Below are 72,089 nucleotides of genomic sequence, written 5' to 3'. Positions count from 1 at the left end.
ATTAGGAATGTTTATCTGACATAACATTGTATAATACAACATTCTTGCTAAATTATGTTGATTTGTATGATTGAGAAGTTTGGATTGATTTTTCCACTTTTTTTGCACTACCCATTTTGCTTAAAATTATTATTATTTAACATAAACGGGTTAGCGGGTCGAGTTGGATCAAATAGGTTTTCGACATATAAGGTCTGGCCTAGTGTTTAGACCCAATTACTAAGGCTTCATTTGTAATAGCTTTCTTACTGCTGTCAGCTAAAATAGATTTCTCAGCACAAAAATTTTTAATTAAAAAAAAGTACTAAAAACTACTTCAGAAAACTTTAAAAAATTTATCTCAAATGAAGCCTAAATAAGCTGGGTTTGGGTTGGGTGGATTCAACGTAGATTAATTTTTAGTCAGACCCAAACCCAACCCATTAACCCATCTTGACACCCATATGCAACTACCAACATAATTGCAAAGGCGAAAAAAAAAATCCTATAAGTTTTTTCCTCTCAAAAAACACCACTATTATTTATTTGTACAATAAATTTTATATTTACATAAATTTCTCTAAGAATATGCATTGGATTCCTAAACACAGTTGTAGCTCTCAGGTCTTATTAAAGAGGTGGCTTAGTCCTGAAAAGAACAAATTACAGTTCTTTTGAGTGATCAAATGTAATTAGGTCTTTTTCAATTTCATCATTCCTTAAATCTTAATCATTAGTGGTCAGTCTCAGACTCTTAGATTAGTGATGTGATTTTCTTCACCATGATTTAATGATCATGAATTTTAACTAAGAATATGCTCTTTTCATAATACAGGATAAAACTTTATTGATTGGCCCCTTTTTAACGAATTTTTATTGCGTCCTCCCACATGACGTAGAGCTACATCAGGTAGCCCATGATATGTCGCCACGTGCACTTACTTTTTACCGTGCGGCCCGACGACCCGACTCGGATCGAATCAGGGATTACTATGTTCGCGTATTGCTCAGTATTTGCTCGGTATTGCTAGGTATTACTCGGTATTGCTTGACAATAACAAGAAATATCGCTCTATGAAGACCAATACCGAGCAATACCGAGCAATATCGAGCAATACCGAGTAATACCTAAAAGAACTCGGTATTGCTCGGTATTGGTCTTCACAGAATAGTATTTTTCATTTTTGTCGAGTAAAATTGACCAATACCTAGTAATACCGAGCTACGCAAACTCCCGGGTCCGTTACGGGTCAGGTCGTCGGGCCGCGCGGTCAAGAGTAAGAACACGTGGCGACATATCATAGGCTACCTGATGTAGCTCTACGTCAGGTGGGAGGACGCAATAAAAATTCCTTTTTAACACTTTCTATCATGCATAAATCACATGCACTAAAGGTGTACTTTATTAATCCTAATTATATTGTGAAAAGTTACACACAAAATTTACTGAGATTTATATATTCTATAATTTTACTTAAAAAGGGATTTACATAAATACCATAAAATTTTATTATATGTATTTACATATTTAATTTCTAATATTAATATTTATTTTTTTATATAACATGCAATTTTTAAGTCATACTTATAATAAAATAAAGATTAACTCATTTGAATGTTAATCGATCTCATGTGTGCGCTTTAATGTAATTTAGATAGTAAAATGATATATAAGTAAATATAAAAATTTAAAGGTTAGATATATAAGTGTATTTGGAATAACCTTTTTAAATAAATGGTATTTGAATATATGTGATAAAAATCTAAATATATTTGATATTAAACAACTAATTTTTCATGATTATGATAATATCATTTAATTTAAATTTCTTTTATAGTCTTAAATTAAGTTATCATTTTCATATATAAGAGCAAAATCAATCATGATAACAAAATTATTGAACCACCACAAATATGACTAAGGCTTCGTTTGGGATAGCTTTTTTACTGTTTTGCAAAATTAATTTTTAGTACAAAAATCTATTGAAAATAGAGAAAAAGCAGTGGTCTAAAACTGTCCCAAATAAAGCCTAAATATTATTTCAGGATATTCATATACAATTTGTGTATCATGATGAATTTAAAGTTGCTAGATTTGAATCAAGATTAGTGCAATTCAAATTCTTCATATGCATCATTACTTTCAAACTAAGGCTTCGTTTGGGACAATTTTTTGTGTTGCTTTCTAAAACAACTTTCCAGTACAAAGATTTCTTGAATTAGAAAATTTTATACTAGAAAGTCGTTTTAGGAAGCAGTAAGAAAGCCGTCCCAAACGAAACCTAAATCTAATAATTTACAATCTCATTATGATATAATTCGTATCAAAATTTCCTAACATGTAAATCATCATATCATTATCTTCAATTACGATCAGTTGGAGTTAACGTAATTATATTTTTAAACGATAAAAAAGATATAGGGACATGATACTAACATGACTAAATAAATTTGATTATTAAATATATAATATAGTAAAACTTTATTCAAATCTATGCTAATTTCATCTTTAGTGCATGTAAGACACCACAATTGGTTAATTAATAACAGCTTAATTAAGAAGGAGACAAGCAAACTTGAACAAGAATACTTTACAACTTGGAATTAATATTATCTAAATTGTCATATATGTGGATCCCATGCTCTTCCTTCTCTTCTTAACTTATATGAATAAGGAAAGAAATATAATAATTCTATATACAAAAGAAAGAGAAATGTTTACCTGCTCAGTGCTTAGCAACACTCATATCAAACATATTTTATTAAATAGAAAAGGAAAACTTGTTCAAGTTTTCAAAGGAGGAAACCTATCTGGTGAATTCTATTCGATTTGCCCCTTACTAATTCAAAATTATTGCAAGATGATTGTGATGGAGAGAGAGAGGGAAGTTGAATGTTTTGCACGCAAGTCCCTGAGATTAATTTAATTATGAAATGCGGGGGCTTGACTTGTGCAGTTATGTGGATGTGGAAGTCTACGATTGAAGCCTTGAAGGTGAATATGTGAAACCACAAGGCTTCGTATGGGTAGTTAGAGGGTTTTGCATGTGTGGGTAGAGAAGCTCCATTCTTGTAAATTCGCATTTGTTGTTTTCTTTTTTAAAATTACAAAAATAGGCGGCCTATCCTAGTTTGAGACTTATGTACATGATCAAATGGTTGATTTTATAATTAAATTTCCTTAGAATAAAAAAAATATATTACAAATATAATTGAGAGAATTTTTAAGGAAATTATTGAATAATTATATATATATCCATTGTCACAAACATTTTGTTACAAACTTTATGTTTTATTTGAAACTGAAAGTAACGAAAATAGTTTTTGCTTTTTTTGGCTTATTCATATGCTGCACATTTTGAATACTAAATATTATTTTATTGAATAACATATACGAAATACTTTGCTCGAACATCAAAATTTTCAACCTTAAAATCGAGCTTATTCAACATTCTTTTTTTGATACAACTTCTCATCATGTGACATAATTGACTTAATAACAAAAAAATATATGTATTATTGTTGCGTCCTGGAAATATTTGCAGCGATAGAGAAATTTGAAGTTTTAACATTTTAACTTTGTACGAAGATCCAACACACAATAAGATAAAAGAGAGGGTTTACATGGAAACCCCTGAAAAGGGGAAAAACCAGTATGGGGCATGTCCCAGTTTGAATAAATTTACTATTATTTGTAGTCGATTACAAATGAGGTCATTCCTTGGAGGGAAGGACTTGACTTGATGTAGTAAATATTCATAGAGTGCATTACATGGTGGGAATTAAAATAATCAATATTGACATGTTTGTCTGGTCGGCATGATCATAATCGGAGGGCGACTGTGGTCAGAAAGATCGTTGTTTGACAACGAAGGTTGGAAAGATTTTAGTCGGCGGGAGATGGTAGTCATAAAAGATCGTGGTATAGAGACAGAGGTTGGAAGAATCATAATCGGCGGGCAATAGTGGACACAAAGGTTGTTATCGATGACGGACGTCGGAAGTACTGTAGTCTAACGACGGAGGTCAGAAAGATCGTTGTCTGGTGATGGAGGTTGGAAGGACCACAATCTGGCGACGGAGGTTAGAAGGACAGTAGTTCGCAGGCGATAGTGCTAAAAAAGAATGTTGTATGGCGACAGAGATTGGAAGAACTGTATTCGGTGGACGACAGTGGTCAGAAAGGTCGTTGTCTGGCATCGAGGGTCGCAAGGACCATAGTTTGGCGACAGAGGTCCGAAGGACCGTAGTCGGCGGGCGATAGTGGTAAGAAAGAATGCTGTCTGGTGATGAATATTGGAAAGGCAATAGTTGGTGGGCGAAAGTGGTCAGAAAAGATTGTTGTCTGACTATAAAGGTTGGAAGAACCTTAGTTGGCGGGCGATAGTGGTCAGAAAGATTGTTGTCTGGCAACATATGTCAGAAGGACCACGGTCTGGTGACTGAGGTCGGAAGGACTGTAATCGACGGGTGACACTGGTTAGAAAGACGGTAGTCTGCAGGCGATGGAGATCGGAAAGATCATACTCGACGGGCAATGGTGGTCAGAAAAATCTATGTCTAGAAACGAAAGTTGGGAAGATCATAGTTTAGCTATTATAGTCTACCGATGGAGGACAAAAGGATCGTAGGCTGGCGACAAAGGTCAGAAGGACCATAATCTGGCGACATTGGTCAGAAAGACGGTTGTCTAGCAACGTAGGTCGAAAAGATCGTAGTTTGTGGGCTACCGTTATCTAGCGATGGAGGTCGGAAAAATCGTAGTCGGGAGGCGATGGTGGTAAGAAGATTCTAGCCTTGCGACAAAGGTCAAAAGGACTGTAGTCGGCTGACGACATCGGTTAAAAAAATCGTAGTTGACGGGCGATGGAGGTCAAAAATATCATAATCAACAAGTGAAAAGTGATCAGAGAGATCGTTGTCTGGCGACGAAGGTTGAAAAGATCTTATTCAGGGGGCGATGGTGGTCAAAAAAATTATTTTCAAGTGATGGATGTTGGAATGACCATAGTCAAACGACGGATGTTAAAAGGATTGAGTTTGGCAACAAAGGTCGGTAGGACCATAGTCTGTCGACAGAGGTTGAAAGGACCGTAGTCAGTGAGCGATAGTGGTCAAAATGATCGTTTTCCGACAACAGATGTTGGAAGGGTCATAGTCGGCGAGCGATAGTGATCAGAAAGATCGTTGTCTTGTGACGAAGGTCAAAGTACCTTATTTAGTGACAAAGGTTGAAAGGGTCGTACTCAGCAGGCAAAAGTGCTCAAAAAGATCATTGTCTGGTGGAAAAGATCGTAGTTAGTGGGTGATAGTGGTCAGAAAGACGGTAATCGGGTGAGTGATGGCTAGTGGTCAGGCAAAGTCCATCGTTAGTTGGTAGTCGGGTGTATGTCCAACAATAATTAGAAGCCAAGTGGAAGTCCAATGTCAGTTGGTAGTCGGATAGAAGTCTGACATTAATCAGTGGCGAGGTAGAAGTCTGACGATGATGGGCGGAAGTCCTACGATTGACGAATTTCTTGCGTTAGTAAGAATTTCGACGAAAGTCGGATGACGAGCTGTGGTCCAGCAGAAGTCAGGTGACAGACGGTGATCCGGTGGAAGTCCGGGCGGTGGTTGAGGAGGAGCTTTATGGCAAGAGAGATCTCATATTCTTTTCCCTCCTCTCCTTCTCCCTTTTCTCCTCCTTGTGTGGTTCGTCTTTCCATGAGGAATGAGGTATCTATTTATAGTTTTCTTAAAGTTGCATGGTCAGTAAATAGGAGAGAGATCAAGGATAAGTTGGAAGTAGTTTGAATGGACGACCGATATTGATCCCCTTGATCATGGATCGTTTACCGAGCATTTGAATTTCTTAATGATATCAAAATTTAGCAATCTTGGACATGTTCGATTTATCTCGTTGAGCCGCTCAATTCGACTGTAAGCATATTTCCTAGCAGCACGCGAGCTCCATCATCGAGATTTGTTGCCCCGAGCTCTGTCGTCGTGTCCATTGTCATCCCGAGCTCTGTCGTCGTGTCCATTGTCATCCCAAGCTCCGTCGTCATCCCAAGATCTGTCGTCGAGCAACACGCGACCTTCGATTCGTCCTCCCGCCCTCCCAAACCGAGATTTCGTTTTCCCGCAAGGTCACCTCTGCGAGCTACTCGACGAACTGACGAGTCAAGCGGAGGTTTGTTTGAGCTCGATAAGCCGTCGAGCTCGAAATCGTGTTCAAACTCGACTCGCGAGCTCGATAAGCTCATCAACTCGTCGAGCCTGTTATCGAGTCGAGTCTGAGCCGGTTCCCGAGTCAGCTTGACTCGGTTACACTCCTAATTAAGTTGAAATAATATTTATCCTACACAGCGTACCAAATAGAATAATCTTTTTTTGTTTTTCTTAAAAAAAAGAATAATCTTTGGTGATCTCCTTTTAATTTGTATAAATGAACATTAGAATTAATAATCTTTGGTGATCTCCTTTTAATTGGTTTTCTGCATAAAAATAACCATTTCCATCGTTTGAGAATAATAGAAACTTTAAACTACTCGAAAGCTAGAGGATTATGTTTTTCTTTTTTTACGGTAATTTATTTGCGTTGTTGATTAACACAAACACATGAATACAATAATTCACTTGCACTCAAATGATAAATGTGTTTATACAACACTTTATATTTCCCAACAGAACCATATGCAAACCTTTTGCCTTCCCTAGCAACCTTCTTTCTTTACTCAGACTGATCAAGAAAACTTAATCGCAAGAAATGAGTTATCTTTAAAATTTTTCTATAATTCATCTTCACTTTGAGCACAAAATCAACTTCTTTAATTTCCAACAACTTGAATTTAATAATCTATCTGATAAAATAAAATTAAAAGTTTACTATGATTACATAACATTCAATAGAATTCATGAGTAAAACCTGGTAGCGATCACCAAGTAACTTATTTGAAAATGAAATTTATCCACCGAGGTTTAGGGCGGTTGGTAGGAGAGCACGATTGGGAACCCCCCAATCCCTGGTTCAAATCCCCTCTACTACGGCCTCCCCTCTTTAGTGGGGCAAATAAGTGTGGGTCCGATACTGGTGGGTGGGCTCACTAGATTTCATAGAGGAATTAGTTACGCCGCCAAGTGCTCCCTTTGGAGTGGCAGCGGGTAGATACCCCGATTCCAAAAAAATAATGAAATTTGTTTAACTACAGTTATTGATCTTTTTAAAGACTTAGGGCTCGTTTGGGAACAGCTTTCTTACCAATTAAGGTTTGCTACCTACGTAACTACATTGTACGTACAGCTGCAACAATTGCCAATGCATCATAACTGATAATAGTGTTGTACAAACTATCAATAACATGTAGCTAGCAAGAAAAGAGTTGAGCGATTAAGAACTACTTAGTAGATAAATTTATCACTATATAGAACTCTACTGGAGCACAAAGTTTGGCTGAAGATGTCATCACAGTTATAGAGCTTTTCTGGTCATGAGTCCTGGAGAGAGCGACGGGGTCGAAGGGTTGCAGATGTCATCACAGTTATAGAGCTTTTGCGGGAATTTTTTTCGCCATTAAATTTTTCTGATGCTCGTTTTATCTGTGAAAACAGTTCCATTGGTAATTTGCTGGAAAACTTTAAAATCCGTCGAAAAATTGCCGGGTAATAGGTGATTTTTCTGTAATGCGGACAGAGATAAGGTCACAGTGTCCGTGGAATGTAGGGTTTTGGTTCAGAAACAGTAGAACGGATGAGCGTCGCCGGTTGAGAGAAGAGTGAGAAAATGGATGGTTTCAGTTCATTTCAACATTTTGTGGACTCTTACGAACAGTTTCAAAGCAGTCACAAAACACTATATAAATTACAACTTCATAAGTGATCAGATCACTACCCCGTTGGAAGTATTGTTGTTTGTCATCGACCTTGCTCTCAAGTCGCAAATGAACAGCAAACATACCTATAGTGGATGATGTTGATGATGATATTTGAGCATTATAAGACGAAAGATAAGGAAAAATTAGGAAGAGACGTAGCAGGTTAAAGTTGATTGGTATTAGACATGCAATAAAAAGACTTATGAGCTATTTGGGAGGAATTTATAAAATTAGTGTAAAGTATTTCAAATGTAAGTGTTTAAAAATATTGATATTTAGTTGGATGAAGAGGAATGATAATTTAAGTAAAATAAGTGTAGTGCAAATAATTGCATGTGTTTTGAAAATATTGATATTTTATAGTGTAAATAATTAAAGTTCATTTTTTATGTAAACTAAACTCGCCCAATTTTGGAATAGAATTGTTTACAACGCAAATAAGCTCGCTTGATCTCTGTCATAACCCGTCGTCCACCCACCGCTGGCCGCCAACACCGCAAGCAGCACCACCATCACCCGTCGGCACCTCTGCCGGGTGCCACCACTGTCACCACTAACTAGCCATCATCTCGCCGCCACCCACGGCTGCCAGCCACCATCAGTACTATCATCTACCACCATTAGCCACCGACCACCATAGCCACCACCCACTACCGGCCGCCACCACCACTAGTCGTCATCATCTTCCATCAGTTTTGAACTTTGCATTAAATTCATTTTACTTCAAAACAAATAAAAAAAACAGTAGCTTGCATTTATTTTTCACTCATTCAAATAACTTTAAAATATTCATTTTATACTGCATTCTTTTGTAGGCCAACCAAACTGCCTCCTTAGTATTTGACAGGCATGAATGAAGAGTAGCGCTATACTGACATTCGACAATACGAAAATTTCAGTAACTGTTGGATTAAAGGAAAAGGAAAGGAAAGAAAAGAAAAGCCTCGTAAAGAATAAGCAGAAAGGATGAGAGTGACAGAGAATAAAAATTACAGAAAAAAAACAACCTCCAATCATCCTATGGAACGTTGACACCAAGGAATAGACATTGACAAGCAATTGTTGAGTGTAGAAAAGAGAGATTATTTTGATGTTTAGTTTAATAAGAGATGAAGACATTTGAAATGATAATATACAAAATTTTATTTAAAGAAACCTAAATAGTACAGAGTAAGATAGCCACTCACTCAGAGCTGCCTCAGCTCCAACGGAAGCTTCTCTCCTGCTTATAAAATAATTAAATTAATAAATGCTATATAATTAAATGTTTCATTTATGATCCTTTGATCAATTTTTTTAATCAAAATAATTCTCAATTTTTTTATTTTATTTAAATTTAATATAATATATTATTTAATTATTTTCCATATACTTCAATCATATTTAAGAAAATCTAACAAATTTTAAATTCATCATAATTAAATTTTGATAAGAACATCCCCACTCAAGATATTTTGTTTAACTTAGAATTAATAAAAATTAATATGCTAACATTAAGAGAGAGAGAGAGAGAGAGAGAGAGAGAGAGTAAAAAGAGAAAAAACTTTATTATCTTAAGATTGCATGGCTACTCATCAAAAATATTGTTTGGCTATGCAAAGATAAATTTTGAAGCAAGGAAAGATTTAGTGTTGGGCAAGATGGGGGCTTCTTCCACAATTTCTCCATAGCATGATTGCACCAAACTTCCTCTCTTGGGCCTACTAATGACCCTCAAGAAAAGTAAGAAACCACTTTATTTTAGGAAGATTTGCAAGAAAAATGAGGGATGAAAAAGAAATATAACTAAAGAAGCAATTCCTTTATTTTTTTAATGGGCATTCTAATTGTAGGCTTCTATCATTAAATTATAAATCACTTAGCCACTTGCAATGTTACTCCACTTCTTATATCACTATACATATTTAAGTGCCAAGTGTGATTGTTAAATGAAAATTATTTGCTCAAGATAATGTATGTAGTTTTATTTATGAATAACACGAGTACATAATCATGTATTTATTATCTACTCAAGTATTTCTTACTATGCAATGAGTAATCATTATTTACTCGTTGTATTCTCAAAAGTCAAAAATATTATTGGAGTACACATCAAACACGACGGCTGTGTGTTAATTATGTTACTCAACATTTAGATTTTGTTTGAGACAGCTTTCTTATTGTTTTATTTTTCAGACCGCAAACATAATTTATGTTTAGCCTCTACTTGTTGTTGATCTCAACTTTGATCTTTTACCTGCGAATATTCATGGCCTTTTTTTCTTGGATAAGCATATGGTTCCTTATGTTTTGGGAGGTTAGTTGTTTTGTCTCTGTTTTTGTTTTTTCTGTGGGTGTCTTTGCTGCTGTTGGTGGTGGTTGTTGTCTCCTCCTTTTGGTGGTTGGTGTTTGTTCCTGGGTCCGTTGGTGGAATTGTTTTATACAGCAGCTATAAAAATAACTTACTTTATACAATAGCTTTATAAAATAGTAAGAAAGTTGTTCCAAACGAAACTTTATTCCCTGCAATATGTTTCCTGCACTCGATAATTTCTCACTTCTAAGAGTCTGAATTATAAAAATCCTTCAACTTTCTTTCCTAAAAATGGAACTAAATGATACTATTTAGCACATTTAAGAGAAAAAAATAAAAAAATCAAATTTCGCATACTTTAAAATGTGTGTGTGTGTGTGTGTGTGTGTGTGTATATATATATATATAGCACTTACAAGTCCTTAAAGGATCAAGAGCTCTCTAAAAATACAACAATAGAAAAAAAAAAAACTAATGAGCCTATGATCCACTAATACAACAAATATAATGATGAAAAGTCAAAAAATACACAAAGAAGCCAAAAGCAATCCAACTTAGGATTAAGACCAGCAAAAAAATGAAACAATCAGAGACTCCCAAAGGAAGAGCAACAATACAGATGAAGAGACAATAAAATCTACATAAATGTCTGAACAAAAGCCCACAGCCTTGTGAAAACCACCACCAACAAGCTCCCTACAAGCAACTAGAAACACAGTAAGCTAGGCAATAGAAGTAGGAAAACAACACCAGGGAAAAAGGTAAGGAATCCACGCCAATAGCCCTCTGACCACAACAAACCAAACCAATCAGAAACAGGCAAAGGAAAGGGCCCAGACAGCCAACTTGAGAAACAACCAGCTGCAACCAACCAAAACCACAACCAATACCCCACCATAATTGGATCACAATTTCAACAATGTACAAAATAATCCATGAATAAGGAGGTACAAAACTTTTATGATTTATATATTACACGCTACACAACAACTAATATGGAATGGGTGCACTATCCAAGCAGAGTTATTTGATGCTCCATATGTCTTTTGGAAGAAGATTCCAAAGGAAGTGTATGACATGTGGTTCAAGGAGTTTCAGGTTAGTAAATTGCAAAATTAATAATATAACATATCTTCGTATTTTATTATGATGAAAAAGAATAATTTTTTTCTAATTTATTGTAAACAATGAGAATTTTATTGGTTTCCTGCAAGCATAGTACTCGAATCAGAATAAATTTTAAAAAATACTGAGCAACTTGCCTGCGAGACATGTTCACTCGCATTAGGAGGACATGCAAGTGACCATTTTGTATTAGAGAGAGTGTATGGGCAGAGCTCAATGGTGCTTGGGACTGCCAAATTTTACAGTGAGGAGGGAGTAGAACAAACACAATCGAGCTTCTGACATCGAGGCTTAAGTAGCTCCCTCCATACTGCAGGCTCAATTCCAGACATTAAGCATAGATGACGATTGATAAAAATTTTAATAAATTTTAATATATATATATATATTAAAATTATATATATTAAATGTTCTCTAAGCTCATCTATTATCTGATTATTCATGTTCGACTGTGTTTTTTGAACATTCTCTAAGTTCACTGTCAAGTTAGCCACATGTTGGCTATATAAACTCTCATGGCTGCTTATGGAGTAGCCAGTAGCTGAAGAGGATTGTCCCTCATATGCATAAGCCATTTATATACTTTAAAATGTGATTATAACTCAAATTTATATTAAAGATAAAATATTTATGATATAAAAGACAAACCTAAAGATAATAAACGTTTAATTTCCTTATTAAATAACAGTTTCTAATATCATTTTCCATTTCTAATATTATTATACTTGTGTAATTAAAAACAATGATTTAGTTATATTTCATTTTTAATCAACTTAATAATAATACAATATTTTTTCACCAAAAATATGAATATAAGCAATTAATTAAAATATTGATTTTAGTCTTCTTGTAATTATGATACAAAGGAAAACAAATGTCATGAGATCCTCACATAAACAAGAATTGGAGCCAATATCACATTAATTATTTAAATTATCTAATTGATAAATTTATTTAAATTACATAAATAATAAAAATATTTGCAATTTTTTTCAAGCGATTAAAAATTTTGTAGATATTTTTATGAAATAGGCATGACATAAGATCACAATCATCAAAATTTCCTGATTTTAACATATAATTAACATCAAAACATAAAAGATATTTACAAAATAATTTTTTAAAGTTATTTTTATGAAATATAGAGAAATAAAACTTTAATACTCTTCTCTTTTTTTTTTTTAACAAAATATATATTAAATGCTACATTAAGAAGCTGTTTTGTTTTTATTTGTATTAACACTACGGGAAAACACGCGATTACCGTCGGATTTTCCGGCGGATATTTTTGCGCCGGCATTGACGGCGCAGGTTCCGGCGGAGTGATGCGACTCTTATTATTTTCTAAAGTATTTTTTATGTTAAAAATCTAATTAAAATTTTTTAATTTTAAAAATTAGTAATAAAACTATTTTAAATGAAGTGTTAATTAGGAGCTCCTGTCATAAACATTTTCCTAAATTCAATGTAGTTGTCATTTCTAAGTCGGTATTTCCTATTGATGAATATATATCATTCTCATTTTACCAACACTAATACGCAAACTTAAGTGTCAAATAACTGCAGTTCTGTAATTAGTTAGCATGGATTATAAGCCATATATGTAGGTCATATTTTAATTATTTAAGTTAAAATCTACGTATGCATGAAAGTTCTAATAATTAATTATATGAACAATTAAATTAATTAACTAAATTATAATATATATATGGCTAAAGAGAAAAGCAAACTGATGGTTTTCATTTTGATTGTTCAGTACTCCAACACCGACACAACTGCTCTCCTTCCCTCATCTACTGACACTGACAAGAAATGATTTAAAAGAAAGATTATATTTATCATTTGCATGCATGCAATTCCATTAATCTTATGTGTCAAGCCTTAATTAATTAGCAATCTTAGAAGTCTAGTTTACTGATTGATTATGATAATATTAGATATTTATGTGTGTAATTATGTCTATATCACTACAGAAAAATTACTCATGATAGGTAGATTTCCGCCGGACTATTTTCCGACGGATTACGATGAAATATTTCTTACTAATTATTAGACAGATTTTTCGGTGTAAACTTCCGAAAAATCCATCGGTAATACGTGATTTTCCTGTAGTACTGTGTGCCCAATCAAGCTAATTTTGTGATAACGTATCAACTGTATTTACAAAATTAATATATTATTGCCTCAAGTTACAATAATAATATTATATAAAACTTTGAAATTATGATAAAATATTAAATTTTTATTTTCCATTTTCATTAAATTCTAAATTATTAAGAGCAAATTTATGAGATTGTTTAAAAAATGCAAAGCATACTTTTCTGAAAAAGGTGTGAAGCAAACTAATAATGATTACATTTCATGAAAAAAGAAAAAAAAAACTTAAAAGTCCAAAAAAGAGGATAAAATGTTGCTTTTACAACTTTTTGAAAAAAAAGGTGATTCTATAAATTGATATATTACCACCTTTTCTTAGACAGTGTGACTAAACTCAAACTTACAGAAGTAAAATTAAAAAAAATTATTTTAATCACTTTGATAATGATTTAATTAATAATTCCTAAAACATGTGAGAAAAGCAAAGATTAGTGGACAACTTATATAATCCCATGCACCCTCTTACAAAGTTTTTGTTCATTCATTTCACCAACAATTCATTCAAGTACTTAATTACATACAATTTCAAAATTTTCACTATATTTAAAGCATATGCAAATGATTAGAAGTTATCTAATCACATCATATTTGTACAAGCGAAGACGATTAATTGAAATTAATATCTATCCATAAAGATAGCTCTTTACTCATACTTGTATGGATAACTTAGTAGAAGATTGAATTACGAGAATATGACTTAGGTTTCATTTGGGACGGTTTTCTTACTGTTTCTTAAAGTTGTTTTTTGGTAAAAATTTAATTTTTGTACAAAAAAAATGTTTTAAGAATAAGTAAGAAAACAATCTCAAACGAAGCCTTAGAATAACTTTATATCACAATTGAGTATTTGTCTTTTTGTTCTTGAAAAGGTATGGTTATTGTTTATGTTTAGAACCCCAAAAAATATCTTTTTTTTGGTGGAAAGTGTGATCGACAAACATTTTATCAGACTAATAATAATAATCAAATTTCCTTAAAAATAAACTTATAAAAAGTCCAAAAAGTGGATAAAATGTTGCTTTTACATATATATTTTTTTTAAAGAAAACTTACAAAAATTGTCAAATTTTAAAAAAATGAAACTATAAAAAAGTTGCCTTAATAATTTTGATAATAATTTAATTATTCACAAAACATGCTATATAGAAAGCAAGATGGGATCACATATCTAATCCATATTAAAAATCTAGTTTTAATGATACATTTCACTAATTAAAACCATCAAATACAATCTGATCAATATGCCATTTAATAGCATAAAAACTGTGAAGTGTGACTAATAATAATCACAGACTATCAAAAATTCTACTTTTACTAATATTTAAAACATATCTGATTAGAAAAAAATGATGTCTAATCACCTTATATGTTTGCCCAAACCAAGACGTTTCTTGCAACTTATTCAACTTCTCCTATAAGAAAAAAAAAAATTGTTACATTCTCTTCATCCATAATCCATTCATTCATGCATGCATGGAATGCTTCCATAAGCATGTATGATTACTAAGGGTTTTCAAGTAAGCTAGATCTATATTTAATGCGAAGGTTATAAGCTTGTAAAGAGAAGTGGCTAAGCTAGCTGTTCTTGTCCTGGAGATCGATGGGGCATCACTGCTGCAGTAGGCAGAAGGTGAAGAGGGGACTCTGGTCTCCAGAGGAAGATGAGAAGCTCGTCAGATATATCAACACCCATGGCCATGGCTGCTGGAGCTCTGTCCCTAAACAAGCAGGTCCTTTTCTAATTTCTGATCAATAGATCTATATATATTTTGTCTAGATCTATTTCTCTGCTAAATTTACTGTGTTAGCATATTAGGGTTGCAGAGGTGTGGGAAGAGCTGCAGGCTAAGATGGATCAATTATCTAAGACCAGATCTCAAGAGGGGATCCTTCACAGAACATGAGGAGAGAGTCATCATAGATGTTCATAGAATCCTTGGAAACAGGTGAACAAAACCCTAATTTTGTAAACCCTAGCTAAGGTTATGATATGCTTGGTTTGGACTTTGAGGAACAAAACGCTACATATAAGAGGTGAATCTTTTTAGGGTAAAAAAAAAATAGAGTTTTTTTTTTTAGATTTTTCTTTTTGAAAATAATGCTTCATAAAACAGCTTTTTATATTAATTTTCCAACCAGGCTCTTTATTGAAATGGATGCCGAATTAAAGAATGTTTGTAATTTACTTCTGAGAATCCTTAAGAATTTTTTATAAATCATAGGTCAAAAGATATAATTTGTTATACAAAATTCTATGAGAACTTTCTTCTAAGAAAATTTTCCTGCAACTTCTATTTATGACATTGCAATAAAGCACAAATAACCGAGCAAATTCATGTAAGAGCTAAGTTTATAAGGAAATTATATATAATAGAAACAAACCCTAGTTAAGTCTTTCCTTTGTCTTCTTCACGTTCTTAATTTCAGGTGGGCACAAATAGCTAAGCATTTACCAGGAAGAACTGATAATGAGGTGAAGAACTTTTGGAACTCATGCATCAAGAAGAAACTGATTGCTCAGGGCTTGGATCCAAAGACTCACAACCTAATGCCTAATACAAGGCCCCCTTTTATTAATAACACATCAAACATATCTCACTTTCCCCAAAACACTTGCACTCCCTTCACCATTAGTTCCAACATAAAGGAAATTGATTCAAGGAAGATGATGCCATTACAGACTTCTTCAAATGCTCTTTCATTGCATGACTCCATGGCCATCCTCCCCACCTTCCAGTACGAGGACCCTAATGTCCTGATGAGCTTCAAGGAGAATGTTTCTCAAGAATATAATATTAGTACATCCTCTTCCTCTCTTGATCATGCAAATATCATGCAGATATCTCCCAATCAACCAGATTTCATAGATGATCATTGCTGCGTTTGGACTACTACTCCTCTTGAGGAGGCCATGTTTGTTGATCAGGAATCAAAGCAAAATGGTGGAAGGCAAGGTCAGCAAGGAGAAGTACAGTGCATGGGGGAAAAGGGGGATCAGTTTAATGAGGTAATGATCAATGGAGATGCAAGCTTTGATCTTGAGCTCATGGAATCTGAATTGATGCCTTGTGGATCGGTTTTTTGTGGTGATAACTCCATAGAGCAACTGCAATGGGAATGCTAGCTAGCTAGCTCCCTTTTATGCATGCACAGTTTTCTTCAGAAATTGCCTCAATAGTTAAGGTTTTAATGAGGGAATATTGAACTGGCAATGGCAGTTCAGATTGAATAAATTTTCTTGTGTGAGTTTTATTGAAGTGCAATGTCCAGGTTTATCTTCTAAGCCCTCCAGGCCGCCGGAAAGTCCGCCGTAATGTTTCCGGCGAACATATCCGCCGAATGCTGCGTCGCAATTTCCAGCTTACATTTGTCCGCCGGAAAAATCCGACGATAATAGGGCATTTTCCTGTAGTGTTAATTATTGCTCATTGTGTATTCATTTGAATTTTTTTATATATATTTATCATTTCTGCGCCTGCCTTATACGTACGAGATTTCAGAGGACCAAATGGTGGAACTCCATCTTCAGTTTCTTTCCTCATTCAATTTGTATACGCTGATAATATTTGATGTATTCGCTTGAGTTTTGTTATTGCAGTTTATATTTTTCTATTCAAAATTAATAAATTTTTAACCTATTTATGTAATTTCTTCTGCCTTCCAAGTTCCCGAAGAAGAAATGGAGGAACTCCAAATCCATTGTGATTTTTTTTTTTTTAAGGAAACCCATATAAGACCTACGAATTAATAATAAAAAATAATTCCAGAAATAAAAGTAATAATTACAGGTTAGTTATTTTTGGTTGGTTGGTAATTAGTTAAATAGTATCACACACTTTGTTTTCGGTATTATTTTTGCAGGTTGAACTTGCATGATAAAAAGTTCATCACCTTTTTCCCCCACAACAAGAAGTTCATGGATTTCAAGGGTTCTGGCGGAATTTCCGGTGGACCAATCCGCCGGTTATTTGGGGGAATTCCGTAAGAAATTTTTTGCGGAAGCTTTTGTTTGAAAATTATGGCGCCAATTCAACTAAAAATCCGTCGTTTCATATGACAGTATCTTTAATTTTGGCCATTGTCCATCAGAAATTCGTTGAAGAATTTTCATATAGTGAATCAGACGGAATATATTTTCCTGCATGTAATATACTGACAAAATTTTGTCTATCAATAATCCACCGAAAAGTCCTATTTCAGTGGAAAATAACTCAATTTCTGACATAAAAATGCCGAAAAAATACCAATTTTATTGCCCATCACCTTAAATAATAATTTATTTTAAAACTCCTAAGAAAAAGGGCTATAATTAGTACCTAATTCATCAGTTCAACATCGGTCCTATGCATGGCAAAATAATCTCATTCAAGTTGTAAGGGTTTAATATTTTCATTCATAATTATATGTTTCTAACAACTCATGCACATCGTATAACATATTACAATAATTTGAACAATATGAACTAATATGCACAACAAGAAGGAATGGTATATAGTTCAAGGTAGAAAACAGTACACAGCTCACCTTGATCTGTTGGTTGAGAGCTTAGGCTTCTAGTTAAGAGGTATTGAATTCGAGTATATGTGTATGCGTTATGTGTGTGAGTTTGTCTTAAATGGCCTAAATGTCCAAAAAAAAAAAGGTAGAAAATAATAGGGAAAATCCTATGGATTAATATTAATAAATCAAACGATCAAAACTCTTAATATGTGTAGGATTACATATAAAGCTCCTTATAATGTTCGGGAACATTGTGTTAACAGAAAGATAAGAATTTAGAGAATATAATAATAAATTTGTGTAATTGTTTGTGGGGAGTGGGCGGCCTTTTATAATGCACTAAGATTGATAAATACAAGAATATAACAACTGTTAATAGAGATAATTATTCCAATTTGAAATAAGCTTTGATTTGGAAAGTTTTAATGGCTAATTGTTGTAATTGATTAGGGAATAGATTGTTTCTCTAATTAAGTTGATTTGATTGGATATTTGATTGATGCATTAATTAGGGGATCTAATTATTGCATTAATTGGGGATTTGATTGATGCATTAATTAAGAGGATCTAATCATTGAATTAATTGGGGATTTGATTAGGAAGCTTTTTCCTAATTTAGTTTGATTCAAATCTATATATAGAGCCTGGAGGTTGTTGTTGAGTGCATGAGAAAAAGTGAGAGCTTGAGAGCATATTGTGATTACTATTTTTTTCCAAATTAGTGAAATCATCATCCTCTCCCCGTGGACATAGGCATCTTTGCCAGACCACATAAATCATTGTGTTTGTGTTGTGTGAATTTTATTTCAAATGCGATTATTTGCATGATAATTGGTATCAAAGCTGGATTTTTGTGGGTTTTACTGTAGAAAATTAGAGAGTTTGACAAAGGTTCTATTCGTCATTTTGGAACGAATTGACTATTCATTCATTGTTGGGAGCTGAAAGGAGCATGATTGGTGCAATTTAGGTGACATGAGACAACTGCAATTTGGAGGAGCCTATGTGATCCGGTGAAATCGAGGATACATCCACCTCAATGGTGCAGAAAGCGCCAATCTATCAAGTGTTTACACATCATGTCAAAATCGATGTGATGAAATTTAATGGCAACGGGAACTTTGGCATGTGGTGATGTGATCATGAGGTGATGGATATGTTGTGCTCTTTGAATCTGGAGTATGTTATGGATGGTGATAAACATCCTGAAGAGATGTCTGAAAGAGGTTTGCTCAAGATGAACCAGAGTGCTTGTGGCTTGATCAGAAATTGCTTATCTCAAGAGATTAAGTATGTGATGATGATGGAGACTTCGGTTGTGAAGCTGTGGAAGACTTTATATGACAAGTATCTAAACTATTCTATAGGTTTTAGATGAGGCATGAGAATATTGCAATTAATGAGCATTTGAATGACTTCACAAAGTTTTTAACATATATTCTGAATTTGGATGAAGATGTTGGGGATGAAGACAAGGCGCTCCTTCTGTTGAATTCACTCCCGGATGAGTACAAAAACTTTATGATGAAGCTCATTTATGGTAAGGAGATCTTGAACTATTAGAGGTAACTACTGCATTAATGATTCACGAGTTCCAACGTCATGATAAGGAGCTAAGTCTTCAAAGATGGATTCAGCTGAGGCTCTCACACTTCAACAAGGAAGATCTAAAAATAAGAAAAAGGGCGTCAACAAGCAGGGCAGGTCTCGTGGGCACAGTCTTGAGAAAAATCAATTTGCTTTATACTTAGAGACTATTCATTAGAAGAAAGATTGTCTGAAGCTGGAGTAGAAGGGAAAGAGGGTTTCCACTGAGGCTAATCTTTTTGTGGAAGAGCGTGACAAAATTCAGATGTATCATTATGTATAGTTTCTCAAAATTTATATTCCGATGGTTTATGCTAGATTATGGATGTTGGTGCTACTTATCACATTTGTCCCACTTGATAGTGGTGTTGTGACAATAAGAAATGATCAAGCATGTCGTACAGTTGGTGTAGCTAGGGAGCATATTCATCAAAATGCTTGATGGTACTGTGTGTGAAACCTGACTGATGTGAGGTATGTTCTAGATATCAGAAAGAATTTATTATATGTTAGTGCTTTAAAGACCAAGGGCTACAAGGAAGCCATTGAGGCATGAATTCTGAAGATATATCATGGAGCATTATTTATTTGAAAGGAGTTCATCACCCAACCTTTATTACCTTTAGGGAAGAACAGTGATTGAATCATCTATTGTTGCTGATGATTCTTCTGATGCCATTGTATTGTAGCATATGCAGCTAGCTCTTATCGAATAAGCTTCTCTTATGACCTTGGTGAAGCAAGGATTGATTAAAGGATAAAGCACCTACAAGCTCGATCTTTATGAATATTTTGTGTTTGAAAAGAAAAAATATATATATTCTTTGGTACTGTCATCCATATTATAAAGGGCATCTTGGAGTATGTTCATACAGATGTTTGGGGCCCAACAAAAATATCATCATTCGGTGGGCTATGTTAGTTGTCTTTTTTTATGATGATTACTCCAAATATATTTGGGTGTACACCATAAGGCATAAAAAATGAGGTATTATAGATTTTTAAAACTTGGAATAAGTATATTAAGACTAAGACTGATAAAAGAATCTAATGTATCATGTCATATAATATGGGCAAATACACTTCATATGCATTCTTGCAGGAGTGCTAGAGATAGGGTATAGAGCATCACTTCACTTCTAGAGAGACACTACAATTGAATGGGGTGATAGAGAGGATGAACTAAACTTTGGGAGAGAAAGTTTGGTGTATGTTATCAAATGCTAGAATGGATAGTCTATTGGGTTGAAGAATTAGACAATGACTATCCCTTGGTGAACTGTCTATCTTCTGTAGCTATTGAAAAGAAGACCCCAAAGGAGATGTGGTCAAGGAATCCTACTAGATATTATCAACACTTGAGAGTGTTTGGGTGCTAGCTTACTATCATGTTCAGAATGATAAATTAGAACTGTAGGCAAAGAAGTTGATCTTTATTGGCTTCAGGCACGGAGTCAATGGCTTCAATTCTATGATTCAGTAGAGAATAATATTATGATATGCAAGTATGTTACTTTTGATGAGGCTAGCATGTTGAAGCTTCGAAACTCTAAGTAGGTGGAGAGTTTTATTGGGACCACATATGCGCTACAGAAGTTAGAGTTTGATATAAGTACTCCATTAGAGGCAGATCATTTCTACCACGATACCTGATTTTGTTGTAGATCAAAAGGTAGAAGATAATGTTGAGGATGAGATTCCTGCTCAGGAGTCGATCTATTACGAGCTGGAATAGGATAAGGCGCCAGAATATTCCAAATTTAGCTTGGTTGAGATATCACATTACATTTGCACTTTCATCCATAAATATCCTAATCACTATACAAAAGCAATGGACAATCCTGATGGTGATCTATGGAAGAAGGCTATGGATGAAGAGATGGAGCCTCTTTAAAAGTATGCTACTTGGAGATTGGTGAAGCTTTATCCATGAAGAAAATCTATACGTGCAAATGGATACGTGCAAAGAAAGAAGGATCACATGGAGCTGATGTGTAGTAAAAGGCTAGGTTGGTGGCAAAAGGCTATGCACAACAAGATGGGATTGCTTATGACGAGGTGTTCCCCTTGGAGGTTAAGAATCCCTCAACCCGTGGTTACTTAGTACTGGTAGTATAGTATAGCCTGATTTTGGAGCAGCTCGATCCATATATTGCATAAGCAGGTGGAGTTGTACGTAAGTAAGCTAAGAAAGAGTCATTAGCAAGCTGTGAAAAGTTTCTTGAGGTATTTAAATGGTATAGTTGATGCAGGCTTGGAGATGCAGTCTCCAAGGCAGTGGTGCAAGACTCATGACTGATTGTCCACTTGTTTGAAGAACTACGCTCAGCTTGATCCCTTAGGAGGGGGGTATGTAGGTAACCATCTGGATGTAGTCATTTTGATATTGACGCCTGATTAGTCATCTTTCACTTTAGATGAAGTGGAGATTGTTGATTTTGAATTATTTCTAAATTAAAATAAACGTTAATTTGGAAGGCTTTAATGACACGTTATTGTAATTGATTACATATATAATGGATTATTTTCCTAATTAAGTTGATTTGATTTAAGATTTGACTGATGCATTAATTAAGATGATCTAATTATTGCATTAATTAGGGATTTGATTGGGATTTGATTAGGATTAGATTAGGAAGCTTTTTTTTCTAATTTACTTTGGCTTAAATTTATAAATAGAGCTCTGGTGCTGCTGTTGAGTGCATGAGAAAAAGAGACAATTACTTGAGAGCCTATATTGTAATTCATATTATTCTCCAAATTAGTGAAATAATCATCCCCACCCCGTAGACATAGGCATCTTCATTAAATCACGTAAATAGCTGTGTTTAGTTTGTTTGTGTTGTGTGAATTTTATTTCCGTTGCCATTATTTGCAAAGTAGGGCGGCCTTTTATAATACACTAAGATTGTAAAATACAAGAATATAACAACCCCTAATAGAGAGATTATAGAAAATAAGAGGGAAATGGCATTATACTATGGAGTTAAAATAGAGCAAATGTGTGTTTGGTCCCTCCAATTGTCTACTACGTGGAGTTGAACACAATAAGGCCTACAAGTAGAGTTGTGGCCCAAAACACATATCCTAGTTGTTGCTCAATGCGAATTTTGAATTATACTAATTTTAAAGTAAATTCTTTGATTTAAATCACATCTTGATAAAAAAAAAATTAGTGAAAATAATCTAAACTAATTGGTTTTCAATCGCTTATGGTCAAGCATTAGGGGTGTAAATACCTAACATGATCCGAAATCCTACTCAGAAAATTCTGGGTTCGGTTCAACTTATATGCCAAATGAGTCGGGTTCAGGTTTAAGACTCGTTTTTGAAATCGGATTGGGTCAGAGGTTACCAGAAAACCTGAAGGTGGTCCGAATGCAATTTGGGTGGGTGACGGCTGGCTCATTCTCTTCTCAGTTCCACACCTAAACCCGGCCAACACAGCAAACAGACTCGCACTGCACCCAACACGCACGCTCGCACTCACACCCAACAACGCTCCGCTCACCCCCTGCAGTGCTATATGTTGCACTTGCATTTGCATCCGACAACAGCACTCGCACCTCGCACTCGTTCTCTCGTTGTGCATTCTACCTCCTATCTTACCCGACACTTTGAAGGGTGAGCCTTCGCTTTTTGGATCGTCTTCTACCCAATGCGGTACCTCCCGTTTTTTTTGTTCCCATCCCATTGGGTTTACCTTGTTCACAGGTTGACCCCATGCCAGCAAGAAATGGCGATCTTGTGCTATACTCCGGTGATCTCTTACCTACCGAGGCACGCTAACTCCCATCGTGCGTCTTTTCTTTGCTTGCGCGTGTCACACACCCAATACCCGAACTCGCCTAGTCGCCCCCGCCCTTGCTGGCTTGTTGCCCTGCTTGGAACTCGAGTTAGCAGGTCAGATTGGGTCAACCCGATAACCCAGAGGGTCATATCTAAATTCGTGACCCGTTTGCCTAATCAGTTTTGGTTCAAATTGGATTAGTGGAACACAGGTAAGTCTCGGGTTGGATCCAAACCCGACCCGAAAATATATTTTGACACCCCTACCAAACGCATCATGAGCAGTTCTAATCATGAACCTATATTACTTGATTTCTCAATTCAAAAATTTATAATTTTATCATCTATATCTAAAAAAATCACATAATAATTTCAAATAAAACTTCTCTACTAATTTCATAACCTAATTTATAATAGCTGCAGCCGCATGCATGTACCAAAATACCAAATGCCTCGTCAAAATCGGAGACCGTTTGGTAACTCAAATTGCGGTTTGAACCTTCCAACAGCGCTTTGAACCCTTGATTCAGACTCATTTGGGCTCGGATTGGGTTGATCTTGGAATCGTTGGGTTCGTATTTTCGAGACGCTCAGTTTGACTATAAGCTCGCTGAAATCGGAGTTCATATGCTCCCAAAATTAATTTTTGAAGTTTCCGAACTGAGTTTGCCTCGAGATTCGTGCCCAATCAAGATAATTTTGTGATGACGTATCACTCCCAAATGCTCAACCATTTTACAAATTTCCTAAAATTACTTAAACATAGCCTTAATATTACTCTAATTATTGGAATAATCCTAAATCATTAATGCGTGATTATTAGTTAATCCGAGTTTCAATAATTTGGTATTTGCAAACTTATCGCAGAAGAAAGCATTGATTTGTGCCGAGATAATCATTCAAACATAAAATTCCTTTAGTTGTTAGAGTAAACCGTAAGTCGCTGGAATTTTTTATATTCATTATAAACTTGCTCCATATCATTCTAGAATTTGTAAGGCACAAGTTAAAACACCTGTAAGCCACACTTTTATAAGAATGATTGTTCGCACACTTAGGGAGCAGATAGAGAGAATGATGAGAGATTGACTTTGGTGTTATTTGAATATAAAGCGAGGCGAAATTATTCGCGGACACCGGATGTCATTCAGATGTGAATCACGTCATTTTTTTGCAATGTACTGCTGTGTGTACCGCGTGACACAGGGCATCGTGATTCACCTCCGAACAGTCAGGTGATTACAAAGAATAATTTCCCCACGTAAGGTCAACTCTAATTGAAAAACTCGCATTTTCCACTCCATAACACTCTAAAATGCTCTAACTCATCTTCAACCGATCTCTATTTCTTAACACAAGAAAAGAATATTGTGTATATTCTTTCTCATATTTTTATATTTATTTTTATTCATAACTTTATATTTACCAAAATTTCAAATTAGGCTAGCTTAATTTTTTTTAAAAAAAAAAAATCTTACTAAGATAAGTATTTATTAAATAAAATAAAAATTACATTAGAATTATAAATAAAAAATATTTTAAATAATTAAAATGAATAACCTAATGTAAAAAAAAATTAATTATATAGAAATTATATATTTATAAATTATTAATAATAAAAACATACACTTAATAACCTATAATTTTTAACTTAATTTTTTGAATAAAAAATTTGGCGTTGGTGAACAGTGCGACGTCAATGTTGGCGTCACACTGTTCACCTCCTGAATTTGACGTGTGATTTATCGTTCAAGCATAGAGAATGACGGACGACAAACCTGTTTAAACTAGTTTAAACAATTCGGTTGAAGATGATCTAAACCAATAATCTAAATTATAACAGAGAGTAAGACTTCGTTTGAGATGGCTTTCTTATTGCTTCTTCAAGCTGCTTTCTAGTACAAAAATTAAAAATTTTTTACTAGAAAACTGCTTTAAGAAGCGGCAATCAAATCTCTTGTATGCAGTGAGAGCGTAGTCTCTGTGATGGTGCAGATCATGAGTTTCTGTGGGATTTTAACGTTGTTTTGTGATGTTAGGGTTGGCTAATGATGGATTTAATGTTATTAATTAAATATTAAGATATTGGAACAAAAATATGATAGTTTGTGTGTAATTAGCTTATACATGTAAATAGATAAAACTGGCATGACAAGCAAATTAGCACAAAGTCCCCCGAAATTTTAATTAATTACATACAAGTATACAACTGAATTATCAGATAAAATTTTAAATAATTACATGCAAATAGATACAACTGAATTATCCGATAAAATTTTAAATAATTATACTCATATGTGCAAAATGACTAGAACAATAATATATATAATAAAAGTTACTAGATGAAATTGCTTGGATATTTAGATATATCAATTAAATACGATAATCTTCACAAATAATAAGATTCTTAAAAATCAAAGTAGGGTAATTGTAACATAAGTATTGCCACATAAATTTTCTAACTGGCATGACAGACAAATTAGCACAAAGAACCCCAAAACAGACTTTCTGTCTCCTCTTTCTTCTTTTCCTACTTCCTCTCCTATATAGCAATCAACAACCAAGACTAAAATGGCATCCTTTAAGTAGATTTGGATATTTATATAAAATATTTTTTAAAACGCCGAAGCGCTAAGGCTTTGGAGCCACGATGCCCCCAAGGGATGAATTCTATCCTAAAACATAGAGATGAGCATTGCAACACCAATATGATGGTACCGCGGCGGTTCCAAGGGATACTCTCTACTTGTCAAATTTATGAAAATAGAGAGAATAGCGTCGCAACACCAACATGACAGCATTGCATCACCCCTAAAGAGACACTCTCCACTTATCAAACGTTTCTCTCCATGATTTTTTTGACTAAATTAGGCATAAAAATAGCTCTAAAAATCTACATAAATTTAGTAAATGCAAAATAGCCTGCAAGTCTAACCTAATTCAAATCATGTCATTACATGTAGTTCAATTGTTACAGAAGCAATCATTATATTAGAAGATATGATAAAAAATTTACTTAACAGGATTGTATCTACAAATTTTACATAACTACTATTGCTCAACTACTTTAACGCTAGCCGTTGCCACCAATGTTGATACTTGTCATCATCAATAAGATTGATGCACACAATTGACACCAACTCTGACTCTCGGTGTCAACACCAATACTACATTTGGCTTTTTTTATCTTGACATTCTGTCCTTAAATAGGTTATACACAATCTCTCGTTGATAATATAATGCTTTAAAGCTTATGCAACTTTCATCGTGAAATTTGTTATCTATAATTTATGTCCGTTATATTGCACAATATATCCCCCCATTTTTGAGGACTAAAACCATCTATAAATGATGTTAAACGTCGCTAAAATAATTTCAACTAGGTCAAACATTGTGATTTTTTTTCTTTTTCAATTTTTCCTGTGAGATCTTTGATATACTTTTTCAATTTATTTATTTAATGTGTTGAAAATTCATACGATCGTAAGATATTAATTTTTTTTATTGCTATAAATTTTTTTATCACACAATAATATTTATATATTTATTTTGAAATTTTATAAAATTAAAATTCTAACATATTTAATTATAGATTAATATGTACCACATTGAATTAGTAATTATAAAAAAGGTTGGCGATAATGATTGTGATGGGTGGGAAGTTGTGGGTGGTGATAAGTGAAACTTAAAAAATTAAGTGAATTTAAAATATATTGAAAATAGATTAAATTAAAAATTATGAATACATAAAAAATTAATAATGCTTAAAATTTTAAAACCCTTATATTTAATTTACTCGCAGCCACATAGATAAGGGGATTGATCGTAGACTACTGGGCCGCGGGAGAATGTGAACTGCGCGCTTTGTAGTCGGAACGAGCTGCATAGAAGGAGCGGGAAGTGGAAAGCAAGCGAGAAGGACGAAGATGCCGATCCCTCGACCAGATCTTCAAGGAGACCGAGTAATTGCTCACGTCGACATGGATTGTTTCTATGTCCAAGGTCTCCCGTCAATTAATTTATTTTTATTTTCTAAAGAGTTTTTTCTTAATTATGTTTTTTGTGCCCTATAAGTGATTCCTTGTCCTTAACCTGCATTTTCAAACTATAGCCGGAGAGTTGACCGAATTACATGCGTAAAACTTGTCTTTTTCAGTATTTATGAGCAGGAGCTTTCATTTTTGTTCTTTTATGAATCTTTTCTAGGGTTTTTTTGGATGATATTCTCTGCTTAGCAGTTAGCAGATGGTTCTGGTTGCTAGCTCTATATGGTTTGAATTACTTATATTTAGGTGCGTGCTCACTGTACAAGATGCAGTTTTTCTCATTGATTAGTTTGATGCTTTAAAATTCAGTAGTAGTCTAAATTTCTGCGGTCACAGGATTAGAAATTTGTTTTGCTTGGTAAATAAATTTTAGCTTTAAAATATTTCTTGTAAGTGATTTTAAAGCTTTTGGAGAAGGCCATTGCATTATAATATCGCAACAAGATTCTGCATTAATATGCTTATACCTTGTCATAGATTTGGTTCATTGGTTATAGCCAGCTTTTACATGCAGAATATGCAAGTTGCTGCAATGTAAATGTTCTGTCATTAACCAGTCTGCTACGTTGTTTGGACAATGTATACTACTTTTTTTGTCTAGTTGAACCATATTGGATGGCTTGGATATTCCATGGTGTTGATCAAATTGATGAGCGGTCTTGATCAAATCTAATTTGTGGAGTCTACATTTAGTCAAGTGTGACATGGAAGATAGGGGATGCTCAAGTCCTTATTGGCACTACATAGATTGTTACGGGTTTGATGCTAAGACATGCGGGAATATGGGATTTACAACCACATCGATCAATTGAAAATATTTAAATATATCTTGGTTGAAATATCAAGTGAGTGACCCTCACTCATTGGTTGAGCTTTTGGATTTAAATAAGCTTGACTATTGGATTTTCATGCCGAAATTCTTTTTCCCTTTGTTTCATTCCTTAACAAGTGGTATTAGAGCTGCTGTTTTGACAAGAATCAAGTGATTCATGCAGTTTGCAGCTTCTACGGGTCTGAATGCTTTCCACCATGGTTAAGCTAAGTTTAGGAATGTGAGTTCATTACGATGAATCCATATGATTGAACAAGCTTTTGATGTGTAATACCTTTTGAATTCTGTTAGACCGGTCCACTGGACCGGTCCAGCCGGTCCAGGCGGGACCGGTTCAGTGGCGGAATCGCAGAACAGGCGGAGATTTCCACCAGAACGAGCGGCCGACCGCTCATATAGAGCGTTTTAGGAAGGCCTGACCTGCCGCTCAGCTCCCGTGATCCCAGCTCTGCGAAGCAATACCGCTCTGTCTCCGCCTTCAGATCTACCGACTGCTCTTCCTCACTCCAGTTCAATATTGCTCTCGTACCCACGGATCGAGCAGAAAAACCGCTCAACGTCGATTTCAACTCCACCGACGATCCCGCTCTGTTATACGATGCCGATGATGGGGAAGAAGACGCCCTCGCGGCCGCAACTTGGATACTTCCCGCTCTGGCGAAGGATCCGATGATGATGAAATCAAACGACTACTTCTCTGATGTAGATCCGTATCTGGATCTGGAATACGCTTCGTCGGTGGAAGCCGGGATTTACCACTTGGACAGCGTCGTGCCAGCTGGCGGCGGAGCTTTTCCAGGCTTCATTATGCTTGATTTCGCTAAATCCAAGCATACGCATAGCTACACCGTCAGCCACAGCATGTCATCATCTGAGGTCGCGGTGGTATCAGATGGCGGTGGCAGCGCGATGGCGGACACGTCGACTTGCATCGACGGAAACGGTGGGGAGTTGAAACCTGCTGCAATGCCACCGACCAGTGTGATGACCAGGCACGGTGAGATATTCAAAACGCACCTTCTTGGCTACCCCGCGCTATGCTGGCAAGCCCCGAAGCCGCCCATTTCGTCCTCGTCCCCCATTCCGACCTTTTCAAACCAACCTACCCGCGCAGCAAGGAAAGCTTAATCGGTCCCTCAGCTCTCTTCTTCCACCACGGCTCCTACCACACCAACCTCCGCAAGCTCGTCCGCGCCTCCCTTTCGCCTTTGTCCGTTCGCCGCCTAATCCCCGCCATCGACGACGCCTCCTCCTCCTCCCTCTATTCCTGGAACGGCCAGACATCATTGCAGCAGGTGAAGAATATAGTGTTGTTGACTGTGATGACCAGGTGTGAGATTGAGATGCCAGACATCATTGCCCGATCTATATCGATACTCTCTGATGCAGGGCGTGAAGAAGATAGTGTTGTTTTCATATCCAGAAGCGGAAGCTCCATCATAGGCATTAGCTCGCCATACCCGCTTCAATGTGTTAATGATAAAGATGAACACAATGATATTTTCATATCAGAGGCTTCCCTTCTCTCGGTATGTCATGATCTTCTTGCCTTTAGTATCTCTGAAATAAAAATAAATGATGTGGAGGTGTATGGCATTGCTACTGGATGTGGTACTCGGAGCATTGTTACTACAGGTGAGAAAATTTTTGGTCTGAATTTGATCGACAAAGCCAGTCTAATGCAATGCCCCCAAGCTGTTCGACGAAATGTCACTAAAGCATACAACGTTTTGCTAGATGCATTTGCAATTTCTGGAATATTGCAGGAAGATGAAACTGTTGTTAAGAGCATGAGAAGGGACAAAGGAACTACTGTGAGGGTGGAGTATGGTGATGGAACAACCACTGCAGATCCTAACTGTGGAGGAGTTATAGGTAATTATTTTCAGCTTAGGAAGGGAGGCACTATCACTCTTTATCAAGGTGCTCTTGGGCCTGATGGTTGTTTACTTGAATTGACGCTGGATCAGCATTGCGAAATATGTTGGCGAGACATATCTAAGGCTGTAAGGAAAGCTTGGCATTTGACTTGTGAAGATCAGCAGTCTGACCTCTTCCCACTCGAAGAGCATGCAGTTATAGGCAAGCTTAAGGAATTTCTCGCAAATGGCGAGCATAGTGATGTAAACATTTATGTTGAAGGACATGGTCTTGTTGCTCGATCACACAAACTGATTCTTAGCATGGGGAGCACTCCATTTGCAAAGATGTTTACATGTGGAATGGTTGAAGAAACATGCCAGAGGAAAATTTCAATGCATTTTGATTATTGCACCACTGCGAGTACCGACTTTGTCCAGTTAAATGAGCTTGTGATCAATGAGGGCAGTAATATCTGTGAGATAATGGGCAGCAAATCCAACGAAGTTGATGACAGTAATGGTGCCGAGAGCAATTATCACTTGGCTTGGAGGAAGCCTCTTCATGTGATAATTTTAAAGTCTGCATTCAAAGTCTTCGATCCCGGAATTTGTTTGCCACCCTACCTCCTTTCTAATAACGTGTCTCGACGGAGTCAAGCTTTTTGACACAAAGGGAGAATGATGTAGGAACATCTTAGCTTTTATTGTGCTTAGGGACTAGTTTACTTCCTTGCTCTAGATAGTTCTATCTTCCTCTTTAAATAGTAGCTAATGTAAGGTTTTGAATTATTGAATGATATTATCCCTTGTTAAGCTTTGGAAAGCTTCTTCTTCTTCTTCCCTGGATTGGGAAAACCTCAAATCCTTCTTGCAGGTCGCATCTTCCGACGATCCACTACATCACATTTGAGTACAACAAAAGAGTTGGTTCTATGCTTCTTGATCCACTAATTATTCTAGGAATTTGAGCCATTCGCCTTGAATCTAAGAATCCAAGTACCATAGAGAGGAAGAAAGAGAAAGATAGAGGTGTGAGGGATTGAGCTACTCTTGCTTACCCTAAACCTTATAATCAATGCATGCTGGCTCACCTTACTCAATGACCCTTTTTCTCTTTCATTATTTACTTCATTATACTATTCTTTCCTATTATCATCTTTAGCTATATATTTTTTCTTTTATAGTTTGAATTTGGAGTAATTTCATTAACTTAATTTGTTTCCAATATTTTAAAATTCAAGGTGTTGAATGTCAGTCAAGCGCATGAATCTTTATATTTAAAATATTGGAGCTCAATTAGGTTGATGAGATATTTGTTGTGAGATTATCGTAAGCATAGATTGGAGTGAAATGAGCAGAATTAAGAACAATGGAAAGAAAGTAGAGAGTATTACAGTAAATGAAGTAAGATAAAAGTTGTCTACTGACTAGAGTGAGCCTATGCGAGCCAATTATGTGGTTCTAGGTAAGGAAGAGTTCCACTTGAAATTCTCTCACTTCGTGATAATTGATTCTTGAGATTCAAATTGTGTAGCTCAAAGTTTTAGAATAACTAGCAAATCAATCAGCAATGAGCCATCACTTTTTTGGTGGGAAAAAGATTCCTATTTATTAGCACTAGTAGAAGCTGCCATGGCATGATCTTTTTGTTCCATTGGCCTCGTAACAACCAAGGTAGTCCCTTTACATTTTCCACATGATGCTTGATTGAGGTTGGTTGCAGTATAATCCCCTTTACATTGGATGTACGCCTGACTCACTTAGGATCCACATAAATTGGGTAGCATTAGGGAATATCCAGGGCAACAATCATATATTTATTGTCTTTGCTTTGTGGTACACCATTGCGGTCCTTTCCAATGACATGAACTTTTTCATTTCGATCTATGGCTGAAGGAGAAGTTTATTTGCATCAGCACTTCTATATTGTTCTTGTATTAGAAACTGGATCATCTAATCCTTGTCCTCTGTATGCTTTAAAAAAAGATTGCTTCAATAGCTTGGTAGAAATTTGCGTAGAGAAGTATTGCATTTGATATATTTGTAGGGTGTAGATCATGTTTCTTAACTACTGACATATATATATTTGTTTGCATGCAGTGGAGCAAAGAAAGCAGCCCAAACTTAGGGGTTTGCCCACTGCTGTAGTGCAGTATAATGATTGGAAAGGTGGAGCTTTGATTGCAGTAAGCTATGAAGCTCGAAAATTTGGGGTGAAACGGTGAGCTTGTTCTACTATGTGATTCTTGTGATTCAATTCTGGCATCTAACTTGTAGTATGCAAATTCAAGAACCTCAGTTCAATGCGAGGAGCTGAGGCTGAAATGGTTTGCCCAAATATACAGTTGGTTCAGGTTCCTGTTGCACGTGGTAAAGCTGATCTGAATGCATATAGGAGTGCTGGTTCTGAGGTATTGAATCCTTTGAGGTTTATTTCAAATGAGCTTATAAGTGGTGCATTAAAGGGAGAGTTTATTTCTCTATTTGCAAATTACTCCACCAATTTTGATGTAAAAATTTGCAGGTAGTCTCCATACTCTCAACAAAAGGAAGGTGCGAGCGTGCATCAATTGATGAAGTTTATCTTGACCTGACTGATGCTGCAGAATCAATGCTATTGGAAACTCCTCCTGCGGCACTAGAAGACATCGATGAAGAGGCTTTGAAATCACATGTTCTTGGTCTGAGTGGGGTAAGATGTATTCTAAATAGGATTTTGGAATATGGCCACTAATTAAAATCATCTTCTTAAAATCTAACAAGATGCTTTGGGAGAAGTGGAAGTTTCTGATTCTTGTTTTGTTTCAATTGTTCCTTCTTTCTTTGTGATAGCATATTTTTGCAGCTATTGTTTTACCTGCGATTGCTCCGCTTCTCCTTTTTTGCTGGAAGCTGATCATGATATTTTGACTCGTTCAGGATGAAGATCGAGAAAAGAATGTCCAAAGGTGGTTTATTCGAAGTGATGCCATCCATCAGGATAGATTATTAGCTTGTGGAGCCATTATAGTTGCACATTTGCGGGGTGAAGTTCTGAAGGAAACTGAGTTCACATGTTCTGCTGGGATTGCCCACAACAAGGTAGTTCATGGATACACTTAGTAGCTTATCAAGGACTCTAATGGGCTCTTGCCATGCATCTGAATTTTTTTTATTAGCTTAAGTCATAGTTTTAAAACCCAGTCAGTGGGCCTGGTTTTTCTGGATTTGACCTGCATCCGATGACAGATACTTGGGCCTACCGGTTTTTGAAACTGGATTGCCACTGCATGCGAAGGCCGGAACCTTTCCATTGATGATTAAATGACTACTGGAGTTGGGATGATAATTCCATGCCACACAAATTTGCAGCTTAACCATGGGGGAGCTAAATGAATTCAATTATATAATGTTATAAAATGTATTCAACATCTAGACAAGCCCTCTTGTAAATAGCCAACTTTTTATCTATAATTGAAAGTTGTAATTGAATAATTAACTAGTAATAAATCAAATGTATGTTTAGATCAAATGGAAGTGATGGAATATGCATTGAGGCTATATATGGCTATGTGGGATTCAAGATTTTGGCATACTAACCCATCGGTTCTAGAATCCGTACACATCTTAAACTTATTGATCATAATTTGAGATACGCAATCATTTATCATTTATTTACTTAGAACACTCTTTAGATTATTTTATTTATTATATATTTGTCTCTGAAGATTATCAAACAATTTTTTTGTTTATCCAATATTGATCTTGTTGACTGAACTATTTGCCCTGGTTTATGTCTTGGTTGGGATTTGCATGTGAGAGGTAGCAACACTTTGGTAACTGTTTGGTTATTTAGTTTGACTGGAATTTTCAGAATCGATTTTGGCAAATTGAGGCTCAAATTCAGTAACTGAAACTAACTCCAATGTTCTAATTGGACTGATCCAAATAATCAGATTGGGTTTGTTTGGATCAATTCCTTTGTTCTTGGCTTCAAATGATACACATAGTGTCAGTTTTTAAGAGACAATAAAAACAAACTGTAGTTTGTCGTCCTATCAATTCCAATTTATTTGCAAGTTTTTAACTTGAAAAATTGCTCTTGAAATATTATTTTACATGCTTTATCTCAGATGTTGGCAAAACTTGCTAGTGGAATGCATAAACCAGCACAGCAAACAATTGTGCCATCATCAGCAGTAAAAGACCTGCTTGCTTCTTTGCCAGTAAAGAAGATGTATTATTCTGTCTTTTTTCCGTTTTTTACAGTATTAATTGCAATTTGTCTCTGAGCCATTCCTCTGTTGCATTGTTGCAAATTTTTTTTTCTTGTCTGATAACTTTTATTTGTCGTGAGCAGTAATTCAAGTTTGTTTTTATGCATTTGGTTTAGTGCATTCTAAGAGTTACTATTTGCAGGAAACAGCTTGGGGGGAAACTTGGAAGCTCCTTACAAAATGATCTTGGGGTAAACAATGTTGGTGATTTACTGAAATTTTCTGAAGAGAAGCTTCAAGAACGATACGGCTTTAACACAGGGTGTGGCACCATTATCTAGACTAATCATAGAGTAGCTATATGTGGAGCATAATTCATTTGATTACTATTTTAAACTTTTATTTAGTGGTAAGTTAGGTTGATTTTGTAAATTGATTTATGCTACCCTACATAAGTTGTGTAGGGAAATACACTTAAACATAATGATTTTTCAAGGAAAATGATGGTTGCCACTTATACTTGCTAGTTCTAAATTTACTGTACTCCTGCGGCTGCCCATTTAGGTGTTCAAATTATTTAATTATTTTATTATTCAATTATAAACACATTCATAGTATTTGCGAAGATTATTTGCTTCTTCTATTGCACTTTCCTGTATAATTCAACGGTTTAATTACCTTACGAGAAAAGCATCAAAATGATCCATTGATTCTTTTCGAAAGAACAAAATAGTTCTCAATTATATTAAAATATCATTTTTCCTCAACTCCTTAAAAAAGGAATCAAAATAGTCTTACCATGAGACTATTTTGATTCCTTTTTAAAGACTTGAAGGTCTAAAATGGTTCTTTAATATAGTTGATAACCATTTTGATCATTCATAAAAAGTTAATGGACCATTTTGATTCTTTTCTCGTTACCTTAGTCTATGAGAAATCTGCAGTTTAATTCATTCATTACAACCAACCAGAGGAATTGCATGTGTGTGTGTAAGCGCATGGTGTCACGAAATGTTCAGTCCATAATAGAATAGCAGCAAAATTACAGTAATTACATGTAAAATTGTTTTTGTTGGATTGTCTCTCCAGTACCTGGTTATGGAATATTGCTCGAGGTATTAGTGGAGATGAAGTCAAGGGCCGTGTTCTTCCTAAGAGCCATGGCTGTGGAAAGACATTTCCTGGACCAAGAGCATTGAAAACTGCTGCTGCTGTAAGAAATCTTTCTCTCTCTCTACTCCAATGCTTCCCCTCCGCCTAACCCCAACAAACAACTCCGTTTTTCCTTGTAGGATACATTTTTTTGCAGTATATATAATATTGATAAATGTTATTGGAATTCTCTTTGAAAACTTTTCGGAAAAATTCGGTTAAATAATTTTCCATGACACAGTCGTAATGCAAATCCTAAGAACTCCGGTTTTACTGCCTTAACTTTCAATTCTTTGCTTATGAGTTTATATATTTTTTCAATAACAGTGTTCCTATTAATGGATTGCTTTGAAAAATGAAGCTTTTGATATGGGACATATAAATACTACCTAGTTATCGGAAGCTTGATTCTACCTTCATGGATGACTAATAGACTATGAGAAGCTTTGATTCCAAATTGGTGGTACACCTTAATGTTGTTGCATGTATGTGATGAAGCTCTGAATCGTGGCCGTCGATCTGCGATGCTTCCAGCGATACACCTGTTTGAACCTTGGATCGATGTCCTCATCAGTATGGATCTCATGGGCAGGAACTATTGAATAACTACTGTTGTATCCTCATTTAGGATTAAAAATGCCCACTTAACAAATGGATGTAACTTGTTTGGAATATTTGTGTCATTTCAATCTATACGATGGTGGTGAGACTAGCTATACTTTCTGACGTAGAATTTTGGCCACTAAAAAGAAGCATAAAATTAAGTGTTGCATGGATGAGGGTGCTCAGGTGGATGAGTGGCTTTGCACTTAGAGATAGAATGCAAAACGAGTATATACATGAAATGTTTGGATAGAAGGGGACAGCAGCTTGCCGAATTGTGGGAAAGAAAAACCTGGTGACGGCAGCTGCCAAGAATCATTCCTATTGTGGAGAAGCGCTGAACATGCTGGCAAGCCAAAATAGAGAGGCTAGGACTTTGAGGCAAACCTATCTTGGATCCTACTATGGCTTCTTGGCCTCACAATCCTTCAGGATAAGGGGGAAATCCACCCCAAAGTGAAGGGAACTCCTTCCCTGTTTCAAAAAACTTGGAATGAAACTTCTTAAAACTCCTATCTTCCAAAGGAACTTGAGGTATTTATAGAAAATCAAAGGGCACAATGAGGCAACAAATTACAACACTACCCCTATCTAAGGAAATACTAAAATCAGCAAAAAAAAGTAAAGTAAAAATAAAAAAGAAACTAAGGAATCTACTAAATAAAATGCTTGAAGGTAAAATAAATAAAATCTTATCATTAGCTAATGTAGTATGTCTTACAGTCTGGAATTTCTTTTAAAGATATAATATAAGGCGATGAAACAAGTACACAATTACACATAATTCTTAGTATGCTAACTATTATCTACAATAATTATCGATTGCATTATTGAAAAGTGAAAATTTGATGGAAATCTATTTAGATTAAATTATACGGCCTTTTACTAAAACTTAGCAATAAAATTAAAGATCAAGTAAGACACATATTTTGAAAATCATGTATTCGATAGATGCTCTCATATGTATCAAATCTGGCTAAACTTAGTGATTTCATCAAACCCATAATGGACATGTAGAAGAAGGAAAATAAGATATGAAAGAAATCACCATAAATACAAGCCATATGCGTGTTAAAGGAGAAAATCTCTTTTTTGAATTCTTCAAGTCTTATATTTGATGAAGGATTTGAACTCTCAAATGATAACTACATGTCCAACTAAAGATTTTATTTAACCATTAACAATACTGAGTTTTCTACATCCCTCAAGCTCCTATTTATACTTGCAAAACCAATTGAAAGATGCCTCTCATCGACTGTTGTTGAATCACAGAATTTCCGCCGATGTCAGGGAAGCTAAATATCACATGTAAAATAGAGGATTTCTTTAATAGAGGTGTTTAGAAATAATAATTGCAGATGTGGTTTGTGGAAGCAAGAAAAAAGGGATTTTAGAGATCGGACAACTTCCTAAAAAAATATAAAGTAACTAAATGCATATAGTTCTTAAGATGTTGTAGAATAGAGCAAGTCATACCTAGAGTTGGGAAATGCCAGTTGATGAAACTGCACTAAAAGAATAACAGGAGATGGAGGCATCTGCTTATGCTATAGATCTAATGAAGTCACAGAACAGGTCATAATAATAATTCTCGAAACTACCTCATCAATTATATCTGGTTTGAAAAAAATTGGCTATAAATTTTTTTGTTGATTTTGGTCGAGATATAAACATAATTATTGATTTTTTTTTTGTAAAGGCATCCATGAATCACCACATATAAATCTCTCTCTCCATCACATAAGATATCTCTGACTTCCCCCATCACTAGTGCAAACTATGTATTGGATGTGAATCAAAGGGAATAAGTGGAAAAAGATAAGAATTTTAGGGATTATAGGGATGAATCATGTTTAAAATTTAAAAAACGGCTAATTCTAGAATTTTTTTAGATTTTTAACATATGCAATTATTCCAATTTCCAATTCATTGTATAACTGTATGATAATTCCTTGTAAAGTGGTGGTCATCCAATGATCTAAAATAGTTAAACAGGATATCAAGGGATGTGGAGAGTAAGTGATAGGATGCTAGTGTTGTATTGGGAGTTGTGAGCGAACATGTGGTGGGTGGTGGCTAGGTTTTTTAAATATATTTGAAATTGGAACTTTCTTGTTGTAAAAAGACATGTTTTGTTGGAGGGGAAGGGGGAGGAACTCCTCCAAGTTTAAGGGTTGGGATTTTGGTAAACTAATGAATGTGTTTTTAGGGTATTTGGATTAGTAGTTAAATAGTTATAATTTTTTTTTTTTGAATGGTCACAATGGACAAACAACAAGAATTGTGTTTTTGTATTTGTTGTTTGGCTTGGAATTTTTGAGGGAAAGGAGAGTTTAAGACCATGGCATGTTGTGAGGGTTTGTAGAGGAGGTAGGAGAATGGGGAGAAAGGGAAAATAAACATGTTAAACATCGAAGGAAATAGTATCATACGGGCCTCTCATCAAAGAAGTAAGAATGGTGAAGTGCTACCATGCAACTCATCTTTGATGGAATTCAGCCACAAAACCTTATTCCCTTAAGCACACACACTGAAATCAGTAATGAGAGTCAAGCTGTGTCACTCATTTTACAATAATATTTTTATTAATGGTTTGATCATTTGTGGGTAGTTATTACTGACCCTTGAAAGGGTGCTTTGTTTGCAAAGCATTTTCACTTGTCTTGGTAATATGTGGAGGCTAACCAAAGTAATTTAAAAATCTACTATTGTCTTTGCAACCACCAAACTTCTCATAACTTCCTATTTGAAATTTAAATTTTGAATACTTAAAATTTGAAATTCAGAACTTCAAACTCAAATTATTACATGGTAACATTCCTATGACTATCCTAACTGTTAAATCACGTGGCCAAGGGGAGGCAACGTTAGCAATCCGTGAGCTACAATCTGAGGGCTACACTTGGAGATCTGTGGGCAGTAATCCGAGGGATGTAATTGGAAATCCGTAGGATATGACTATTATAATCAATTAAATTAAACGTCTTTCCTTTTTTTATTTATTCTCCTAAAATGTATATATATATATAATGATTTCAAGGAATAGAATAGAATTTGAATCTCTCTAAACAATTTCTTCACTAACTATCATAACTACTCTAAAAATCATAACTACCATAACTATCACTTGTGAAATTTAAATTTTAAATTTCAAAAATTAAAATTTAAGGAATTCAAATTTCAATATTCACAAGACAAATTATTACATCATGGCTTCAAGTGTTACCTTACTTTATTTAATTTTATTTCTCTTTTAGTTTCTTTCTGAAGAGTTTCTATAGAAAGTGTTTTAGGCTTAGGCAAATCATGATCTTATCTCTTTATTTTAATTTCACATATTTGGTGTTCAACTCTTTCCTAGAATTATAATTATCATATCCAACAACGAGCTTTCAACTAATATCGTCACTAAAATTATATAGGAATAATGAGGAAATACTTGAATATTTCTTTTTGCATCTACCATAAATAATTTCAAGGGGTGAAAATATGAAGAAAATTTTTATTTTAATAAGATGTCTTTATCATATGAACAACCTCCTTAAAAATGATAATCTAAATTATTTGAAGAGTGATCGGATTGAATTATGTATCTTTGAATTCAACCAAATAGATGAAATTTTCATTTTCAAAGTTTTCATGAAGGTAATAATCTTTAATAAATCTATTGACATGTTGATGTAATTTGACTTTCTCGATTATATTCTCTTTATAAATTTTTTAAATCAAGGAACTATGAACCAAAATGAAAATTGCTATCGCGTTGGTTATTCATCATAAAGATAATATTAAAAGTGAATTATTCAGGAGATACATTATCAATTCTTGTAATTAATTCAACAATATCAATAGAAATGATTTGTTCAATTTCACATTTAGATATTAATTCAATTTCTAATTAAAGGTTTAGTTTCAAATTCATTAATGATCTCAAACTCAATTTTAGGTTTACGTTCTTGAACATGTCTAATGTAGACTTTGGAGCATATTATAGTATGAATTTTATTGTACAATTACATATAGGGTCATTCTATAGTTTAAAATATTTTTATTCATCGAATTAATAGGTTAAAGAATATTATTATTTTTTAAGACCAATCATTACCACATAAAAAGTTTGTGCTACTGCACGTATAACAACTTTATGTGAGATATAAATGATTTTTCGTAGAATGATTAAGCACCATTGTAGTATTACTAATGTTAGAATAATTGTAGTATTTCTCAAACTCTAAAGATTTGTAATAAATTTCATTTAATGCCTAAGACCACTAATTGTAGATATGTAGTTAAAGTCATTCTTAATTTTTCTAAGACCACTAATGAAAAAGATAATAATCTCTAAACAAATAGTATTTGATTTCAAGCTGAGTAGGTTTGCCCCCTATTCGGGAATTCTTGATTAGGCTTATTTCAGTCGATTAGCAGAGATGGATGTTTTAAGAATAAGGGCTCAACCCACTTGATCAAGTTCTAGGTTCCATTTGGTTGCTACAATTGATTCTGTGTAGGGTGATAGACCACGTGTCTGTCATGCATAGTAGATTAGTGGACCTCGGAGCCAAGAAATTTATTCAGCCTACAAGTCTAGGACTACCACTGTCTCCGAGCTGAGTAGATCTACTAAAAGGTGCTCAATCAACCAACACAGGTAGCAGACAAACCATTTTTTTGCAGTTGGCCAACATTATAGAGAAATAAAGGGCATATACTAAGAAATATATTCAACAACAATAACAACAACAACAACATCAAGCCTTTATTGCACTACGTGAGTTCAGCTACTTGAATCATTTTTCTCAATTGTGTCTGGTTAAGAGTAAAATTCTCATTTAGATCTAATAAAGAAAGTTCATTTTTAATATTTTCTAATACAAGTCTTTTTAGGTCTACCTCTATCTTTCTTAACATTGGTTAAATCTGATACATCTACTCTCCTAACAGGGTCATCAGAAGACCTCCGTTTTATATAACCAAACCATCTAATTTAGGGAACGTGTCTTATTATGTGAAGAATCAGATTTATGGGAAATGTAGTCATGATTTAGGGAACCTGTCTCTTTTGTTTGTGCCAAAAACATTTGAGGGGTGATTATTATTTAAAAGAAGTACGTTGTTTTGAGATTAAAAATATGGGAAATGTTTGAATTTTGAACTATATAATGGTGTTAGCTAATTACCTTGTGACATTTTTAATAGATAAAATGCAAGTATGTTTTAGCATAAATAGTGAAATTTAGTGATGAATAACCATTTGTTTGGACTGGTGGATGAGATGCTATGGCTACAGTTATCTCGTGCTAGTGTAGATTCTTTATTATGTTTTTTTTCCACCATTGTTGATTTTCATCATTAAATCTGCGAGAATCAGATTTATGATAAATTTTCAATTCTCTTATGATCTTTTTTCATTTCCTTAAGGTTGAGAGTTGGCTTAATCAGTTATGTGAAGAACTGAGTGAACGCATCCAATTAGATATGGATCAGAATAAGAGAGTTGCACATACCCTAACCTTGCATGCAAGGGCATTTAAGGTACTTCTTACTATCAGCGTTTAAAAGACACAAATTAGTTTCATTTCTTCTTGCATTATTAAAATAATGGCTGCTATTTCTTTTTGTAAAAATATAGTGGGATAAACGGTTGATGTTGTTGTTGTAGTATTTGTTTTTATAAAAATATCATACAAACTCTTATTTATTATGTATTTTGCAGACAAGTGACGTGGAACCACACAAGAAATTTCCTTCGAAGTCATGCCCGCTGCGCTATGGCATAAATAAAATTCAAGAAGATGCGAAAAAACTTTTTGATACTGGACTTCGTGAATTTTTGGGCTCTCATAGCAATGCATGGAGAGTTACCTCTCTTGCCATATCTGCTGGTAAAATATTGGATACTCCTGTAAGTTTCAACAAATTTCTGTACTGTTTTCATGACTTGGAGCTGTTTTGTTGTGCAAGCGGTTTACCTAATATATTTGGTGTCCTATATTACGAGTAAACCTAGTACTAAACACTCTTTGCGCTGAAACAAATATGATTCGTTTTGAATTGAATAAATCAGTGCATTTTAATTGTTTCATTATTTTAATAATTCTCGTTGTGATGTGATTATGATGTATTAATGTTGGTTACACATGTTGGAACGTTTTAAGAACTAAATATCCATCATCATCGTCATTGGCCTTATCCCAACTATGTGAGGAATGATGTCTAAATCTCAGGAACTTCATTCTTGTGAATGGAGTTGTTATTTTTGTCTTTACTAGCTTCTGTTTTATTCCTGGTAATATTCCCTTCCATAGATTTTTATTTGCTCTGCGTTGTGTATGATTCTTTATTAGATTTAAATGAGAATTTAATTTTAACAGGGCACAATGGAAAAAAAGGATTCATGTAGCCGACCCCACAGGGATAAAGTCTTGATGTTGATGATGCTGTTGTTGTTGTTTGCGTTGTGTATGATTGGTTTATTGCTACCGTATTTGTTAAGAGGTGAAACCATTTAGATATACACCGAACCTAACTTATTCAATTATAATTCCCGATGAGCCTAGGCATTTAATATGGGCATTCAGGGAAAATCCAAACATTGCCTAGGAAATAAGCACAATGAACTTCCTAATATCTTCGGTCTGTGACTTGACTTTGGTTTTGTTTGGGACGACTTTTTTATTACTTCTTAAAATAACTTCTTAGTATAAAAATTAAAATTTTTGTACTAAAAAGTTGCTTTAAGAAGCAGTCAGAAAGTCGTCGTCAAACAAAGCCTTAGTTGCTGAGCCATAAAATTTAGCAAATTCTTGTTGACATTCATGTTTCTTCTGTGATACCTATGGGCTAGTTATCTCTAGATATTTTTCCTATCTAAGAGCTAGGATAGATACAGTGGAAAACTGGTAGTTTTGGTCATATGTTCATGATTAGTTAATCCAGCCCATAAAAAAGTAATCCTAGCCAGAAATCTCCACTTATATCCCCTTTAAAAGACCGTTTTCTTACCCTTCATTTGGTCACAGATCTCTATTATGTATTTATAAAATTATATTTGGTTTACCCACAAACTTTTAATATTCATTTATGCTGTTATACAGATTCCTCCTGGAATATTTTTCATCCTTATAGTGTATTTTAGTTTCATTATTTAATTTAATTGATTTTTACAGAGAACGTCTTCAATTTCGAGATTCTTTCAAGGCAAGAGTTTGTCCTCTGCTATATCAGATGCATCTAATGATGACATCCAAGATGATGCTCCCTCATTCTCCATAGGTGGCTTTTCTTTCACATTTATTTAACTTATATATTATGAGCATTACTAACTTTAATAAAGCGAACTCCAAATAGTTAATTGATAAGACCAATGATTCATGCTGATGATATTGTGGTGGTAGAGGTCATGGTGTTAACTTCCCCTTGATCCTCCCTCATATAGGATGTAAAGAGAACATTGTACCAGAATCTGATAAAGATGAAGAAGTGTTTGTTCATGGAAAATCTGTCAAAGAGGATGATGCGCCTTCTAAAGATAGAAAAATTGATGTTTTGTGCACGCAGAGTAGAAAGCAAAAAGATAAGGTTTGTCATTATTTCAAATTAAAGTGATGAAAAATTTTCTCCTTGAAAGAACTTTATAGGAAAGTTGAGGTGTTCTTGCAAATGACTGACTTTATGACAATGAATTCATACAGCTGATGCTTTATTCCTTGAACTTCTGTAGAACAATTTTATGCTGGGTACTGAGGTTAATGCTTCATTTGGGACGGTTTTCTTACTGCTTCTTAAAGCAGCTTTCTAGTACAAAAATTAATTTTTTTGTACAAAAAATTGTTTTAAGCAGTAAAAAAGCCGTCCCAAATGAAGCTTAAATTTGCAGAGACAGAAATCATTGTTGGGCATTGAGCTTTTTGCATTTGATGTCAATATTTGTCTAATGAATTCTCTCTATGAATGTACCATATGATTTCGTCGGTAAAGTTTCGTGGGGCGCCAAATATAAAACTTAGGCAGGCAACTTATTTCTTCAGTTCAGCAACTCTCTTTTGTATATTTACTTGGAAGTTTATCGTGGCTTGAGAGCATAATCCTTTATTTGATGGCTATTTGGTATATACTCAATGGCATCAATGGCTCATTTTGGCTGCGGTGGCAGGGAAATGGTTCCATTTTGAAATTCTTTTCCGGTACCAATACCTCCACAAAGCATGCATCAAATGGTATTATTCAAATATCTCATTCAAATTTCATTTCATTCTGTATTTACAGTTCATTATGATTGCCATTTTTTGAACAAAAATATATATTTTCATTGCAATGGAAACCGTAGCTCCTAGTTCCTGGAGCGAGAGTCTTAAAGGCCAGGATCAAAGAGACCACCAAGAAGAAAGCCTGGTTGATGGCCATAGCAGGCTTGGCAAGATTTCAAATCAACAGAGGGATAGTTCATGGAATTTCAATGCTGAGGATATTGATCCTTCTGTCATTGATGAACTGCCGGAGGAAATTCAACGAGAAGTCCGAGGCTGGATTTGCTCTTCCAAGCGAGCAAAAACTACTAAACGAGGGTCCAGTATTTTTCATTATTTTACTACAGATGATAACGCTTAGGAGCCACGTTCATCTCAGGTTTAAAGGTTAGTTTGTCAGGAATCCATCATTTAGGCTTCGTTTGGGATGACTTTCTTCTTGCTTCTTAAAGTGGCTTTTTAGTATAAAAATTAAAATATTTGTACCAAAAAGCCGCTTTAAAAAACAGTAAGAAAGCCATCCCAAACGAAGCCATTAGTATTCTACAGATTTCCATTTTGTGTGACTTATGAGGAAGTTCTGAAGTTAAAAGTGTTGCCAAATACCTGTAAGCTGTAAATAGAGTTCTAGTAGTAGCAGCATAACATAGAGTCATTGTTGCTGCTTTGCTACTACTAAAGTCGCAATTTGCGTTGTAATAAGCAGATTTCACCGTTTGTTATCTCCAGCATATTATCCAGTGATACTTTGAAGGAAATTAGGAATTATAATCATGATTTTTACTTTCGAACTTAAAGGTATTGTGTTTGGAAGTTTTATGAATTTTAGTTTGGTAATTAGGTCAAATGCTTATTCGATTCAAAGTAAGGCTTCATTTAGAATAAATTTTTTATTGCTTTTGAAGCAGTTTTTTAATAGAAAAATTTCAAATTCAAAATAATTTTATACTAAGAATCTGTTTCATCTAGTAGTAAGAAAAGTGTTCTAAATGAAGCTCAAGTCTTTTGTTTGGGAATTCTTTTTTATTATTTTTTAAAGCATTTTTTTAATATAAATTTTTTAATATTTTAATTAAAATTCTGCTTTAAAAAATAATAAAAAAGCCGTCTCAAATGAAGCCTAAATGACTTTCAGAATTTACAATCATAAAAGCTTGAAGAGTACTTTTATTTTTATTATTATCATGTATGGTATTACTGGGCTAATGGGTTATAATTATATGTTCAAATATAAATTTAAATTTTTTTTATTGTAAGTAGTGGCTTACGATAAAAATTTGTACGTCAGAAAATTAATTATTATTAGAAATTAGTCAATAACTATAGAAATTCAGCTTTAATTGCTGTCTATTGCTGTAAAGAAACAAGCCTTTAATGACAATAGGCAGCCCTCTGGCTTTTGCTTTAGCAGAAGCAATTAGGCCAATAATAAGCTAAAATTGCTATGCTGCATCGAATCCATCAGCAGGAAAGAGCATCATGCCAAATAGAAATGATAAAGCTGATGAAGCATTTTGTTGAACAATAAGATCATAGAAAATTTATTATTATCTTAATCATTATTTTAAATAGTGGCATCTGAGGCTTTAAATTAAATAATCGTTGACACTTTTGGAAATTTTTTTATTTTTTAAATGCATAAAACAAATGCAAGAAACAGCTAAAAAAAAAGAGATTTTGATTAAATAATGAGAGCAATTTTTTATTTATTTATTTTTTTTCTTTTTTCTACAATGAATATGTTCTCTCTTTGGTATTGATTTCTTTCTGCTTTTAAGAAAATTTTTACAACGCTAAGACGTAGAATTAAATCTCTATCGCCGCGTATTTTCTAGCCCGCAACATTACTAAAAAGTAGCTTTTGAAAGCAGTTAAAAAACTGTCACAAACGAAACCTTTGTCTGATTGAAGAAGCTTAATACAACACAGCTCTACAGTTTAAGGTGGGTTAGGTCCAATGATAGATGAGTACGAGTTATAGTAGGTGAATGGGTTATGATGGATTGAGTTGCTCTAATTCTTAGCCGGGTTTATATATGACACAACCCATTTGTATGGAACAATAAATGTTTTGGGATGTCTTATTTCTTTTTTTTATCAATTTAGGTAATTCTTTATTGAAATTTTCTTGGTGCATTTTTTATTTATCATATTAATTTATGCCTTCTTATGAAGATTCCATCTATTCAATTCTCCTTATCTGATTTTTTTTGTCTTTACAAAAAGGATTTACACAGAAAGGACTTAAAACTATTATATTTAGATATTTAACATCTAAGTTATATATGTGAATTTTTTTCTAAAAAATATTTTATAATTACATATAATATGATGATTTGAGTGCTCTTAAATCAAGGAAAATTCTCTTGCTATTATTATTATTATTATTTTAAATCTTGATTCTAAAGCATCATGAAATGTTCTTTTTAGCTATACATCATGAAAGGGTTTTTTCAAACCTAACACTTAAAAGTTAAAACTACTATGTGTACTCGTCTAACACCCAAACTTTGCTACATTATCATATTAATGGAGCATCGCCTAAAATTTACATGTCAATTATGAGTGATACAGATGTAATGGACAAACTTACATGTCCTTTGATGGCAATAGAGTGGAGGTGGTGATTTTAGTGAAAGATCATGAAGATGATATTGATCATGCAGATGACATTCAGTGTGAAGATATGCATGATTTATGTGCAAACAACATGGTGAACAATGACATTATAATAGATTGTTTGTGTGATGGTTCCTTTGCGGCTTAAGATGAAGAGAAAAAAATATTTTGTGTTGGTTCGCATTTTGAGGATTCATCAAATTTCGAACAAGCCATTCATTCCAAGACAAATGTTTAGATGAGAATAATGATCTTTTTAATATTGCATTCACCGTTGCAGAATCTAAATAAAAAGAAATTGGGAGTGATTTATGATGCATTTGTCCCATACTTTTAATATTGATATAGAACATTTAACATTCATAGGGGATATGAAGAAAGGGCTAGGTGAAGCTATTAAGAATGTCTTTTCTAATGTCGAGCACATAATTTGCATGAGACACCTTTGGATAAACATTAAGAAACTTTTTGTTTATGATGATATCCACAGTTTGAAGAAATTGGTGTGGACCGCCACAATATGCTAGAGCCTTCATGAGTTTAATTCTAAGATTGAACAAATATTTTGCATCAATCCACAAGTTCATTCATACCTAACTTCTTTGACATGTAAGTGGTCTAAAACAACTTTCTCAAAGCATATTAAAATCACTACAACACAAATAACATTACAAAATCCTTCAATTCTTGGGTAGAGGAGGCAAGGAGTAAGCCCGTGGTAGAACTGATCGACATGATAAGATGTATGTTGATGGAACAACATTCTCAGCGGAAGTTAAATTCTATTTCTTGGAAGGGACCTCTTGTTCCATGCGGAGGAGTACGTTAGAGATGTTACAACTAGAAAATAACATTTAAAAAAACTAGAAAATAACATTTCATTATATGACAGTCTACTTCAACAAAAGCTGAGGTTGAAGGGAGTTATGAGCGTCATGAGGTGAACATAGATAACCATATGTGTACCTGTGGGTTTGGCAGTTATCTGGACTACCCAATGTACATGTTGCAACATTTGTTGGAACAAAACATCACAATTTGTGACACACATATGTGGATAAACACTATTACAATTACAGCTTTGTTGTTTTACACGATTTAATGTTTTGTTAATGTCAGTTATCTAAACACTAATAATTTGTGCATGTACAGAATGACGTATGAAGGAGCTATTTCAACACTTACAGAGAAAAAATAGTGGTCCGTTGAAGAAAATACAAATAAAGAACTTCTTAGAAGGAACATAGAAAGAAAAAAGTAGCCATAAATGTAGCCGCTGAAATTCATGGGGTCACCATAGAAGCACATGCGAGAAACCTTTAAATTTTGACGATGAAAATGTTCATCCTGTAAGTTTATGAAAAAATACCCATTTGACGAGCAAATTGTCATTCTGATCCAACTTAAATGGGAGTCGGTGAAATATATGATTTTGCTAACTGTCACTATGACGAAATTGCTAACTGTCATTTTGTAATATAATTTATCTGCACATAAATCATTTTGTTATATTCGAAATTAGTTGTATAGAAATCTAGTGAAATATATTATTTTTTGCTGCTACAATTTATTCCTTAACTCAATCAATAGCATGATGGCAATTATTCAGGAAAATCTTCTCCAGGAAATATAAGATTTCTTCTTGAAATTAGTTGCAATACTCTTGTGGATAAAATTTTTAGAGCAAATGAGACTGAATCAAGCAGACAAAAAACCACAGAATTTGCAAACAGAGAAACCCATAGATGCTTCAGCTTCTAAATCGAACCTCTCCATCTTCCTTTCCTATATGAAATTACAGGAACATGTCCGGAAGCAGGTGCGGAACTGTGGAACCAATTTTTGTTTTCAGGAGGGGCAAATGACAAACTTATAAAAAAATAAAAATATATATAAGAGTGCAAAAATAATTTATTTTGCACATAATCGCTTTTCATAGACTTGTTTGTTAGTAGTAGAAAAGTTCAACATGATCGGAAGAAAATAGAAGGAGGCTAAGAAGTTTTTCGATTTTTGGAGGGGCAAATTGCATGAAAAAAAGTCAGTTGGGGCAAAAAATAAATTTCACTAGATTTCTATATGATCCGATTTTTCAAATGAGTCGAAATTTGAAATGCAAACCTAATCCATTTATTAAAAGGATCCACCCAAATTAAAAAATTTTGGATCACATTCGAGTTCGATCAATGGACAACCCATTGCATGGTCATGAACTGCATCCAGCCAGAAATGAAAAATCCCTTCAAAAACAAAAACATATTGTTTATTATATCGGTACCGATCGCAATTTCTTTAACGTCGGGTTGCGACAGACGCATGACTAATGTCCAAAAGATGCAGCTTCCCGTCCCCATCTTCCAACTTGACCTAGTCGGCCGGCACAGACCAATCATCAAGCTTCTTACTTTGCTCCAACTTTCAAAATTTATGGCTGATCTCCATTACCAAAATCCGAAAGGCCATTCCTTTCCCCCCAAAAATGTCTCCTCCGCTTCCCTTCGTGTTCCTCCTTCTCCTCGTCTTCCTCCTCCGCCTCCCCTTTTCAACCTCCTTCTCCTTCAACTTTTCCACCTTTAACTCCTCCACCCCTCAGTTTATCACATTCCAGAACGATTCCTTTTTCGACAAAGTCATCAAGCTCACTAAGAACGAGGTCGGCACTTCCTTATCCAGAAGCGTCGGCCGCGCTGTCTACCGCGAACCCCTCAAACTTTGGGATGCCGCGTCCGGTGATCTCGCTGACTTCACCACGCACTTCTCCTTCGCTATCAAAGCTTTCAGCGCTACTGGCTACGGAGACGGCCTCACCTTTTTTCTCTCCCCCTACCCTTCCACCGTCCCCCCCGACTCGATAGGCGGCAACCTCGGCCTCGTCAGTGAAAGCACGACGCCCAACGGTACAGTCAACTTCGTCGCTGTCGAGTTCGACACCTTCCCGAACCGCTGGGACCCAGTTAAGGACCACGTAGGCATTGATATTAACTCCGTTGAATCGGCGGTGACCGCCCCATGGAACAGCAGCTTCAAGGACGGCAGTATCGGGAACGCTTGGGTGAGCTACAACGCCTCCGAAAAGAACCTCAGCGTTTTCCTCACTTTTGAAAAAAATCCAACCTTCTCCGGCCAGTCAACCCTCTACCACATCATTGACTTGAGAGATGTCTTGCCGGAGACGGTGGCCTTCGGATTTTCAGCCGCCACCGGGGTTAATACGGAGACACACAACATACTTTCATGGGACTTCAGCTCTACTCTTAAATTCGTTGATATTGAAAGAGAGAGAAAGAGCAGTGCGCGTGTTGGACTTGGATTATCATTAAGCATAGGCTTGTTCTTGATCGCTGCAGGATTCATCTGGTTTCTTCTATGGAGGAGAAGAATAAAGCAAGAAACAAAAGAAGTGGACTTTGATGAAGAAGAAGGTGATATGACCATTGATGATGAGTTTGAGAAAGAAAGGGGACCAAAGAGATTCCTCTACAGTGAGCTTGCTGCTTCGACCAAGAACTTTGATGAGGAGATGAAGCTTGGAGAAGGGGGATTCGGTGGAGTGTACAAGGGAGTGCTTAAGGGATCCATTGGCGAGGTTGCGATCAAAAGGGTTTCGAGGGGATCCAAGCAGGGGAAGAAAGAGTATATTGCTGAAGTCAAGATTATAAGCCAGTTGAGGCATAGGAACTTGGTGCAGTTGGTTGGGTGGTGCCATGGGAGAGGAGAGCTCATCCTTGTTTATGAGTTCATGCCAAATGGAAGCCTGGATAATTACCTTTATGACATCAATAGATCTCTGGTTTGGCCTCTGAGGTAAATTTTTTTAATATGCGAAGAAGTTCATTATTTGGTCATAATCTTGATTAAATTGAAGAAGCTATTTTGTTGGCCATTAGAGAGGGAATTAAGAAAATTAATTACAGGTACAAAATCGGCCTTGGCCTAGCAAGTGCTCTGCTCTACCTCCACGAAGAATGGGAAGAATGCGTCGTCCACCGCGACATCAAACCCAGCAACGTTATGCTCGACGCCGCCTTCAACGCCAAACTCGGCGACTTTGGCCTCGCCCGACTCGTTGACCACGACCGTGGCATGCAAACCACCGTCCTCGCCGGCACCATGGGCTACCTCTCCCCCGAAAGCCTCACTTCCGGCCAAGCCAGCAAGGAATCCGACGTCTACGCCTTTGGCATGGTCCTTCTCGAACTCGCCTGCGGCCGCCGGCCTGTAGAGCCCAAAGAACGGCCCGATCGGGTCGGGCTAGTGGCTTGGGTTTGGGATCTTTATGGGAGCGGGCGGATGACGGAGGCGGCCGACGTGCGATTGGGGGTAGAGTTTGATGAGGAGGAGATGGGGAGGATGATGGCGGTGGGGCTATGGTGCGCGCATCCTGACAGTGGAATGAGGCCGACGGTGAGGCAGGCGCTGGCGGTGTTGAAGAAGGAGCTGGCGGTGCCGAAGTTGCCGGCGAGGATGCCGGTGCCGATGTACTGCCCGCCGCCGCCGCTGCAGATTATCGGCAGTTTTACTTGTACATCGTCGTTCGCGGGGTCCGGGTTTAGTGGGTTTTCTACCACTACCGGTTCCGGCGGCGTCGGGTTAGGGGGAAGGCAGGCGGAGGAACCGCAGGCGCGATGATGGCGACGATTTGTTGTAAAATGTAAAGAAAAAAAAAAAAGAAAAAAAGATTTTGGGTTAGGATTCCCTGACCCGATTTTGTTCAGGACCCGAAGAGCTCTTAAATTTATGTTAAAATTAATATAATTTAAAATATTAATTTTAATATAAATTTAAGAGCAATTTAATTTTTAATATATTGTTATATGTTTATTTTTCTAAAGTTAAAAATGAGATTTTGTGGGTAAATTTTGAATTGGAGTTTTTTAAGCAAATTTGTGGCATAATGTAAGAAAACATTGGCTAATGATATTTTGTGGTAAATTTATAAGTAATTTTTGATATTGCCTCAAATTTATTTTAGGTACCAAAAGTAACTAAGATTTCTAAATAATAAGGAAATTTGTTATTAGTCACACAAAAAAAGGCTTATAATTTTGTTGCTAAAAGGGTATAGATTTTTTTCATAGGTTCGACATCTATTTGTTCATATTCTTGATCGTTGTACGCTTCTCAGATATGTCGGGGGTCCAAGGGGGCAGAGCCCTTTGGTAGGGTTCGACTTGGCCGGGGGCAGAGCCCTTTGGCAGGGTTCGACTTGGCCGGGGGCAATTGCCTAAAGAACAAATTTTGTCTGTAAGAATATTTTTGGATTTCAAATTAATAAATAAAATGATTAATTCTCTTTACTATTTGTTAGGGGTAATTGCTTAAAGACTATAGTATTTTAAAATTTTTAGGAGAGGCAATTGCCTAAAATTTCTTATAATAAAGACTAAAAAAGATGGAAAGGGACAAATTATCAAAAAAATCATACAACAATTTTATTTTTTATGGGGGGCAATTGCCCCCTTGAGCTAAAGGGGCTGAGCAATTGATCATATCTTTCTAAATATGTGCTAAATGATTAGAAAGGAATGATATTTTATCAAAATTTAAATTTACTTAATTTTTAATGAGGATAAATTTTAAGATACTAAATTTATTTGAAGATGACCTTATTAGAAATTTTATTGATTAATTATATTGCACCCATTTTAAAGTTTTTATAATGCTTTAAATTTTATTTTCAATTATAGGATATTCTAACTTTTTTTTTTCTATTTTAGAAAATACAAAAAAATTGTATAATAATAATAATATTATGTATTGTAAATTGTAAAATGATATTGGAATTTACTTGTTTATGTTATAGGATCAAATATTATTTTCATAATGTCTTATATTTGGATGAATGAGTTGGAATTTTTTTTTTTCTTTGATTTAATTAATTACAAAATCTCAGGAGATTTCTATTTTTTTCTTTGATTTAATTAATTACAAAATTACAGGAGATTCTAATCAATTTTTTATGATTATATTTAAAATTATTGAATTAGAAAGTAAGCCAAAACTCGGTCTATCAGGTCTACTAATTAATATAGTTTTCTTAGAGATTTTTTTTTTTCAAAATTTTCTAGTTGATAAAAAGATGGAAGCATCTGTACCAATAAAAGAGAAATTGTGTTAAAATAATATTTTAAATTATCTAATTTACTTTAAAATAAGTGCAATATGATCAAACAAATTAATCTTATATTTTACTTATTTCAAATTTACTTCAATCATTTTAAATTTCATTATCATAAAATTTCCAATTAAATTTTTTTATTATATCCGTGAAACCATTAAAAAAATAAAATTAGATTCATAAATATCGAAACATCTTTCGATGTAATAGTTAGAATTTCATTAGAAATTTTAAAGTTAATAGTGCTCTTATCGGAGAGAAATTATTCTATGCGGAGACCAGACGTATAACTCCGTCCGGAGACCAACCAGAATGCAACATGTCAGTAGTACCGAGCTGCAGTACCTACTGCACTGGTGACATGACACATTTTGATTGGTCTTTGGACGGCGCTCGGCGTCCGATAAGGAACACTCTTATGATAGATGACCTTGTGATCGTGACTGATATTGAATGAATTGAGGGGTTGAAGTTGAAGGAGGGAGGAAGCTGAAGGGAAGAAGGAAGTAGTTACCTATGAAATTTGAACATTCGTCATAGCTCTGTTGCTAGCTTGATGAAAAAGAATTTGGATTAATTCCTTCTCTGCCAACCTCATAGATTATCATAAAATAATATTTTATGAATTAGAAAGGAATGAAGAGAACAGACTTAATAACCTTTTGTCTGTAAAGACAGTAAAGCACCAAATTCCATTTTTTATTCAAAATTCTGTATGTATATATAGAAGTATCAGAACTTAGACAATCCAAAGGGAATGAGGAGCAAAAGCTCACAATTTGGTACTCTACATGTTATAATATTAGTACAGGACAAGATATGCAGAGATCCACTTGCAAAACTTATTAACAAATGTAATGTGATTGAGCAAAAAAATGGAACTGTGATGTTATTTTTTCAGGCCCTCACTATCTCCATAATCTGACTTTCAAAATTTCAGTAGATCAAGAAATGGCACCCATCATAACCTGCAATAAAATTTTAATTAATCAGAAATTTATAAAAATTAAAAAAAAAAATGTAAGTTTGGCAAAGCTTGATATTGTATAACAAGTCGTGTTTTACTTATTTATGTGCAGCATGTTTGTTATACAATTGAGATTTCATTTGGAATAATTTTCTTATTATTTTATTTGCTTATATGAGTAAAGCTTACTTGGGTCTCTAGTGATGAGCATTGCGGTTCCACCGAAGTCACAGGATCCTCCAGCCACCTTAGTCCTCTGCCAGTAACTATTGAAGGCAAAGGATGCATGTGAAATCAATGTGTCGGGTTGATAGCATGAGCCATTGGGTTGGATTGAATCACAGTCCGCACCAGATCCACAGGCGTAGTTCATTGCTTCTTGTATTATCGGGTCAGGCACGGTCGGCTTAGCCACACACCATAATCCTGGAGTGGTCATGGCATGTGGTGGTGGCGGTACATTTGGCGGTGGAAAGATGATCGGAGGCAAGAAAATTGGCGGTCCCGGTACAAATTCTGGTGGGCTAGGGACTAGTCCTGTAGGAGGACTCGGCCCGAGGCCTGGTGGGATAGGGACCAATCCTGAAGGAGGACTTGGCTCAAAGCCTGGTGGACTAGGCTCGAATGCTGGTGGGTTGAGCCCGAATCCCGGAGGGGTGGGCACAAATCCAGACGGGCTGGGTAAGACAATGGGTGTTCCTGGTTCAAACCCAGGGGTGCCGGGATATATTTCAGGCGGGCTTGGGTTGTACCCTGTCGGGCTTGGTATGATAAACGGTGGATTGGGAGGTGGGCTTTGTGTGGGAAGAGTGGGGGTGGGGAATATACTAGAGGGGGGCATGGGAGTGAGTGGGAATGGTGGTGGTAAGACACAAAAGGGTGGGAACTCCTGAGGAGAGGAGGAAGGGCCCATCACATACTCAGGAGGAAATGGTAAAGGGGAGGATTCAATATAGTATGAATCCAATTGCCTCACTACTTTGAGCTCTTGAGCTCTTGAATTTTTCAGGTTTGCAGTGTTTCTTCCCTCTGCAGCAAGTAAATTAAAAAAATTAAAACATATGTAATAATATTATGCTTCTGCAGTCAATTAGAAAGAAAATGAAAGTATTTTCTTACCACAGAGATAGGGGAATTTTGTTGTAGTATAGAGGAAGAGCAGAAGGGAGACAAATATCAAGCAATCTATTCTTTTCTCCATCAGGTGCTGAAACTGAAGCTTCTCTTCCTGAAGATGCCAAGCTTCAAAGAACTAATATTGAGAGTTGGGATAGTTATAGAAGCTTGTGAGCAAGGCAATAAAGTAAGAACTGTTGTGAACTTCAGTGAGAACTTCTTCTTTTTTCTTTTTTTACTTCTTTTGCATTGTTTATGAGGAGAATTGAAGAGATTAAGGAAAAAAGTATTGAAATGATTTTGGTGATTAAGTAAATGGAATGGGTTTAGTGGTTTGTATTCTCTTTTGGGAGGATTAGTTTAGGTATATGTGCTTGCGTGGAGAAACAGGAATTAAAAGAAGGGGGTTGGTCTGTCCTTCTGGTTTTGCTTGTGCTGCACTCAAGGGAAGGAAATATAAATGAAAGTGTAGAACTATTTGGTCTTAGTTGATTGTAACCTAAATTTTTGGCTCGTGAGTTTGCTCGATCACCTAACTAGTTAAGTTTCAGCCAGTTTTGACTCGACTTGTTTGCTCGTGAGTCAACTTGTTTAAGCAATATTAATATAAAATATATTTAAAATATATTAGGATTCAGGTGAAGTTGCTTAAAATTTAAATTTCACTTTTTTATACAATGTAATTTTTTATTAATTTTCTTATAATTTATCATGTTTTATCATTTTATTATAATAATTATTTAAATCATAATCATTTTTTTCTCTTTCATAATAAATAAACAGGCTCGTGAGCCTGCTATAACTCCTAGATTAAAGCTCGAACTTGATTAATAATATAATTTTTTGAAATGAAAATTTTTGTAGAACATCTAATACAATGGATTAGACTAGTTAAATATAGAGGAAACTTTGAACTAATCAATTGTTAAAATCCCAATCAAGTACAATAATATATTAAGGCATACAACAGATTCATATTTTACTATTTTATCCACAACACTAAATTTATATTTAATTTTATGATGCATGAAAATATTAGAAAAAATAAATTTATGTGAGATATGAACACTGAGTTTAATTGATGCATCTTTGATTCATAAACCAAAGAGTGGAGATCTACAAAAAAATGTTTTCGAAATAATTTTTTATTTTATCTGGTTTCTCATTTTGCTACCACCTTAAAAATAATAAAAAAGAGCATTAATTAAAACTAAGACAATATTGTAAAAGAGATATATATCTCTTAAGCATCGTCTGAGAGAGCTTTTTTTTTTTTTTTTTTTACTAAGACAATATTGTAAAAGAGATATATATCTCTTAAGCATCGTCTGAGAGAGCTTTTTTTTTTTTTTTTTTTTTTATCATCTGAGAGAGCTTTCTTACTGCTTTATAAAACAGTTTTTTAGTATAATTTTTTTTGAACTATGAATTTTTTTAACTAAAAAAATTGTCTTAAAAAATAATAAGAAAACTGTTTAAAATAATAGTTGGAAATTTCCGTTATGTTTAGAAGTCAAAATACTTTTTTAATTACTTTTCTAAATAAATCTCTCTTATTTTTTTTTACTTCATCTTACAATTAGCTTTATTAATGCTATGGGAAATTCTAAGGAAAATGCCATTACTTCCACTAGGGGTGTAAGTGAGTTGAGTCAAGCTCAAGTCTTATTCTATGAGTTTGAGATGGATCATTTACTATGAAAGAAAGAAAATAATTATGATTTAAATAATTATTATAACAAAATGATTAGAAGAATAAAAACTAAGAAAAATAATAAAAAATAGCTTGATATAAGAAAGTGAGATATAATTTTTAAATATTTTTCACAACTGTGTACTTAAAATCCCGAATGCTAATTTTTGCGAACTGGAACATTCACGACGGTATAGAGATATAGAGTTTTACGCCCAAGCTTTATATGAAGATCAAGCACACAGACATATAAGAGAGAGGGGTGTGAGAGTTATAAGTACACCGAGATTTTTATATGGAAAACCCTAAAAAGGGAAAAAAATTATGGGGACTGGCCCAGTTGAAATGATTATAATAGTGTTTGTAGTCGATTTCAAACAGTGCCCTTCCTTAGGGGAATGGCCTTAGCTCATTGTATCATGTATAATACATTACATAATTGGGGTTAAAAGAATTCAATGATAAGAGAGCAATGCTCAAGAGAAAGTTGACATGTTCATTTGGTTGGCAGTACGACAGAGGTCAGAGGGACCGTAGTCGGCGAGCCATGGTTGAAAGAGAGGCCATAGTCGTCTGGTGATGGTGGTTGTAGGGACTGTAGTCGGTGGGCAACGAATGTTGGAGGGACTGTATTCGATAGGTGATGGAGTTCAGAGAGACTGTAGTCGACGGGCGACGGTGGTTGGAAGGACTGTAGTTGGCGGGAGACAAAGGTCGAATGAATCATAATCGGCAAGCGACAGTAGTCAGACAAATAGTAGTCAGCGAGCGGTAGTAGTCAGACAAATAGTAGTCAGCGAGTGACGATGGCAAGATTGACCGTGGTTGGTTGGTAACAGAGGTTGGTAATAGACGTCTGTGGTCCAAGGGATCATTGTCAACAAGCCACGTCAGTTATCCGATGCATCGGGACATTTCCATCACAATCATTGTATTTTATAAGTTAACCTTTTGACGAATTAAGTCTAAGAGATGTTTAGAAAAATGTATTATTAAACTCTAAATATTTGTATGAATTTTGTTGGGAAAATGAAAGTAAAAGTGATATGCAAGTGAATCTTTGAGAATAAGTATTCTGCACATTTGGAGGCTTATGTGAAAATGGTTATGTGATTATGAAAGTATAAGTGCTAGTTCGGAGATCAATTATACACGGGAACTCTAGTAAATTTTGATTTTGCTTATACTTTAGTTATTTCGCAAGTCATCATATTTTTGTTTTATTAATTGCTCTTAAATATTTGTATTGGATATTGATATCTATGAGGGAGTTTACTGGGCTAGTTGAGCCTGCTTTATTGCTTTAAATGTTTCAAGCAAAGGAAAGGATCTGATGTAGTAGATCAGGTCTAGAAGAGTATTCTCTAAGCATTGAGTATAAGGTATTGATTTTATAATCCAATTTTACTATTTTAATGAATAAACATTGTTTAGTTGGATTGTTGTATTTATGCTTTGACTAAATGAAAGTTGATTATATGTTTTTTTAATGTTTTGGAAACTTTAGTAGCTTTGGTTATTTTTTATTGATGGATGAAATAACTAATTACATGTTTAAGAGGGAGTTTAGTTGTTGAAAAAAGAATGCAGTGCAAAGTAATACAGTGTAAAATAAATGCAGTGTATTTAGAATATTTTGGGATTGTTTGATTGTTTGCAAAGTAAATGCATGGGAACTGTTTTTCTTGTTTGTAAGGTGTATACAAAGTAAACTAAAAATAGTGTATTTTGAAAATTTTGGTATAAAATTGAAAAAAAGAGAATTTGAAGGCATATACAGAAAAATAAAATTTTCTATAAAATTGAAAAAATAATAATGAATTTGAAGACAAATGTAAACTAAAATTTGTCATAAAATAAAAAAAAGTCTGAATTTGCACTATTGGGGAATTTCCACAAGCACCTAAAATGCTTGAATCTGTAGCATTGGTCTTTAGGGTGGCTGAATTTGGAACTTCAACAAATCTGTAGCGTCGTTCATGAGCCCAAAAACCTACAAGCAGTTCATCGTCCACACACTGGACAATCAGGTTGGTGTCGCAAACCTATTCGTGACATCCCTGCTCGAAAACTCGGAAAGCCATGGCCGTACCATCCAATTTCTGCTCTTCACAAGTTGCAGGCTATTCTGTCATGGCTGCATCTTCATCGCAATCATTTTCCTTAGCATCCATAGCATCTCCCGAACTGCTCTGGTCGCAATTCTCAGCACCCTCATTGCATCCCGTAAGACCATCTCCAACTGAACGTCAAACGAGCGTTTGGCGTTGGTCCCTAGCTCCAGCCGAACGCCAAAACGTCCGCCATTTGCTTGTGGGTGAACAGTTCACCCACGCTATTTTCCTCTCTCAACCGGAAAAACGCGCGAAAGGAGAAGGATCGTTACCTTCGCGCAGAAGCAAAAAAATGGCGTTCGATTGGAGCATCACCACGCCATTTTTGCGTTTTGCAGTATTTTGGTGTGAAAAATGGAGTTCTCAGTTGGAGATGCCCTAAGAGCTGAAGCATTGAAGTCGGGAAGCTGGGGCTTCCTTTCCGGTTCCGTCGGCATGCAGAGAGGTTCAGGAAAACAAATCTGACAGGGACAGAACATGGTCGATGAAGGCGTATGAGCTTTTTGGCGACTCGATCAAAAGTCTACCTCACGCGAAGCAGGCGGAGTCGAACATCAACGAAGAAAAGCAAAAGGGTTACCGTGACAATGGAGGAAGAAAAAAACAAGGTTACCGCAGGCTTCTCTCTCCGGCCGGTGTGAATTCCTTTTTCCATACGACCAAACATCAAAAAATAAAAAAACAATGCATTTCTTTTACATTGTATTTCATTTTCCTCCAACCAAACAGCTCCTAAGTAAATTCAATTCTTCCATTAGATCCTAAGGAGTCAAGATTAACTCAATCATGTTTAAATTATATAATATGAATTCCATCCATAATTCAAAATCCATCAACATTTTTGTCAACGCTGCTCATATGTACAAAATAACCTGCGAAAGAAGCCACATTTCTAGATCATATCCACTGTTCGTATCTGCAGTTCATACGCCATCTTTGTAACCGCAAAGACGGGAGATAATAGGAGCCCAGCTTTAGCCATACAATTTCCCTGGATGAAAGCCCAGATACCACCACTGAAAGAACTTTTTTTTTTTTTTTTTTTTTAAAAATTTTTTTTTTTTTTTTTTTTAAACAAAACAAATTATCATTAATCAAAGAAAAGCGGTTACAACCGAGCGAAACAAAGAGAACAGGACAAGCAAAAGAAAAAAACAGGCCAAACGTGAGCTCAGTAATCGGTCGAGACTACGAGCGCCCCTGAAGCCAAACACGGACCGTCCAGTAAAAGGTTGCCACCAGCTAAGCAACAGGGGCACGAGCCCCAGCCACATCATTGCCCTTAGCCTAGCGCAACAACAAATCAGACACACAGAATAACAAAACAACCCCAAAGAGAGCATCACGGCTTTAATAAACAACAAAACACTTAAAATCATCGTCTGCGACGGCCTCTTCCCCAAAATTTCCCTTTAGTTGCAACATTGCCATGCGGTTTAGCACTGACCAAAGTAAAATCATTGCCTGAGTCAGAGCCTCTACAGAAATCCGGAGAATCCAAATCACCTTCAGAAGAATCCGAGTCCAATTCACCATCCAACGAACCATGCAACAAATGGTTCGTAATATCCAAACCAGACGACTCCCCCAAACAGTTAGACATAGATTTCATATTGATCAACTTAACTGGAACCTCAATTAAACTGTTAAGAGCCGGGCTACAGATCTCCCGGACATCAGACGAATGAGGCGCAGCCTCAGCCAAGACGGAACCAACAACACCAGGCTCGAACAGAACATCACCAACTTCAGAATTAATAAAATTTTCCGTAGATACCGGCGCCAACATTACATTGCTAACAGAAGCTACAACATGAGGAAGAAAAGGTGTAGCATTCGGAGATAAAGCAACCGAGCAAAAATCAGACTTAGTACCGCCAACACCTATCACCGCATTGGTAACCAGAGAAGGAACATTCTCATTTAAACTACCCTGCGCTAAATCAACCGAAACACCATCTAAAATAGAATTAGGAATTTCTACAGTTTGAGGAAGAGAAGAAAGATCCAGGCCAGCATTTACAGTAAGGCAATCAACCACACCAATTCCACCAAGCAGAACCTCACCATTCACGTCCTTCAGTGATACAGAACTCCCCTCAACAGCCGGGGAAATGACCGGAGTCTGAACAGCATGGCAATTCACAGGATTTACGCCAATATTCACATTTTCACAATCCCCAGACTTCTCAGAAGTCACATTAACACCAATACCCACCCCACCACAAGCAATAGGGGGAGGAATAAAATTCTGGGAGATAGGATCAGAAGGTCGACAATTTCCGATCGAGTGACCAATAGTTTTACAGCCGGCACAAAAGTTAGGGAATTCGTCAAAAACTACCTCTTGCGTATAACCTAGAGTTTCCGAGCCTAACCAAACTTGCTTAGGATAGGATTTCGTAATATCTAACTCAACAAGCACACGGGCAATCGACGGACGGGAACCCGTAGCCGTAGCTTCATCAATTTTTAGCGGTTTCCCAAACAAACCGCCAAGGCCAGAGAGAATACGAGGCGAAAAGAAATGGGGACGAAGACGAGGAAAAGAGATCCAACTCAGGAGGAAATGGTAAAGGGGAGGATTCAATATAGTATGAATCCAATTGCCTCACTACTTTGAGCTCTTGAGCTCTTGAATTTTTCAGGTTTGCAGTGTTTCTTCCCTCTGCAGCAAGTAAATTAAAAAAATTAAAACATATGTAATAATATTATGCTTCTGCAGTCAATTAGAAAGAAAATGAAAGTATTTTCTTACCACAGAGATAGGGGAATTTTGTTGTAGTATAGAGGAAGAGCAGAAGGGAGACAAATATCAAGCAATCTATTCTTTTCTCCATCAGGTGCTGAAACTGAAGCTTCTCTTCCTGAAGATGCCAAGCTTCAAAGAACTAATATTGAGAGTTGGGATAGTTATAGAAGCTTGTGAGCAAGGCAATAAAGTAAGAACTGTTGTGAACTTCAGTGAGAACTTCTTCTTTTTTCTTTTTTTACTTCTTTTGCATTGTTTATGAGGAGAATGAAGAGATTAAGGAAAAAAGTATTGAAATGATTTTGGTGATTAAGTAAATGGAATGGGTTTAGTGGTTTGTATTCTCTTTTGGGAGGATTAGTTTAGGTATATGTGCTTGCGTGGAGAAACAGGAATTAAAAGAAGGGGGTTGGTCTGTCCTTCTGGTTTTGCTTGTGCTCCACTCAAGAGAAGGAAATAACAAAATATAAATGAAAGTGTAGAACTATTTGGTCTTAGTTGATTGTAATCTAAATTTTTGGCTCGTGAGCTAGATCGATAACTTAACAAGCTAAGTTTGAGCCAGTCCTGACTCTACTCGTTAGCTCGTAAGTCAACTTGTTTAAGCAATATTAATATAAAATATATTTAAAATATATTAAGATTCAGAATTTTTAGTATAAAATTGTTTAAAATTTAAATTTAACTTTTTTATAATAAGTCATTTTTTATTATTTAATCATAGCCATTTTTTTTTCATTCATAATAAATAAGGCAGCTTGTGAGCCGGTTCGAACTCGTATATTAAAGCTCGAACTTGATTACGTATAAAACCATTGACAATAATATAATTTTTTTGAAATGAAAAATTTTGTAGAACATCTAAGTACAATAGAGGAGATAAATTGTTAAATATTGAGGAAACTTTGAACTAAACAATTGTTAAAATTCCAATCAACTACAATAATATATTAAGGCATACAACAGATTCATATTTTACTATTTAATTTTATCCAAACACTAAAATTGTATTTAATTTTATGATGCATGAAAATATTAGAAAAAATAAATTTATGTGAGATATTCACACTGAGTTTAATTAATACATCTTTGATTCACAAAGCAAAGAGTGGAGATCTACAAAAAAAAATGTTTTCGAAATAATTTTTTTATTTTTTCTGGTTTCTCATTTTGCTACCACCTTAAAAATAAAAAAAGAGCATTAATAAAAAAACAAGACAATATTGTAAAAGAGACATCTCTTAACTCTTAAGCATTGTTTGGGAGAGCTTTCTTACTGCTTTATAAAACAGTTTTTTAATATAATTTTTTTTTAACTATGGCTTTTTTTAACTAAAAAGTTGCCTTAAAAATAATAAGAAAGTTGTTTCAAACGATAATCGGAAATTTCTGTTATGTTTACAAGCCAAAATATTTTCTGATTACCTTTCTAAATAAATCTCGCTTTTTTTTAACTTCCTCTTACAAGTAGCTCTATTAATACTATGGAAAATTCTAAAGAAAATGTCATTATTTCCGCTAGGGGTGTAAGTGAGTTGAGTCGAGCTCGAGTCTTATTCTATGAGTTTGAGATGGATCATTTACTATGAAAGAAAGAAAATGATTATGATTTAAATAATTATTATAATGAAATGATTAAAAGAATAAAAACTAAGAATAATAATAAAGAATAGTTTAATATAAGAAAGTGAGATATAAATTTTAAATGTTTTTAACAACTTTGTACTTAAAATTCTGAATGTTAATTATTGCAGACTGGAGCATTCACAGCCGGTAGAGAGATATAGAGTTTAGCATCCAAGCTTTACATAAAGATCAAACACACACACAGATCGGGGGGTGGAGGAGTTATAAGAGATACTGATATTTTTAAGTGGAAAAACTTAAAAAGGGAAAAAAATCACGGGGCTTGGCCCAATTGAAATGATTTCACTAATGTTTGTAGTATATTACAAACAATGCCCTTCCTCTAGGAAAGACCTTGGCTCATTGTATTATGTATGACAACATAGTTGGGGTTAGAATAGTCCAATGATAAGAGAGTAATGCTCAAGAGAAAGTTGGCATGTTCATTTGGTTAGCAATGGACGGACAAATAGTAGTCAATAAGCGACGGTGGCCGTATAGACCGTGGTTGGCCGGTGACGGAGGTTGGAGGGACCATAGTCGGCAGGACATGGTGGTCGGATGGACCGTAGTCAGTGGGCGGCGGTGGTCGGAGGGACAATAGTCGGCGGGCGATGGTGATAGGATGGATTATACTTAGCGGGAGACAATGGTCGAAGGGACTATAGTTGGAGATAGATGTTGGTTGAAAGAACCATGGTAGGTGTGAGACAGAGGTCAGAGGGACTGTAATTAATGGGAGATGAAAGTCAGAGGGACCGTAGTTGGCGGGCAACGATGGTCAGAGGGATTGTGGTCGGCGGACGATGGTGGTCTGAGGTACCATACTTGGCTGGCAAAGATGGTTGAAAGGACTATATATAGTTGGCGGGCATCAGTGGTCGGAAGGATTATAGTCGGCAGAAGTCAGTGGTCCAAGAGATCATAGTCAACAAGTCACATCGGTGGTATGAGGCATCGGGACATGCATTACAATCATTGTATTTTATAAGTTAACATTTTAATGTATTAAATCTAAGAGATGTTTTGAAAAATATATTAGTAAACTCTATGAATTTTGTTGGGAAAATAGAAGTAAAAGTGATATGCAAGTGAATCTTTGAGTGATTATGTGGTTATAAAAGTATAAATGCTAGCTTGGAGATCTAGTATACACGTGAACTCTGATAAATTTTGATTTTGCTTATACTTTAGTTATTTCACATGTCTTTATATTTTTCTTTTATTAATTGCTCTTAAATATTTGCATTGGATATTGATACCTATGAGGGAGTTTACTGAGTTAGTTGAGCTTGCTCTATTGCTTTAAATGTTTCTCTTAAAGGAAAGGATCTGGTGTTGTAGTTCAGGTTTAGAGGAGTATTCTCTAAGCATTGAGTATAAGGTATTGATTTTGTAATCCAATTTTACTATTTTAATGTATAAATATTTTTTAGTTGGATTGTTGTATTTATGCTTTGACTAAATGAAAGTTGATTATATTGATTTTTATTTTTTGAAAAATTTAGTAGCTCTGATTCTTGGTTATTGATGGATGAGATAATTAATTACATGCTTAAGAGGTTGTTTAGTTGCCTGAAAAAGGAATGCAGTGCAAAGTAATACAGTGTAAAATAAATGCAGTCTATTTAGAATACTTTGAGACTGTTTGGTTGTCTGCAAAGTAAATGCATGAGAACTAGTTTTATTGTTTGGTAAAATGTATACAAAGTAAGCTAAAAGTAGTGTTTTTTTTTTTTTTTTGAAAATTTTGCTATAAAATTGAAAAAAAAAAAAAGAATTTGAAGGCAAATATATAGAAAATAAAATTTAAATTGAAAAAAAAATGAATTTGAAGACAAATGTAAACTAAAATTTGTCATAAAATCGAAAAAAGTCTGAATTTTGCGCCATTGGGGAATTTCCACAAGCACCTAGAATGCATGAATATGTAGCATTGCCCTTTAGGGTGGTTGAATTTGGAATTTGAACAAATCTGTAGCGTCGTTCATAAGCACAAAACATCCACAAGCAGTTCATCGTCCACACACAGGACAATAAGGTTGGTGTCGCAAACCTGTTCGTGACATCCATGCTCCAAAACTCGGCAAGCCATGGCCGTACCATCCAATTTCTTCTCTTCACAAGTTGCAGGCTATTCTGTCATGGCTGCATCTTCATCGCAATCATTTTCCTTAGCATCCATAGCATCTCCTGAACTGCTCTTGTCGCAATTCTCAGCACCCTCACTGCATCCCGTAAGAGCTGAAGCATTGCAGTCGGGAAGCTGGGGCTTCCTTTCCAATTCCGTCGGCAAGCAGAGAGGTGCAGGAAAACAGATCTGACAGGAACAAAACGTCGCCAACGGAAACGAAGGAGCTGTTTAGCGACTCGATCAAAAGTCTACCTCACATGAAGCAGGCGAAGTCGAACATCAACGAATAAAAGTAGAAGGGTTACCATTACAACGGAGGAAGAAACAAACAAGGTTACCGCAGGCTTCTCTCTCCGGCCGGAGTGAATTCGTTTATCATTTACATATGAAATGAGCTGCAGCCATGGGGAAATTATTGGGCTCGGATGCCGGACGACCTTCGGAGCCTATGAAAATGCGTCATATCACCTCTTATTCGGTGCTGCGCTCCGTACTTCACAGTATCGAGCATTATTGAGCTCGGTACTGCTCAGCAATGCTCGATACTATGAAGTACCGAACTCAGTACTTTACAGTATCGAGTTCAGTATTACTCGGTACTATGAAGTACCGAACAATAAGATGTGTCCGGTGTCCAAACCCAATAATCTCTCCCAGCCATGAGTTTCTAATATAATAGGATTTTACTTTACTTCATATTTTATCCGACCAAATATCAAAAAATAAAAAAACAATGCATTTCTTTTACACATCATTCTATTTTCCTCTAACCACACAGCCCCTAAGTAAATTCAAATCTTCCCTTAGAATTTGATCCTAGGGAGTCAAATTAACTCAATCATGTTTAAATTAAATACAATATGAATTCCATCCATAATTCAAAATCCATCAAAATTTTTGTCAACCCTGCTCATATGTACAAAATAACCTGCAAAAGAAGCCACGCTTCTAGGATTAAGTATTTTGTGCGGATGCTAAACTTCGTTCGAGACTTGTCAGAATGGGCCACATTATCTCTTGATCGGTACCTCAGCTCTGTACTGCTGACGTGACACATTCTCGTTGATCTCCGGATGATATTCTATGTCCGACCTCCGCACAGAATAATTTCCCCACTTCAGATCATATGCATTGTTCGTATCAGCAGTTCAAACGCCATCTTTGTAACTGCAAAGACTGGAGATAATAGGAGCCCAGCTTTAGCCATACAATTTCCCTGGATGTAAGCCCAGATGCCACCACTGAAAGCACTAAACTCTAGAAATTTGAAATAATAGCCATTGAATTCCTCTAAATGAAATTAAAGCTAGATCAATCCAAATCAGTGTTAAGGCTTCTTTTGGAACGTCTTTTTTAATGTTTCTTAAAATAGGATTTTAGTGCAAAATTTTAATTTTTTGCACTAAAAAATTATTTTAAAAAGCATTAAAAAAGCCATCCCAAATGAAGCATAAATTATCTTAACAACTATGAAATATTGCATTCTACTACATCTATGCAAGTGCGACAAGTAGTGCATTTTAGTATATTGCGCATCAGTCCTTCAGATTTAGATTGCCTTCTTGACTCAATATTCTTGATTTTGTAGTCTTTAGAAAATGTAAAGCTTAGTTATAGATTACCATTAAACTACTTCCTTGAGGATTGTTAACTACCTCAATCGAGTTCATCCTGCAAGCCAATTTTTAATGTCACTGTCATCGTTTGCCGTATGCTAGCTATTTGGGTTTCAACGTTATGAATCCTCTTGCGTAAGGTTGTGAAAATTGGACCGGACAATGAACCTGAAGGAGTGGTTGACGGTTCAATGGCTGAACCGGGGTTGAATCGGATGATGTAATAAATATTAAAATTATTCAAATATAATATAAATTACATAATAATGTTGACCTATACCTAAATAAAAAGAAATATATAAAAAATGTGTGTACCTGCCCGACATCAGCGCCGAACTCCACATGATGCCTTCACCTCCGGATGTCTAGCAATGCCTTTTTGCACGACTTATCCACGTTGATGCCATACCTCTCCCACGACGCTATCTGCACGATGATATACGAGCAGCCTTGCGTCGTTAAATGCCGAAGGAAGACGAGGATTTGGGCGCTGATTTTTGCTCCCCTTTACGTATTTCTTCGTTTCCTTCGTTACTGTTCGACTTTGCTCCGTCGACGACGGTTCCATTCCCTGTAGAATTGGAGGTTGCGACATTTTGGTCGGGTACAAGAACGGAGAGCTCGCTTGCTGGGCCGGCAACTTTCTCCCTTCCCGTCGCTTCTTGAGCTCCTTCGCTGGTCTTCGACTTCACTCCCCCGACATCATTCCTTCATGTTCGAACGGAAGTTACGATAATTTGATTGGAAGTAAGATCGGGACTTCACTGGCTTTGAAGTAACTTTCTCCCATACGCCGCTTCTTCGACTCCTTCGTGGTTGTTCGACTTCGCATCTTCGACGACGTTCCCTTTACATGTCCGATCGAAAGTTGGACATTTCATCGGAAGTAAGGATGGGAGCTCGCAATACATCATATGATTACACATCAAACTTTGAAGAAAAGAACATAAAATATCCAACACAGATGAACATGATGTGATCAGAAGTAATTGATAGATTAGTAAATTCAACACAATTTTCTCCTCATTCATCAGATTAATTCAATTGAAAAATTAGAAAAGATATTTGTGACTGAATTTATTAGACATAATGGAATTCCTAAAATAATTGTATCAAATAGATATGACATATTCCTATCTAGATTGTGAAAGGATATTCATGAAAGTTGTGCGCCAAAGTACATTTCAATACATTATTTCATAAACAAACAAATGGCCGGTCAAAAAAAGCTACGTAGGGCAACTCCAATGGAACGGCTTGCTCCAACCGACCGTCATTTTTCACGCCATTTAATCGTGGATGAACAGTGCAACGCCAATAAACAATGTGAAGCCAAAATTGGCATTGCACTGTTCATCTCCGCCATTTTGTTGGTCTCTACCGAACTTGCGGAAAAAAGGCACGAACAACGGTTACAAGGCAAAATAACATTCGATTGGAGATGAATCATAACATTTTTCGGTTCAACTATATTTTGGAGTGAAAAATGAGATTTTCAGTTGGAGATGCCCTTAGAGAGTTAAAGGGTTTGCATAGGCTATGCATTTTGGATCTTGGAGGTAGTTATAAAGATTATATTCTATTAAAAAAGTTTACTTAACATAATAACTATCAATTCGACATTAAGATGGTGCATTTTGATGTATTATATGACAAAATGTAAAATTCTATTGAATTGGATTGAAGTTGGAAAGCAACAATGAATGAGTTCACAACTAACTGATAAGTTATTAAAAAAATTAGATTAATTAGAGATATATTAAAAATTATCTAAAATTGTCAGCAGAAATATCATTGACTCAAAATATATAATAATATAACTTGAAATTGATGAATCTCTCCTCATAAAATGTCAGACTTAGGCTTCATTTGGGATAACTTTTTTAATTTTTTTTTTTTTTTGAGAAACAGGAAGAAAAAGAAAGAGCTTAGGAGAAATATAAAGTAGAACACATCATGTCATAGACATATTTTTATACTTAATAAATCATTAATATGAAATACATAAATTTTAATATTCTCTACTAAAGAGTAAAGATGTCACATGATGAATATTATAAAAAAAAATTATAATGATTAAAACAACAAACACGGCTAATAAAAAAATAATTTATCACAGAAGCATTCATTAAACATTTTCAATTGTCACATATTTAGCCAATATCGATATTACTTTCAAAATATTAAAACCTCAAAAAATAAATAAATGTCAATATTATCCTCAAAATAATCAAACAAAGCAAGACCTGCAGAATCAAAGCAATAGAGAAAGCACAAACCTATTAAAATCATAAATAAAAGAAATGAACATCATCTTTCATTATGGCCTGCTCAAATGAACGACAAATAAAATTAGAAAACCCAAACATTTTATTACCTTCAGTGGCTTTAACTGCCTTCGGCTGTAAGTTCTCGCTTCAACTAGCTATGAATGGGAATATGTCTTTAGCTTCATATTCATGTTTGTATCAGGAGTGAAGATGTGATGCGCAAGATAAGTTGCAGCTTCATCTTCAGCTTTGTCTTCATCTTCATTTCACAACTTTGAAGTGAGACATGAGATCGACATTAGCAAAGATGGAGATGCAAGGACTTTGGCTTCAAGGGCAAGAGTATGTTTGTTTGGGTTATGAAGACGTCATCCGAAGACGAGGTGATGAAATGCATCTAGTTCAACTCCCATGATCAATACGGGTCTCGATTGAGTATGGAATTATGGGGTGTTCTGTATTGTCAAAAACAAGAAATTATTAGGTGTGGAGTCCCGGCGTAGAGACACGTTTGGACTCCAATAAAATATTGACACGTTGAGTGGACACGTGGATATTCAATTGGATTTATTTTTTATTTTATATATTTAATTTACCGCGGAACTTTAAGCCAAGTGCATCAAAAGCACAGCCAAAGTGCAGGTAAAGCGCAGTCAAAGCGCAACTAAAGTGCAGCTAAAGTGCGTGTAAAACGCAAGTAAAGTGCACAAAAAAGTTCAACCAAAGTCCACTCCACGTGTCAAATTTTTAAGTGGATGTCCGGACGTATCTCTACATCCGGACTCTGCACCTAATAATTTCTCGTCAAAAAACATGACCCCGTCATGTCTTGTTGTGTCCGATAAATTTTGAAACTCAATTTTACAATAAAAAATCTTTGACAAAGTTTTGGCATGTCAGACATCTATCAAGGCATGTTGGAATTGTGCATGTGTCAGAGATACGCCCAACATAGACACGAAAGCTAATTGGACATGCCCATGCTTCATAGAAGGGGAAGGAGCGGAAGCTAGGTTTTTGATAATTGAAGTTTGAATATGAAGTTACTTGAGGCAAAAGTTTATTTTGAAGTCAATGATTTAGATTTGAGTTGCAAGTTTGGAATTCTATTAAATTGAGAATTTTATATTTCATAGATTGTTTATAAAAGAACAAGATTTCAAAAGTGATTGGTGTGATGAGGTTTGTCCAATTGTCGATTGTTAGGAAAGCAAGGTATAAAAGTGTATATTTCAAATATATGCTTATGCCCTATCATTCATGATTAAATGATCAAGCAATTATTTCAAATTATTCAAGCATGTATTTGAAGTATTATGAGTATTTTAACATTTTATTAAAAGTAGGGTAGGCCGGTAGCTACTACTTTTGATTTACACATTGATGCACTGAGTTTATTAGCATGATCAAAATGAAAGATGCATGTGCTTAAATGTTCAATATTGAAAATACAATGAGCTTAAAAAAGATCATATTATATGAGATATGTTCACAATGATACATTTCTAAGAAAAATATCAAAATCCATGGACTATATATATAGGATCATTTTAATCTTAACTATCTAATGTGTTTAATGGGTTCCTTAACCCTGCAAACATGAACTAAAATAGTCATATTGAATTATTTTGGATTAGATTTGATGAGTTAATGGACTATTTTGGATCAAATTTAATGATTCAATGGATTAAATTAAATATATTAGATAGTATATACTATTTTAGCCTTTTTCTCATATGTTTATAATAACATGTACATATGGGGCAACAGACTTTTAGGTGAGCCCCTAAAGTTAAAAAAGCCCTAAATGGTTCAATAGTGGTAACGCTAGGTTACACTTGAGCTCTATTAAACTTTATGATATAACCTTTGAGCAAGATTTTGACCTTATGGTATGTGATGTGGGTATGATATAATCTACTATCTTATAATGGCCAATGAATCTAGACATAAATACATGACATACTATAAGACTAAAATACAAAAAGTTCTATGTTACGAAAAAAAATGAAATAAGCAAATGAATAATATGTTGCAATTCATTTGGTAATTTGACACGCGGACATTGACTAGCCTAATAAATTTGAAAATTGGTAGCTTCGTATTTTTTAGAAGTTTTTTTGACTAAGATTACCCCACTTATTGTTATGTCATGTAATTATTCAAGTAGTTTCACTTTATGATATTTATATGTAATGCACTAGACAAGATTTTGATCATGCTTTAATATTTAATGTCCAGTTCATGAATAGCATACCATGTTGTTACGCCCTAGAAAATCTGAATTTCATATTAAATTTATTGATCATGCACAACTTTATAGCTAACCAGGACCAAGTTTTGAATTTATCATCTTATATTTTAATGTAATATTAGAAGCAAGCGGAAGTAATTGAAAGTTGATACTTGTGAGAAGCTATGTAGTTGAATGAATAAAATATATTTTGATGCGTACGTGCAATTGAATTGGGTTAATTTATTGGATATTTCTGAGATAGGAATTATGTACTAAGATTTATTTGAATCATTCAGGCAATTCAATTTAACACTCACTCAATTTTGGTAGGTAGATGTTGACTAATAAAAAAATAAATCAATAAGAATAAAATTGAACGCGTGAAAGAGCAAGTGCCTCCACCGGCCCCATCTCGCCAAAACGATGCATCACTTCGCAAAGTAACTGATTACTTCGCGATAAAAGGGAGAAGGAGAGAATGAAAAAAAAAAAAAGAACGGAGGGCTCTCGTTGTGGAATTCGTTGCTTCAGAGGAGAAGTCGGGTTCACCTTTCATCTTCTCTTTTCGTCGTTACTGTTTGGCTTCGTTGCTTAGCGTGCGG

General features: G+C 35.1%; 3 protein-coding genes across 7 annotated transcripts; all 3 read left to right on the top strand.

The window, feature by feature from the left end:
* The first annotated feature begins 14,982 nt into the window (after nucleotides 1-14,982).
* Nucleotides 14,983-16,740, top strand: LOC110093022 (myb-related protein 308). The gene is made up of 4 exons (XM_028691826.1): nucleotides 14,983-15,140; nucleotides 15,227-15,356; nucleotides 15,838-15,965; nucleotides 16,089-16,740. Exons 1-4 carry the CDS (start codon nucleotides 15,011-15,013, stop codon nucleotides 16,532-16,534), a joined length of 834 nt encoding a protein of 277 aa, XP_028547659.1. The 5' UTR covers nucleotides 14,983-15,010; the 3' UTR covers nucleotides 16,535-16,740.
* A 10,350-nt stretch (nucleotides 16,741-27,090) lies between these two features.
* On the top strand, nucleotides 27,091-45,023 carry LOC110093020 (DNA polymerase eta). Of its 5 annotated transcripts, none has more exons than XM_028691823.1 (15): nucleotides 27,091-27,288; nucleotides 32,127-32,247; nucleotides 32,326-32,437; nucleotides 32,551-32,718; nucleotides 32,946-33,107; nucleotides 34,139-34,242; nucleotides 34,425-34,544; nucleotides 35,312-35,435; nucleotides 41,399-41,512; nucleotides 41,694-41,882; nucleotides 43,147-43,252; nucleotides 43,416-43,558; nucleotides 44,133-44,196; nucleotides 44,307-44,630; nucleotides 44,749-45,023. In XM_028691823.1, exons 1-14 carry the CDS (start codon nucleotides 27,213-27,215, stop codon nucleotides 44,585-44,587), a joined length of 1,884 nt encoding a protein of 627 aa, XP_028547656.1. In that variant the 5' UTR covers nucleotides 27,091-27,212; the 3' UTR covers nucleotides 44,588-44,630; nucleotides 44,749-45,023. The 5 variants fall into 5 exon arrangements, with proteins under 5 accessions (XP_028547656.1, XP_028547655.1, XP_020673423.1 ...); XM_028691822.1 differs by having other exon boundaries at nucleotides 44,307-44,633; nucleotides 44,752-45,023; XM_020817764.2 differs by having other exon boundaries at nucleotides 44,307-45,023.
* Nucleotides 45,024-49,083: 4,060 nt separating this feature from the next.
* LOC110093013 (L-type lectin-domain containing receptor kinase IX.1) lies at nucleotides 49,084-51,660 on the top strand. Its single transcript, XM_020817755.2, has 2 exons — nucleotides 49,084-50,649; nucleotides 50,760-51,660. The coding sequence occupies exons 1-2, from the start codon at nucleotides 49,325-49,327 to the stop codon at nucleotides 51,472-51,474; spliced, it is 2,040 nt and encodes a 679-aa protein (XP_020673414.1). The 5' UTR covers nucleotides 49,084-49,324; the 3' UTR covers nucleotides 51,475-51,660.
* The last annotated feature ends 20,429 nt before the right edge of the window (nucleotides 51,661-72,089 follow it).

This window comes from Dendrobium catenatum, unplaced genomic scaffold, assembly GCF_001605985.2.
Source record: "Dendrobium catenatum unplaced genomic scaffold, ASM160598v2 original_scaffold_73082, whole genome shotgun sequence".
In the NCBI taxonomy this organism is placed as follows: Eukaryota; Viridiplantae; Streptophyta; class Magnoliopsida; order Asparagales; family Orchidaceae; genus Dendrobium; species Dendrobium catenatum.
Note: the sequence above shows the minus strand (reverse complement) of the source record. Positions and strands in the feature narration are given on the sequence as shown.

What these genes read in the sequence shown, in the direction of transcription:
- LOC110093013 (XM_020817755.2), top strand. Translation starts at nt 49,325, where the DNA reads ATGTCTCCTCCGCTTCCCTTCGTGTTCCTCCTTCTCCTCGTCTTCCTC. An exon ending in TCTCTGGTTTGGCCTCTGAG is followed by an intron (nt 50,650 to 50,759) that starts GTAAATTTTTTT and finishes AATTAATTACAG; the next exon opens with GTACAAAATCGGCCTTGGCC.
- LOC110093022 (XM_028691826.1), top strand. Translation starts at nt 15,011, where the DNA reads ATGGGGCATCACTGCTGCAGTAGGCAGAAGGTGAAGAGGGGACTCTGG. An exon ending in CTCTGTCCCTAAACAAGCAG is followed by an intron (nt 15,141 to 15,226) that starts GTCCTTTTCTAA and finishes TTAGCATATTAG; the next exon opens with GGTTGCAGAGGTGTGGGAAG. An exon ending in GACTCACAACCTAATGCCTA is followed by an intron (nt 15,966 to 16,088) that starts ATACAAGGCCCC and finishes TGATGCCATTAC; the next exon opens with AGACTTCTTCAAATGCTCTT.
- LOC110093020 (XM_028691823.1), top strand. Translation starts at nt 27,213, where the DNA reads ATGCCGATCCCTCGACCAGATCTTCAAGGAGACCGAGTAATTGCTCAC. An exon ending in TCTTTGCCAGTAAAGAAGAT is followed by an intron (nt 34,243 to 34,424) that starts GTATTATTCTGT and finishes TACTATTTGCAG; the next exon opens with GAAACAGCTTGGGGGGAAAC. An exon ending in GTAAAATATTGGATACTCCT is followed by an intron (nt 41,883 to 43,146) that starts GTAAGTTTCAAC and finishes TGATTTTTACAG; the next exon opens with AGAACGTCTTCAATTTCGAG.